At 42.3% G+C, this 50905-nt stretch overlaps 1 protein-coding gene and 1 pseudogene across 2 annotated transcripts; one reads left to right on the forward strand and one right to left on the reverse strand.

Moving 5' to 3' along the window:
- Positions 1-1070: 1070 nt before the first annotated feature.
- Positions 1071-37184, reverse strand: DRAM1 (DNA damage regulated autophagy modulator 1). Of its 2 annotated transcripts, XM_057743251.1 has the most exons (8): positions 36660-37184; positions 19728-19829; positions 18309-18376; positions 15582-15724; positions 11781-11958; positions 7958-8016; positions 3898-3990; positions 1071-3320 (listed from the first exon to the last, which is right to left on the reverse strand). In XM_057743251.1, exons 1-8 carry the CDS (start codon positions 36788-36790, stop codon positions 3276-3278), a joined length of 819 nt encoding a protein of 272 aa, XP_057599234.1. In that variant the 5' UTR covers positions 36791-37184; the 3' UTR covers positions 1071-3275. The 2 variants fall into 2 exon arrangements, with proteins under 2 accessions (XP_057599234.1, XP_057599235.1); XM_057743252.1 differs by lacking the exon at positions 19728-19829 and having other exon boundaries at positions 36660-37168.
- LOC130856735 (60S ribosomal protein L27a-like) lies at positions 20380-24590 on the forward strand (annotated as a pseudogene).
- Positions 37185-50905: the final 13721 nt, after the last annotated feature.

Consider the following 50905-nt stretch of genomic DNA (forward strand, 5'->3'; position numbering starts at 1 on the left):
CTCACACCATCAGCCCAGTAGTTTAGGCATTGTGGACCCTCAATGCTCCAGAGGTGGACACATGACGCTGGTCTGACCAATCAGAGCATCACACCTCCTTGGTCTACAGGATGGGCATGTGACCCAAGGCAGCCAATCAGAGACAGTGAGTTTCAACTGGAGGGCTTTGCTTGGAATTTTTAGTTGCAGCACGCAGGATCTTCGTTGCAGTATGAGGGATCTTTAGTTGCAGCATGCAAACTGTTAGTTGCAGCATATGGGATCTAGTTCCCTGACCAGGGGTCGAACCCAGGCCCCCTGCATTAGGAGCATGGAGTCTTAGCCACTAGACCACCAAGGAAGTCCCCTGGTGACACTCTTGGATCCAGCCATCCCTATAGCCAGCTTCACCCTGGACCTCTCATTATTTGAATCAACAGATGTCCCTTTCTCCTTCAACAAATTTGAGTTGGAGTTCTGGTGCAAACTTCTGATACTACTATTCAAGCATCTCTACAAAGATGAACCATCCTGCCTACATGCAAAGCTACAAGAATTAAGAAAAACATAAGGTTTTGAGCTTCCATGATGGCGCAGTGGTTAAGAATCTGCCTGCCAATGCAGGGGACATGGGTTTGATTCCTGGTCCAGGAAGATTCCACATGCCTTGGAGCAACTAAGCCTGTGTGCCACAACTATTGAGCATGCGCTCTACAGCACGTGAGCTACAACTATTGAGCCCGTGTGCCACAACTACTGAAGTCCATGAGCCTAGAACTCGTGCTCCACAATAGGAGAAGCCACCGCAATGAGGAGCCCGTGCACCACAGTGAAGAGAAGCCCCGCTTGCCGCAACTAGAGAAAGCCCATATGCAGCAACGAAGACCCAACACAGCTAATAAATAAATAAGCTCAAAAAAGAAAAAGAAAAGTTAAGGTTTAAACTCTAAAGAGTGCAAGTGGAGCTAGAATCCTTTCCTGGATAAATGTACTTCATAGTAGTACCCTGCTGACATGTTGTAACTTAACAGAGACACAAATTAATAAAATAAAGAAATATTTCATTTTATTTTACTCTTTTAGCCATGCGGTCCAAGAAAATGCAAGTTCATGGAAACTAAAACTAATACCAGAATATGGATAAAGACCAGCTTTAGAGATTTCATGGAATCAGCAGCATGTGATTGTCTGGAGTGATTTTTGGCTTTCTCAGTTCGCCAAGCCAGGTATACCATTTTGTCTATTAGCCCATGTAACAATTTCTGTGGTAACTGTCCAGGATGAAGAGAGTCGTCATACAATGGAGAAGCCCAAACAACTGAAACGTTTACAGCACACAAAGCAAAAGTCAATATTACAAGGTGACACAGACTATTTATTACTTAATTAGTAAACCAGAGTAAATCTCATTATCCAGCACTACAAGTATCCTTGGCCATGCCTTCATTTGCTCACTCCTTCATTCATGCATTCAGTGATTTATTTATTAAGCACCGACTGTGTACCAGGAGGCAGCCTGGTAAATGCTAGAGTTACAAAGGTAAAGGTTAAGGCACAGACTCTGCCCTCAAGGAGCTCCCAATCTAAATCTCACAGAGAGGAGTAGAAACAAAGAATGACCATGCGTCCAGAGGGGCTGGTAACAAGTCTGTTTCAGGGGAGACCCAGCCCTGGATTCATTCGACTGCAGGTTCCACGGTGAAGGGAAGTGGCACTCCTTCCCCTCTGCAGAACATAGCTGTAACCAGTGTTTCAGTTCCAGTGTTACTTGGAGAGCTGCAGCATTATAACAAGTTACCACTGACGCAGCAGTGGGTCTCAGGCTCTCACCGCTGCGCCCTTAGGGGAGATAGAGTTTGTCCTTGCAGCGGTGGCTGCCTGCTACCGAGTCTCACTCCTTCCTGCAACGGCTGTCCAAGTGGGCTGCTCTGCCTTTGGCTTGTGCCCTCAAGTCTGAACCCACTTGGCCAGATATGGGTTTTTGGTCTGGAGGGTCCTTGAAGGAGAGTTCCTTCTCTTCAACTTTTAAACCTAAGCCTTCATATTTCAAGGCCCGCCTCTTCCCCTGGAATGATTTGCTTTTCATTTGTCATTCGTGATTTGGGTGAAAAGTGGCACCGTGGGCAGGTCTTGCTGAGCAAAGGACCTGCTTCACATTTCATAAAGAGTGCAAACATCCAGCCACAGGCATTAAGAAGCAAACAAACTCCATCCCACACCCTGCTCCCCTTTCTCCTCTCTCTCTCAGACCTGCACTCCCATCGGCATGTTGACTGGTGTAAAATGAATGCGAGATGTGAGTTGCAGCTTCTGAGTCAGACTGTATGTCAAATTATGCCAGTAACAATAAAGGCTAGTTTTATAAGCGGAATTTGTAATGCCTTTTGCAGATTGGCTTTTGCAGAGGTTTAGTACTAAGCAAAAGTCTCCTTCCCATAATTCTGCCTTCCTTGGCTGTTCCCTGAGACACACTCCCCTCCCCCCACTCATCTGCAAAGACAACAGTTCGGAATCCAGTGTGTTTTTCCTGTTAGTTGCTCACCTCCATTTCACTCTGTTGTTAGAAGGCTTTTGATTCCTAACCTGCCTTGCTGAATCAGTCCCACCTGGAGTTACACCACTACAGACTGCCGGTTAGCAGCAAGCGTAAGAGCTTGGTGTCTGTGAGCAGGGAGGCCTGTGGGGGAACGGAACTTCAAAACTGAGGTCTTCCATGGTCACTGAGTTACTGTGCATAGTGGTATTAAGGCCTTTCACTAGAAGCATTTTGCTTGGTTCATCTAAAAATCATAGTTTCTTAGTGTTAGTTTATTAACTAAATCTTGATCATTATAAATTGAATTGTATAACTGCTCTTGAGATATAAAATTATACAGTGCATTCTCTAAAAATGAAATTTTAAAATGAACATCCCCTGATTTTACTTTTTAATGAATTCCTCATTTAGTGTATTTCCATAAATCACTGACAAACAAACAAAACAGAATCTGTACAAAAATAAGAGGTCTCCATTTTCTGGAACACCTTATCTTTTCTGTAATGAATTTGTTAATATAAAAAAAGTGTCTACTTAGAAAATTATAAAAACATTGCTACAATGTCATAAATGCTCTACATTCTCTAGGAAAACATACCTTTGGAAATAGTACAACTATTGGGAATTCTTAAAGAAATTCAAGTCCTGGCTGTGCTGCAGGTGAATTCCATGAGGGCAGTGTTAAAACCCTGTCTGTCCTCTGTACCACTTCTAGAAATTATCTGCCACTTTCATTGAGTGAGATAGAATTCTTCTTTCTTCAAATATCACCATTGATTTCTGTGGATATCCTTAGGGTGACACTCTATTTTTTAAAAAATAAGAAAGGTTTAAAAGAAGGTAAACAACTCCAGTGCCAGCTCTGAAACTCCCAACAGCTATTCGCCCCCTCGGAGATGACCTCACTATGGTTTGTACTGAGCTTGAGTTGGGTCCTCAAGAATTTTCTTGGCTTTCTCTAACCTTTTAGCTAATAATTCACTTGTTTCAAAATGTAAGATTTTCCCTGTTGCCAAATCTGACAAGGTCCCACCTTCGCTCTGCTTTGAGAACATTTTTCAACAACACTTTTATTTTTAAGAAAAGACATATTTCCTGTTATTTGGAACTTGTGAGACCTCTTCAAAAAAAAAACACACCAGGATCTATGACTATAAGCATCAAATGGCAGAGGACAGATGAACATTTCCTTGTTTGGGAGAGCTATTCAAGATGCTTTCCTTTGGGAATACACTACATTGCACAATACTTACATATTTTTTCAAACACATAAGGGTAAAAAGAAACTGCTCTTATGTTTTTTAAATGCAAGAAATGGTCTATGGATTTCTATTCATCCTAATCATCAGTAACGTATAACATTTACATCGATAAATACATACCTGGAAATCGTGGATGAATGTTAGAAAGTAGAAAATAAAACCAAAGGCCACTGTCCATTCACAGATTGCACTCACTACGTGATATACATAATCCTAAGAGCAACAGCAAAAAAAGAAACCGAAGTTAGCCTAACTGCATTCACTGTAGTGGACATACTAAAATCATAATGAGCAGGTCAGGCCAGAGGAAAAAGCTATCCAGTGAGCATAAATCAACCCCTGGAGGACACACGGCAAGCAAGGCCACGTGGACACACATCAGGGCAACTGCCCGAGAGAACGGGAATACAGTGACCCCACAATTCTTTCTGGTTCTCACACACTCTGACTTTAAGATGTATCTATGGAACTTCAACAGGCAGAAGAAGGACCACAAAATGGCTGAGAGTGGGAAGGAAATTTGGACTCCACAGAAGAAAGAACTTTCCATACAAGGCATGACTTGCTCTCCCGCAGCTGGGAATCCCAAAGTTGAAAGGCAGGCTTGGAAAGCACCTACCCAGCGTCCATGCAGTTATTCCAAAGACCTTGAGCATGCATCTAAAGGAAACTGGCTATCAACCCTGGGTTTTGCGTTTCTCTCTTACTATAGAAAATGTCAGTTCAGAAAATAGGTCCGCTTAGGGTTATAAGGTAAGCACAGCTACAGAGCAAGTGCTAATAATGAGACTATCTTCTTGGGGGCAGGAATGAGAGGATAGAGGGCAAGAAAGAGAATGGCTTTATTTGGGGTTCCAAAGTCGGCTGCCTCTGGAGACCAGAAAACTAAAAAGAAAAATGAAGCCAATGGTCGCAAGAAGAGAGGTTCAATGGGGAGCCCATGCTTCATCAGCTCAATTTCACTCTCGCCAAGTGGGATATTTTGACCCCAGTATTGCTTTGAGATTAAATAAATAAAGGGACTTCCCTGGCAGGGGGTTCAGGTTCTATCCCTGGTCAGGGAACTAAGATTCCACATGCTGTGCAGCGTGGCCAAAAAAAAGAAAGAAAGAAAAAGCCCGTGGAGTGTGCGTGTGCGTGTGTAAGATATCTCCTCTGATTTTCAAATACTGGAAACCACTTTAGAAGCATTTTTAAACCCCATCTGAGTAAGATACGCTTGTCCACGTTCTGACTTTAGCCCACATGCCATTTTAGCCTGTGGACTGTCATCAGTTCAAGTCCTCTGATTTCAAATCATGACCTATATTTTCTTCTTACTTCACTGTCTGCTCTGCTGCAGATCATGAGTGTGAAAAAACAAATGTGCTAGATTACAGGTCGGTTCTTTTCTTTGATCTACTGCAAAGCTCTAATCGAGGTGCATCAAACCCTCAGACACCACCGCGCCCCCTCCCCATGGAGGGTCACATCCACTCACTGTTCTCACCCAGGCCACTCTGGGGAGAGTCTGACCAGCCTGCATGACGGGGTCGAGAATGGGGGCCGCCTCCTTTTCAAAGGTGACAACACTAGGGGATCCACCCCATCTCATATCATCCCTGGACAATGAAGATGGCTTCATCAAATAGAAGCAGAATTTGGGGGTGGGGGAGGATTTCTGCGGTGTGATATTAATAACAGTGCACTGAAGCAGGGGTCTGGGCTCTTCCACTACACAGGTGTGAACGCAGGCAAAGCTCCAATCTCCTTGCCACGTAAAATGGGACAATGTCATCATAATTCTCACCCTCCCTACCACGTAAGTCAATGCACAGGAATGTGCTGTGAAAGCTCTGAAGCACTCCACAGTTTGGGGCAGGACCTAAATGATTATTCTATTCCACGAATTAACGTAAAGGGTTTTCTTTGTATTCGTGGATACTGGGAACAGAAGGCAATATAAGAATGGCATAGTAAGTTTTGGAGTGAATAGAAAACCACGTACTTTTCACATTTTTAAGACAGAAAATGAAATGAAAAAAGGTTGTTCAACTGTCTGGGGATGTGCTTTGATGACTCCTTCCCAGCAGCTGACTTGTTCGATCTGTGGTGGAAGGCCTCCCCCCAGTGGTTAGAAAGTAAAATACACCCGGGGCTGCTCTGCTGTGAGCTCTCCTTTTCAGGAAGTACTTTTTCCCTAACTTCTGCCTGGCTCGTCTTCAGTCTCCCTTGCAGGCTTCCATCACCGGCCAGAATCCTCCGTGCTGGAAAATCCTTCCTCTGACCCTGCCCTTAGCCCGACCAGGGATCAAACCCATGCCTCCGGCAGTGGAAGCACGCAGTCTTAACCAATGGACCACGTTTCAGGAAGTCGCTGAAACTGCTTTTTGAAAAACATCAGTAACTCCACCTGCCCCTAGGGGAAAAACTCCTGCTCCTCACTAACTCCCTCCTCTCTGTAAGTAACAAACAGCATGAGTGGATCTCAATTCGAAATATCTGATTCCATGTATTCCAATGTTTGGTCTGGAAATTACCCGTCACTCTACCCTATGCTTGACGGCTCTTGATCCTACCAGAGGTCTAGTCCCCCATGTCTAACTGAACATTCCTCCTCAGAGGTTCACTATAGCTTCAGATTCAATGATTCTAAAACCAAACCCACCCATTTCCCCCCCATGAAATCATTTATTCCTGTTAGGGACCCAGTCTTTTTTTTTTTTAATTTATTTGGCTGTGCCAAGTCTTAGTTGCGGCATGCGGGATCTTTAGTTGCAGCATGTTGGATCTAGTTCCCTGACCAGGGGTTGAACCTGGGCCCCCTGTACTGGGAGTGCGGAGTCTTAGCCACTGGACCACCAGGGAAGTCCCAAGGGACCCAATCTTAGCTGTTCATGAGAACAAATTCTTTGGATCACCCAAGACAAAATCTTGGAAGTCACTTTCACTTTATCATGTCCTTTCATTCTCATGCTATTACTTCCAGTCTAGGTGAATCTTTTTTTTTCCAAGCAAGATCTTATTTTATTTGATGGTAACAACAAAGGCTACAGTTTAGCACTTAAGGCAGGGTAACTAAAGGCACCTATGAAGGCTGCAGAGAGCAGTAGAGACAGGACACAGGCAGCACAAGCCTGGCTGCTGTAAGCCGGTGCGCCCCCCACACTTCAGTGAGGGCGTGGAAGCCAAAATCACTGATTGCTTTCCCTACTGACTTGAATTGACAGCTTTTTCCTCCAACCATCTAGTTACTGGTTGCATTCCACTGAATCTAGTTAATACAAAGAACCAGCCTCCATAATAAAATCATAGTCTAGGTGAATCTTGATTTGAAATCTAAACTAGTGGAACTGCCTTCTCCCTGCCCTCCTAACTCCAGGCTCTCTCCTCTTCAATCCATGCCAGGTGTTGCTTCTAATATTCATCCGATAATACTCTTTTAATTTACTTTCCTGTTCAAAAGCCTTCAAAGGGGATGTCCTAGGTGGCGCAGTGGTTAAGAATCCACCTGCTTGGGCTTCCTAGGCGGCACATTGGTTGAGAATCTGCCTGCCAATGCAGGGGACACGGGTTCGATCCCTGCCCTGGGAAGATTCCACATGCCACGGAGCAGCTAAGCCTGTGTGCCACAACTATTGAGCCTGTGCTCTAGAGCCCGTGAGCCACAACTACTGAGCCCATGTGCCACAACTGTTGAGGCCCACACGCCTGGGGCCCGTGCTCCACAGCGGGAAAAGGCCACTGCAGTGAGGAGCCTGTGTACCGCGGCGAAGAGTAGGCCCTGCTCGCAACAACTAGAGAAAGCCCATGCGCAGCAACGAAGACCCAACACAGCCAATAAATAAATTAAATAAGTAAATAAAAATAAATTTATAAAAAAAAATAATAATAATTTTGAGTGACTTTCCTGGCAGTCCAGTGGTTAGGACTCCACGCTTCCAATGAGGGAGGCGCAGATTCCATCTCTGGTTGGGGAACTAATCCCACATGCCCCACCCAGTGGGGCCAGAAAGAAAGAAAGGAAGGAAGGAAGGAAGAAAGATACAAACAAACAAACAAAGAAAAAGAAAGAAAGAAGGTTAGAATTTAACAGAGAGCTTGTTATTCATGAAAATATAATAAATAAATTTTCAAAATTTTTAAAAATAATTCCAGGAACCAGGTTTGACAATCATACTGAAAACAGCTTAAAGTTTACCTTTTCTTTTGGATTCCATTCCAGCTTGGTTATAGAAATTAACGAAGCACAGGCAATCACTTAAAAAAGGAAATTGTTAAGGAAACTGTAGAAGAAAATAGGTCCTTTAGTGTTAAGACTACATTATTCTTCTAACAATATAATCATTGCATAGTATTCAAATGTTAGTACCAACATTTCTGCTATCAAACCAGTTATATCAGCTTCTCATCATCTCAAACCTTAAGTTCAATTATGGTAGCAGTTAAAAATACAACATAGAAATAGTCATTGGTTGAACTTAGAAGGCAAAAGAGAAAGCTAGAGAGAAATGGGGTGCTCTTTAAAACCTTTAGCAAAAAGTTAAGAATTCCAAGTGTTGCATCAATCAATGCTAGGTTTAGCACCTCCTCTGAATTTGGAGTCAGCACCCTTTCTCCCTGCCCTCCCACACCTCCCACATTTTACAATGCTTAACACTCTCAGTTTCTCAAAGTAAAAGAAACAGAGAATGGGACTTCCCTGGCAGTCCAGTGGTTAAGACTCCATGCTTCCAATGCAGGGGGCGTGGGTTCCATCCCTGGTCAGGGAACTATGATCCTGCATGCCACCAGCCAACAAATAAAAAGCAGAGAACACTGATGCTTCTCTAATCATGTCATGATGGTACTTCTGTTTTTTTTTTTTTTCTTTAATAAACCTATTTATTTATTTATTGGCTGAGTTGGGTCTTCGTTGCTGCACGCAGGCTTTCTCTAGTTGCGGAGAACGGGGGCTACTCTTCGTCGTGGTGCGTGGGCTTCTCTTGTTGTGGAGCACGGGCTCTAGGTGTGCAGGCTTCAGTAGTTGTGGCCCATGGGCTTAGTTGCTCTGCGGCATGTGGGATCTTCCCCGACCAGGGATTGAACCGTGTTCCCCGAATTGGCAGGTGGATTCTTAACCACAGCACCACCAGGGAAGTCCAGTACTTCTGTTTCTAATAGTTTAAAAAGCCTCTTAATTCCTTCACTGCATTCTTTATCTCATCTTTAGTCCCATCAGGTCCCATGCTGGAGAAGGGGGAGAGATGGACAAAACTCTGGCAAAACAGACCTGGTCTCAGTTCCCAGAAACATCACAGCCTTCTCAGACCAGGGAACGTGCCATGTTAGAGAGAAAAGAACAGGGTGCAGTGATGACTCAGAGGGAAGATTACTAATTCGGAGTAGAATGGGGTTTGAGATGTCAGGGAAGCTTCACTGAGTTGAGTTTAACCTAAGTTGTGAGGTTTGAGGAGCTCTCTAGAACAGCATCGTCCCACAGCAATTCAGGCTTGTGTAACAAAATTTTCTACTATAGTTGCCACATTGACAAAAGTGAAAAAGAACCTAATGAAATTAATCTTAACATATCTTATTTAACCCAATATATCAAACATGTTATCAACATGTAATAATATAAAGAATTATTAATGAGATATTTTACTTTTTTTTTCTCATTAAGTCTTTGAAATCCAGTGTTTCACACTTATGGCCCATCTCTATACAAACTACCCACGTCTCAAGTGCTCAACAGCCTCATGTGGCCAGTGGCTACTGTGTTGGACGGACAGCTCAGCTCTAGAGAGACACGGTGGAGAAGGTTATCCAGGCAAGGAGAAGAGCACAGGCAAAAGCAGAGAACAGGAACCAGCCACATGCAGGGGAGAAACTGTAAAACTGAGGTCAGAGAAATAGGCAACCTCAAGCAAAGGAACTATGCGTCTCAAGCAAAGGAACCTGCCTTTGCGTTGTTAGTGGTTTTGTGAAGGCTTTTGAAAGGTGCAGAAGCTGCATGCAAGATGGATAGTTTAGCAGGAAGGACTTAGAAGCATGATTCCGGGCCTCAGTTTCATCAGGATTCAAATGAGGCATCATGGAACTAATACAGGAAGGAGAAACAAGGACATTTTAAAGATGCTTTAAAATCTCTGTAAGGAAATATAAATCCATGCTAATGTTTACGACAAAAGATTTCTCTAGATGGTTGAATTTGTTCAAGCTAATTGGATAAAAGGACATAACCTGTTTCTGTTCAGGGATGCTACCCCTCAGCATGGCTCATAAGAACTTCCCAGAAATGGAAACTATTAGTATGTGCAACTGGCCTGAAATGCTAATTCTGCTAAAGCTTCTCATTTTAATGCCTAGAGATCTGTCTCCAAAGTTGGAAGTAAGGAAAGTTTTCCGACACCAAGAAACTTTGTTTTTAACTTTACAAATGGTTCTATAAATCTTACAGCCAACACAAGCTAAAGTTTTGAGGAGATCCATTTCAAGAGAAAGCACAAATGCCTTCAATCTGTAAATAGGACAAGGAAACAGGGACGGAACTATCTTAGGAACCAGGGTGTATAGTTTGTTGTTAAATTTCTCAATACTAGGATTTGGTTCTTCTGTGTTTATAAATTTTGTAATTAAAGATCTCCTTCCCTAAATGACAAAAACAAAACCCCAAACCATCCTTAGACTTCACATTTTGCATAGCTCCAATTTAAGAGAAATGCAGGCTTCCCTGGTAGCACAGTGGTTAAGAATCCGCTTGCCGATGCAGGGGACACGGGTTCCATCCCTGGTCCGGGAAGATTCCACATGCTGCAGAGCAATTAAGCCTGTGCACCACAACTACTGAGCCTGTGCTCTAGAGTCCCTGAGCCACAACTAATGAGCCCATGTGCCACAATTACTGAAGCCTACATGCCCAGAGCCTGTGCTCCACAACAAGAGAAGCCACCACAATTAGAAACCATGCACAGCAACGAAGAGTGGCCCCCACTCTCCGCAACTACAAAAAGCCAAGTACGGCAACGAAGACCCAATGCAGCCAATAAATATAAGTAAATAAATAAATAAATTTATAAAAAAATAAAATAAAAGAGAAATGTAAGTCTTAATACTTAGAAGTACATGATGACATGATGTCTTCTTACTCAAGTTTGCCCACTTTGCACCACAATCCAAATCAGATGAACAAAACCACTGCTAAGAGAATAGTTCCTATTTTCCTACAATCTGACAGTAATTACCAATTTTTAATGACTTCAGCATTTGATATGACTGCACATAGTATTTGAAAGATGGGGAATGTTACACCCTTGAAAGACCACAGCTTTTTTATTTTCTTTGTTAAATACCTCCTGGGGGGAAAAAAAGGAAAAGAAAGAATGAGAAAGAAAAAACAAAAAAAAGGAAAGAAGGAAGGAAGAGTTGGTTTTCGTTTCTTCTAAATCAGAATATATAAGTATGATAAATTTATATTTTCTTTCCACATTGTTGAATTAGAAAAAATAAAATTTCATTTTGAAAATGAAATCATTGATAAAAAGAAAAGGCTAAATGTATTTTAAATGACTTAGAAATGAATAGTATAGAGGTTTTTAAAACCTCTTAATATGAACAAATAAATTAAACCATCTAATCACCTGCGTGTGGGGAGATGGGAAAGTCTGGCCTCTTGGGAATCCACAGAGCTATTACTTTAAGTACAACATCAATATTTGATGTCTTTGGCCAAGCACTACAAAGAAAAATAAATATTTTCACATGGCTCATGAAACTGACCCTGTTGAAGGAAAGTAAACAGAGACTGAAGAGTCCTGACATTTTTCCATTTTCCTTTCAAACCATTCTTTTCCGTAAAGATTCTTTTAATTTAACCAGACAATGCTGAGATATTTTCCTTATGATTTACCCTTTTCTCCCAATCATTCTTCTGAAACCTGTTGACACTTGGCTGTTAATCTTTGCTCTCCCCGTTTTTTTTGGAGAGGAGGGGGGCAGCGGGGGTGTCAAGTTTGCAAAGAGACTGACGAATGTAAAAAGGATACTGGGGATGACGGCTGCGCAGGAAACAGCAGAGATGGCCATCCGTACGTGGCATGTGGAGAGGCTGTTCCACTGGGGACACGATTTGTAAGAGATGATGGATTGCAGGAGGGTGTACACCACACCGCAGACAAACGCCAAAAGGGCACCGCCGTCGTGGACCACGGGGACAGCTAACTCCTAGAGAGAAAGTCACACACATGCTGTCACTCCGTGTGAGTCTGTGCCCATCAAGAGCCGAACACTCACTCACTCACTCACTCACTGTCGGCCCTACAAAGCCACCAGGCATCACAGATGCACCCACCCCATCTCTGGAAAATACAGCTGCTTGCAGAAGACCGAGAGGAAAGCTTTCCCAGCACTGGAGTAAATGCCAGGAACTTGCTTGTTCCACAGCAAACGTTTGGCTTGTTGGGAAACGGGCCTGGTTCAGTAACAATCTCAATAAAACTGGGGGGAAAACCCATATTAAACCAAAAAAATTATAAAAGACTTAAGAAAAACAAATCCTTTCCACCCCCTGCACGTCAGGCACATGTGAGCAAGGGAAAATAAACAAAAGGCAAGGCATCTACTGCTCATGAGCTGGGGTTGTTTTGGGAATAATCTTCTGAGACTCCGGGTACTTTCCACTCTCCACTTTCTTTTCATGCTAATACGTAAATCAAATCCTGAATGTACACACTTTGCTTCCACTCCCCCCACCGCCTCCCACCCCCCAACTAGCACTCTCAGGAAATTTGCTTCCTCAACCCTGGCCAATTCAGTATATCCTTTCGGATCTTAACCTGCAAACTTCATGAGACCCACATTAACCCTGATGAAATCAGATCAGTAGGCCCTTGATTTAGCAGGAGCTGCATTTCCAATGTGTCCTTTTCACCATGGAATATACATTTTCTCACCAAAGATGCCTTTTAGAAGGGAAGTGACTCAGATCACACATGAATTCTGGATAGAAGTTAAGATGAAAACCTGGTCCCTTTTTTTTGAAACTCTCTCGTTAATTGAAAAGATAGTGAAAATAGAGAAAGCCAGACTATTCAGCGGATTCAACCTCAGGAAACTTGACTTTTCCAAAAAGGAGACTTCTTGAGGGTCAGGAAAGCACTGACAGAGATTGCCTGAGGAGGACACACCAAAAAGTAGCCATCCCATCCACCAGTACAGGAAAGAGAGCCGTCTGTGAACTTCTGATAAATGCAATTTACTCCCACTCAGGAAAAACCACCAGACAACGCTCTCTCTCGCCCTCACATCTCTAATTCTTCCTGAGGGAACCGCTCACGTTGGTTTGCTCACGGCATGCTGAAAATGAATTACAGGATATCAAACAAGGAAGTTGTAAAGATATATTTATGGGAACAATGACAAGGCAAACACTTTGCTCTCAGGAAAGTTAGAGATTCGATTTCTGGTCTTTGTGAAGATGTAATCACTTTACAGAGGCCTTAAAGGGAACCAAAAGTTAATTACCTAACCACCTAAGCCTTCTTCCTAAAGTCTGCCCTTTATGGTTTAAACACAGACAGCTGTATCAATTGTGATGTTGAGTTATTCTAAGAATAATGCAATGTATCATACAGTGCATACTATCCCCTACAGACAAATTACATCATTCCAGGTCGCCACCTTCCCTTAAAAAATTTTTTTTTCCATCGTGCTGTCTGATGCTAGAACAGTGAATTATATACATGCTTTTTTCTCACAGAGATTTCCTCATTCTGGCCTTGAGGTTAACCCTTTCCCACAGGTTCTGGGCAGACGGCTTTGATTCACATGCAACTTCTGCCTTTCATGACTCATGGGATTTGGGGAGAGTATTCACCTCTCTGGGTCTCCATTTCTCCACTGATAAATGAGAAAAATAATACTACCTGTCTTCTAACTTATACAAGTTAATGTATAAAGTGTTTTCATAAATGTCTGTCACCTAGAAAACTTCAATAAGAATTCCCTGACTGTCCAGTGGTTAGGGCTCCGTGCTCTCACTGCCAAGGGCCTGGGTTCAATCCCTGGTTGGGGAACTAAGATCCCAGAAGCCACGCGGCACGGCCAAATAAGAAAAAAGAAAACTTCAGTAAATGTTGTTATGGAACCCAAAATGAACATAAGCATAAAATGTAAGGAAATGTCATCGAGAGTCTCTACCCTGTGACAAAGGTCACAGGCAGCTCATGGCGTTTATTTCCTCATACAGAGACAATGAGTTAAATGGGGCCAGAAGCAACCTGACTTCACAAGATGCCCTCCTGGAAGCCCTACAGGCTTGCCTCAGGGAGGCTACACATTTGGCTCTCACCTTTCACCAGTGTTAACAAGGAAACACTGGTAGCTATGGATTCATCAACGTCCCAAAATGAAAACTCACTGGCCGCCAGACCTGGAATATCCCTCCCCTAGGCTGTCCTGAAGATTCTCTGTCATACAAGAAAGGGTGCCTCACCCCTCACAACACAGCACTCAGCTTCCCAGAGCATTTTATTATATTATTGTATTTATTACATATTATGTCTTCCCACCAATGACAGATGGCTTCCACCAATGACAGATGGCTTCCTGCACATGCAGGGCACAAAAGGTGACTCCCTGAGGCCTACATGGTGCAGGGGAGGCAGAGGGCTGTCTGACTCACACAAGAGCAGACACTGGAGAACAGGTGGACAGCGGACGGTGCAGGTGGAGGCCTGAGGCTATCAGCCTCCCAGGTCCATACCAGGGGGCATGTCCCTCTGCAGTGGCTCCAGTGTGTAGACCTGGACTTGAACAGCCAGCCGGCACTGAAGGTTGACACCTTTTTATGAAAGTCAGCATTACACAAGATCAACCCACTTCTGGTGGAAAAAAAGTTAAAGGAGTACCCCCAGCGAGAACCAAAAGCCCCCCAGGAGTAACTTCCTTTCTGCAGTCACAGAGGGACAAAGGTGATGGCAGAGCAAGCCCTGGGAGGTGTTGACCTATAGTGTGAACCGATGACCATGAGATGACCGCCAAGGTCAGACTGCTGGGCCCTGCACGTTATCCCACTGAATCCCAGCAATAGCCCTGTGAGGTGCGGACTCATAGTTAGTACTTATTTGAAATACAACACATACTTGTAAAATATAAAATATTGTCTCCGTAGACAAATAGGTCCCATGCCTTCCTGAAAGAGACTTTGGAATGAAAGGAATCCACAAATTAGAATGAAACTTGTAGGATTTTTTTCCAACAGTGACACAGTAAGAATACATCAAGCGGACTCTGCAGTAGTCGTCATATAAGTTAATTTGCTCCAGTAACACCATATTTTGGCCCTGCAACTGATTAGCCGAGTAACCCTGAGCAATTTACTTCACCTCCACGTACCCATATTCTCGTCTGTGAAAGGAAGAGATCAGATGCGTCTCTTTGAATTGAACACCAGAGGCTCAAACAGTAGAATCAGTAAACATACACTCGCTCATACACAGGAACATTTTCACGCTGTTAATGAAATCGTTACAATGACTGAAGTATCTCTCCCGGCACATTAAACCACATCAGTAAGAACACACAACCATCCGGGGCCCACAGCATGGTCTGAAGCATGCTCTTTCATAATCGTGCAAACACGCACCCCATCTCTCCCAAGTGCCAGGCAGGGCTGACTTTCAAGTGACAAAGATTTGTTTCTAAAAAGCAAACTATCCCAATTTTCGTACACTCATCAACTATTTGAGAGCTATGCTGGCACAAGTGTGCGTCTGGTGTTCTTGCTTCCCTTCTCCAGATACGTATACTCCATCACCCCCAGTAACCGAAAAAGCTTCAGGTCATACCTGGAAATTGGCTACAATGCCCATTCCAATGCATCCTACCAATCCAAGAACTAAAGACACCAAGTTAAACACAGGAGTGCTGAAATAGCTGGTTTGATTTTGCTTCTCTACTATTTTATATCTTGTGTACATCGTGGCTGCACCTGAAAAAGAAAGGTACTCTGATGAATTTTTACTTTTTGACTTTTTAGGAGGAAAAGCACATGGACAGTTTTGTATGGCTTTTACCAAGTTTGTATTTTCAATCTCCTGACTGCAGTCATCTCCCCACTCACTCACCCCTGCCCTTCCTCACTCCATCTTACTTACTCTCCCCCACCGTGCGATGCACGCGTGCGCATGTGCACACACACACACACACACACACATGCTGTCCTGGCTGTTGTCCTTTTCATATAAATGCTATTGTGCACATATTGTTCTGGGACTTGCTTTTTTTTTATTTAGAAATGTTCCATGGAGATCTTGCCAACGTCCGTACAATAAGTCTACTGCATCATGGTACATAGTGAGATGCTATGTTTATTTCATCATTCTCCTACGTTAGATTTCTACATTTTATGTTTTTCCTATTACAAACACTGCTCAATGAACATCCTTATGTAGAAGGCTCTGGAACACTTTCAGTGTTTCTGAAAGACAGATTCCTAGAAGTAGTATTACTGGGTCAAAAAACTATGCTCAATTAAAATGCCAAAAAGTAGCTCCAAATTGCTCCAAGACTGAGGCAATTTATACTCCCACAGCAGAGTCTGAAAGCAATTCTGTATGCCCTGTCCTTTTAATTATTGTCAATCTAACCAATGAAAAATGGCAACCTGTTGGTTTAATTTGCATTTCTCTGATCATCAGTGACACTGAACAACTTTCAGCATGTCCACTAGTCATTTGCATTTCTTCTGCAAATTGCATGTTTATCTGTTTTTAATTTTTCTCTTGAGTTTGTTCATTTTTAATTTGTAGTTGCTTTTTATACATTATGTACATTAGCCTATTGTCTACTATAAATATTACAAATTTTCTTCTGGTCTGTTGCTTGTCTTTAACTTTGTGCACCTTTCATCACTTAGAAGTTTTAATTTTTTTATCTACCCAAACCTGTCAGTTCTTTCCTATTTAGCTTCTGGGTTTTGTGTGCGTAAGCTTAGATAAGCTTTTCCATCCTAAGGTTTTAAAAATATTCCTATACCTAAATCCAAATCCTCTTATGGTTTTGTTCTTCATGTTTAGTTCTTTAATTGCCATTGGCTTTTGTGAATGGTGTGAGAGCAAATTTAATTCAGCAAATTTAGCTTATAGAAAAACTCACATAGACATGTACAGACATCTTTAAAAGATATTCACTTTAGCATTGTAAATTACAAAATGAGAACCAGCCTAAATGTTTAACAATAAGGGACTGAATTATGAATTATTATAAGCCCATGAGATAGATATCATGCATGTGTTAGGATAAAGTAGATTTCTGTGTATTCAACAGTGTTATGATGGCCGTGATATTTTTTGCTGAACTTTTAAAACCAGGCTAAAAGCTAATCATTTATCACAGACCATTTTGAACAGAGATATTCACATCAGATTCTCCCTTGCCTAGAAGCAAAAAGCTATATTTATCACTTCCTAGTGATAAAATAATCTGTCTTCTAAATGTGGACTCTGGGCAAGGATGGTGTAAGAGGGCACTGGGAACCGACGGACTCCTGTTTCTACTTCCCCTTGCTTGCCTCCAAAACCTTGGGAGAAGACCGCAAATGACTGATGGGCTGAAACTCCCTCTACCAAGTAGGATGAACAAACTTTGAAGATGCCAGGTCACTAGGTAGGGTTTCCAGCACCTCTGCCCCTTCCCAGCCTGCACCAGTAGAGAGGGTCAGAACGTGCTGGCTATATGATGGGGTCCCTGGCAAACACCTGATTGTTCTGCAGGGTTAAGCGTTTATGGAAAGAGCCCTACATCTTCCATCCATATACCCTCATCACCCATAGAAGACTAAGTTTTTCAGTCATTATATTAATTGGCTCATGAGAGGGCTGTAGCCTCTCATCTGCATCCATCTCAGGTGGATTTGAGGAAATGAAAAGAAAAACCATGGCTGAATTGGAGACACACTGTTCCCTGCTTCACCTTTCTGCTTCTTCTAAGAGGTGAGATAACACCTTTGTCAGTGGCTCAAAAGCTTTCATGAGTATCCAAATCCCTTCGAGTGCTGGTTCACAGCATATGTGCTTCGGCCCCACGTCCAGAAGTTCTGATCCAGTAGATCTGCAGTGTGGCCCCAGAACAGGCATTGTAACCAGAACCCCAGAGGATTTCCTTGTAAGTTGTAAGGATTTCCTTGTAAGTTGCCTCAAAGCAGAGCAAGACTCTAGTTGCAAAGGTTATACTTTTAAAAGAAATCGCGCACACCAGGCAAAAACCTAATGTGAACTCTTGACTTTGGGTGAAAATGATGTGTCAGCACAGATTCATCAGCTGTAACTAAGGTGTTACTCTGGCGGGGGGGGGGGGGGTGGATAATCGAGAAGGCTATGGGGGGGCGGGGCAGGAGAACAGGGCATATTTGGGAAATCTCTACCTTTCGCTCAATTTTTCTGTGAATCTGAAAGTATTCTAAAAAAAAAGTCTGTTAAAAATTAACAATAAAAAATAATACATAAACTGTAACATTTTACTTCATGTGAGATTGGGAATTTTTAATTTATTTATAGTAATTATTGTGTACTTACCAAGAAACGCAGAGAAGTTTATCATAAATCCAAAAATACCACTCTCTGGAGGTGTTGTTCCTGTATCACTGAGAAGGAGAAGACATGTCCAAATTAGTAAAAAAGAATTCAGTTCAGCCCTCTGGGCAGGCATGTAATTGGCAGGTATTATATTGTGTTCCTTCTGGGTGTTCAGTCACTTTGAATTCCAAAGATGTGACATGCTTTCGTTCTGAAGTATTTTCATCTGGGCTCTGAAAAATTTTTTAAAACTCCAGTTTTCTTTTTTTTGCCAGTTTTATTGAGATATAATTAATGAACAGCACTGTATAAGTTTAAGGTGTACAGCATAATGATTTGATTTTCAGACATCATGAAATGATTGCCACCGTAAGTTCCGTGAACATCCCTCAGCTCACAGATACAAATTTTTTTGAAAACTTTTTTCCTTATGACGAGAACCCTTAGGATTTACTTTCTTAACAACTTTCATATATAATATACAGCAGCGTTAATTATATTACTCATGTTGTACATTACATCCCTAGTCCTTATTTATATTCTAACTGGAAGTGTGTATTACTTGACCACCATCATCCAACCCCCGCTCCCTCACCCCTGGCCTCTGAGAACCACAAGTATGGTCTCTTTTTCTATGAGTTTGTTTGTATGTTTGTTTTGAAGTATCATTGACAACACTATGTGAGGAAATATTTAAAGTGAAGGGTGCCAACTCGAGGATGGAAGATGCCTTAGAGGACTGGGGCAGGGAGGGTGGGGGGGACTCGAGGGGGGGGAGTCAAGGAAGGGAGGGAATACGGGGATATATGTATAAAAACAGATGACTGAACCTGGTGTACCCCCCAAAAAATAAAAAATAAAAGAAAAAAAAAAAAGTGAAGGGTGGTGGTGTTTTTCAGATGATCCCACCTGAAAAATCTGATGTGTGTGTTCATTCTTGGTGAGGAACTGAGTGAGACTCTTTGGGGGGGGGGGGGGGGGGGAATGGGTCTAAAATCACGTTTGAAAAATCTACTATTTGAATATTAAATATACATAAACACATCGTTTTAATTTTTAAAACCATGATTTATGCATAAGAATTTACACTGCTGAAAATATGATGGAAGGCTGAGCAGTTAATATTATCGATGCCTATCTGTACTTTATGGAAATAGGGTATTAAGGATGTACTCATGGTGACAAATTATTTTAACAAAAAAATAGCTTCTATGAGACATTTTTCAGATGCAGTCTATCAGTTAATTAATTCAATGAGCTGGAAAGTAGCGTTTGACATGTGCTGGTTTCTATTCATTAATGCCAAGGTTTACATTTTTTTTTTCCCCAAGGTTTACGTTTTTATACTCTCAAACTGCTCGCATAAAGCACAGTTTCAAACTGATGGCAAAGGTGCCCCTAACATGAAACAACTCATACCCGTGTTTCCACGTTTTCAAACAGCTCTGAAATTTAAGTGCTGAAAAATGGATCAAGTTGAAAAGATGCCCTTCAAAGTGTTGGAAGAATTCCACAGGAAGCCTGTGTGTGGAGGAAGCAGGAGACTTTAAGCTTTGTGGACACTTAAGAGTATGAAGAGGTTAATGTTCCCCCTCCCCACAAATGCCGCTAGTCCCAATAACTTCAATCTCAGTGTCACTCGTACCTGTAAGAATCTGAAGGGTTTAGAATTTAACATTACAATTTTTCCTACAAATAACCGTTTTTCTCACTAAAGGGATGTTGAGGGGGAGAAGGCTGCCCAATGTGCAGGATGCCCTTCTGAGCAAGGCGTGGTCCTCAGTGGGCGAGGAGGGGATGAACCTGTGATGGAAGAAGAGGAGACAGCACATGCGTGCCCTTGGGCAGCACTTTTACCAGAAAATGAATTCTCACAAGGAAAGGAAGCCTTCTATTCTTGGCCTCAAGGTATAAAAAAGCAGCTACCCTATGACTCACGCAAGAGGACTTGCTGCCACAGGTCTGAGAGGAATCTGCCATGTGCCAGGAAGATTGTTGGTTATGGAGAAGTGAGGAGGATATTCATGGGGTAGGTAGGTGAGGAGACAAAAGTTCTCTAACAGGAGATGAGATGACCAGACTCAGGAACCGTCTGTCCAGGGAGAGCAAACCAGGACATATTTCAAGGGCCCAGGTACGCAGTCCACATGACATCAAACATGCCATTCAAAAGCTCAGAACTTCAGAGTGATGTTTTGTTCTTATCTGTACATTTAAAACCATACAGGCAGGGGCTTCCCTGGTGGTGCAGTGGTTAAGAATCCGCCTGCCAATGCGGGGGAACACGGGTTCAATCCCTGGTCTGGGAAGATCCCACATGTCATGGCACAACTAAGCCCATGCGCCATAACTACTAAGCCTGTGCTCTAGAGCCCTTGTATCGCAACCACTGAGCCCATGCTTCACAACTACTGAAGCCCGAGCACCTAGAGCTCCTGCTCTGCAACAAGAGAAACCACCACAATGAGAAGCTGGTGCACCGCAACAAAGAGTAGCCCCTGCTCACCGCAACTAGAAAACACCTGTGCACAGCAACAAAGACCCAACACAGCCAACAATAAATGAATAAAAAAAAATTTTTTTTTAACCATACAGGCAGAATCTTGGAATTCCTTGGTGGTCCAGTTAGGATTCCGCCCTTTCACTGCCATGGGCCCGGATTCCAACCCTGGTCAGGGAACAAAACAAAGATCCCAAAAGCCACACAGCAGGAACAAAAACCAACCAACCAACCAAACAAAAAACATACAGGCAGAATCAAAAGTGCTTTAATAGCCTTTCCACATGTATTCGTTGAATGAATGACTATCACTACTGGCAACAGATACCGCTTTCTGAGCATTTACCATATACCAGGCACTGCTAGCTGCTCACCATACATCATTTTACCCTCTCAACCCTAAGGCGGGCCTATTATCCACCCCACTTTACTAAGGAGGAAACTGGTATTGGAGAGGTTATATAACTTGTTCTAGATCACAGAGCTATTGAATGGAGGAATCTATATTCCAACCTAGATGTCTGGCTCCGACTTTGCCATCTCCACTGTGCTCTAACAGCGGGCAAGGACCAATGCAATTAGAACGATTGGGGGTGGAGAACGAACACCAATGTGCTGGTAAATGCTTAACAACCAGCTCTAGAGGGAAACTGATTTGTAACATAGGCCAATTTCCATGGTATAAATACACCCAACATGTCAAAATGCCGGTCACTGAACATGCAGTCGGGAAGAAATGCACAGAGTTGGCTCTCAGGAGCACGTAGCAGCTGACTCCAGCACCTCGGGAATGAACCTGGATGGTATTAAGGAGGAATCATCATGCCTTAGTTGTATACCAGGAAGGTGTAAAGTAGGCAAGACCTCATAGCTTCTCAAATGCCATAATTTAATAATAAAACGCCTTTGACAATTATTCACCGCCATGGTCTGATTTTCTTTCAGAATGACTCAGTGTATAACACCCACCATCAACGCATGAGTACCAATGGGCCTACCTTCCTACACTTGGCACTATGACATAGGAAACATCAATACTACAAACATTGGGGAACATACGAATGCACCACATTCATAACCAGTTGTTTGATTAAATGCAATCATCTTTTTAAAAAATTTTATTTGGCTGCAAAATTAACCATAAACTTTATCCATTCATCAACAAAATATTTATGGGACACCTACCATGTGTTAGATACAATCTGAGTCACAAATTCCCCTATTTATCAGGTAAGAATGTTCAGTGTGTGATTTATTTCCATTAAGTAACAAAGTGGTACCTAACTACATTCGGTGAAAAAATTTTTTTAAATATTTATCTATTTGGCTGCACTGGGTCTTAGTTGCACCACTCAGAATCTTTTAGTTGCAACATGCGGGATCTAGTTCCCTGACCAGGGATCAAACCTGGGCCCTCTGCATTGGGGGCGCAGAGTCTTTTTTTTTTTTTATAAATTTATTTATTTTTATTTATGTATTGGCTGCGTTGGGTCTTCGTTGCTGCACACGGGCTTTCTCTAGTTGCTGCGAGCGGGGGCTACTCTTCATTGTGGTGCACAGGCTCCTCATTGTAGTGGCTTCTCTTATTGTGGAGCACCAGCCCTAGGCGCATGGGCTTCAATAGTTGTGGCACATGGGCTCAGTAGTTGTGGCTCACGGGCTCTAGAGCACAGGCTCAATAGTTGTGGCACACGGGCTTAGTTGCTCCGTGGCATGTGGAATCTTCCCAGGGCAGGGCTCAAACCCGTGTCCCCTGCACTGTCAGGCGGATTCTTTACCACTGTGCCACCTAGGAAGTCCGAGAGCACAGAGTCTTTACCACTGAACCACCAGGGAAGTCCCTCATTTGGTGAAATTTTGCTTAAGAATATTTCAAGGGACTTCCTAGGTGGTGCAGTGGGTAAGAATCCACCTGCCACTGCAGGGGACATGGGTTCAATCCCTGCTCCATGAAGATCCCACATGCCGTGGAGCAAATAAGCCCATGAGCCACAACTATTGAGCCCATGTGGCACAACTACTGAAGCTCTCGAGCCTAGAGCCTATGCTCCGCAACAAGAGAAGCCACCCCAGTGAGGAACCTGTGCACCACAATGAAGAGTAGCCCCCGCTCAGTGCAACTAGAGAAAGCCCATGTGCAGCAACAAAGACTCAACGCAGCCAATAAATTAATTAGTTAATTAATTTAAAAAAAAGAATATTTTAAGAGATAAACAACAAGGTCCTACTGTACAGCACCGGAACTATATTCAATACCCTGTGATAAACCATGGTGGAAAAGAATATAGAAAAGAATGTATATAGAACTGAATCACTTTGCTGTACAGCAGAAATTAACACATTGTAAATCAACTATACTTCAATAAAATTTTGTATAAAATTAAAAAAGAATACTTCAAGAAAACTTTCCAGGGATTTCCCTGGTAGTCCAGTGGTTAGGACTCTGGGCTTTCACTGCTTGAGGGCGTGCAGGTTCAGCCCCCGGTTGGGGAGCTAAGATCCCTCAAGCCCCCAAGCGTGGCTGCCACAAAAAAAAAAGAGAGAGGAGAAGAGGAAGAAAACTTTCCAAGCAGCAAATGAAAATGTGGCCACTTCTTAGAACTTTTAAGGACAATCGTGTCTGCCTACTATTGTTAATACAAACAGACGCCTCCCTCTTTCATCTCTGCCACTGACGTGCCACCCTGACTAAGAAAGAACCAGAAAATTAGGGGCCACATGAGCCATGGCCTTGGCTGCGTCATCAAACATTGGTAGCACCCGGAAGCCTGGTAACTCGGATGGCATCCATCACCCCAGGATCAGCCTGAACGAGTATCCCCCAGGTTACTCTGGGAAAGCTGGGATGAGGCATCACCACTTGAGAGGAATCAGAGCTTCTGCCCAGCGGTCCACCTTGATAACCTGTGGGCCTTGATTGGTGAGCAGACACCGGGGAAATGCGGCCAGAAACAAGACTGGAGATGCTCTGATCATTGATGTGGTGCGATCAGGCTACCACTACCAAGTTCTGGGGAAGAGAGAGCTCCCAAATAAGCCTGTCGTTGGAAGCAGACAGGGTGGGGGGCCCTGGAGGAAAAGAACCAGATACAGCTCTTCTGACAGAAGAGAAGCCATTTAGCCCTAAGCCAGTTTGTGATCTAAGCCTGGCTGCCATGCTTACCCTTGAACAGGTCTCAGCAATAATGATCTTAAGGGAACAAAAGAACAAAAAACAGTTACCAGACAAGATGAGTAACAATAGCAAAGATAATAAATCAGTTGTGAAGACTCCCAGTTGTTTCAATGGTAAAGATTAGCCTAAAGCACTTTCTGGATCTGTTTTGCAGAATTTAAACCCCTCTCGAGGGCTCACCCACCAGATGGACTGGAAGCTAAGGGATGAGAATGTTGACTTTTTCTGATCCTCGTGACATCAACCGACTAAAGCTTGGACATTGTCGACTTTGCCCCAATTCTGTGCTGAATTCTCCTCTGTTCAAGCCCCTTCATGACTATGCATATACCTTAGCTTACATCTTCCCCAATTTTGCTGTTTGGGGAAACTCTGCTTTGGGAAGGATCCCCAGTGTTCTCCTTACTTGCTGCAAGTAATAAACCCTTCCTTCTTCAGTTCTTCGGCGTGGCTGTGTCTTCTGCCTCGACACCTACCAAGAGGTGACCCCAGTTTTGGGGGCAACATCGTCATGAATGTTAAATTCTGAAGCAGAAGAGCTGAGGAGAATATTAAGGGTGTGTGTGTGTTTGGGGAGGGGGGAGGTGGCTGTGTCCTGGTAGCTTGAAGCCAAGTGGAGGAAGGTTCATTAAATATTGACAAGTAGGGACTTCTCTGGTGGTCCAGTGGTTAATACTCTGTGCTTCCACTGCAGGGGGCACAGGTTTGATCCCTGGTTGGGGAACTAAGATCGCTCAGGCCGCTTGGTGCAGCTGAACAAACAGAAAAAGGTTAAAAAAATGTTAAGTGCTTTTCTTTAAAAATCATATATGCAATATATATTTTTTCATATATATACATATGTGTGTGTGTGTATATATATACACACACACACACACACACACACACACGAAAAGCTCTCTTACCTTAAAATCTTCTTTCAAGTCTTTTGGTCTCCGAGCTAATATTTTACATCATAAGTAAACATTGCATCACATCTTTCCCCTGACACTGGAATCCAGAAGAGCATAATGCCAAAGGGGTGGCAAGGGAAACTGTGGGCAGCCTCTTTTTATGTTACTTTTTGTAAGCTTACAGTAAATGATCATACTGTGCAAAAGCAGAGATAGCAGGATTTGGTTGGCATAGCTGTACCTGAGGACCTGATTCAGGAAACTGGAGAATGAGTGCCAGGCCAAAGCAGTGGCCTTCCCATTTAGCAGACAGAAGTAGTCCCCTTATGCAAGTCCCACCACATGATTCCATATCATGTGGCTTAAGCCCTGCCCCAAACCCATTCACCTCCTCACTTACCTCCTAGTAAATAAGGCACTTCCTGGAAACTGTACAGAGGGACAGGAACTAACTGTTCATTTGCATGTGGCTTAGAAGCATGGAGACTGTTATGTGTACACACTTGTGCCTAGGAAACCGGTTTACATCTATATTTACTGTATCTACATTTCTACAAGTTTTGTTCATCACGGAAAATTCCAAGTTGTTTATCTAACATCTTTCTCTGAACTAATTTATGATGTTAAGCCAGTTCATAGTCACTTGATGCTCAAAGGAATAAAAACAGTACTGTGTGTACTGTTGCACGAGCATGATAATATGAGCTTGGTCAAATGCTGTTCTTTAAATCATTGCATACACGTGATTCCATTACTGTAAAGCCTGGGGACTGGCTTACTGGGGGGACGGAGATGCCGACAGTATGGAAAGTTACCTGCGTGCCCAGACTGAGGTTTATTAGCTTACCCTAAAATCCTAGGCCCATTGTTTGGAAGATTAGTCAGAACTTAGAACCAAAAAACAGTGCACCAGTAAAAGGAAACCAACACTTCCTTTGTCTTCATATTTAAATACATTATTTAAAATAAATAAGTATGAAAAAAAATAAGTATGATAATAAAAACTCATTCCAGGGAATTCTCTGGTGGTCCAGTGGTTAGGATTCAATACTTTCACTGCCAGGGCTTCGGTTCGATCCCTGGTCAGGAAACTAAGATCCCACAAGTTGTGGGGCCAAAAAAAAAAAAAAAAAAAAAAGGTCATTCCATTTTATTACTTTAAATTATTAGGGCTAACTTTTTGGCAGCTTCACTCAGTGATTATTTTACAGTGGGAGGCACCCTATAGCTATATCAACTATTTTTTTTTTGAGGTATAGTTGATATACAGTATTATATTCAACTATTTTTAAACTTAAGAAGAATATCCTAGTCATAAACGCAAATGACTTGCTCTTTTCTCACTCTGTTCACATGCAATTGCCCTCTATCAACCCAAGTTCCTTCTTTGTTCACTCATACAACAACATTTTTAGAATACTGTTAAGCATCTCCTATGTGCTGGGAACCTGTGCCAGGTGATGAGGATGCAAAGATGAAAAGATAATTCACTACCTTCGAGAAGCTTAGTATCTAACAAAAAAAAAAATCAAAGATTTATTGATTCAGCATATAGTTACTGATTGCCTTCTATGTAACAGGCAACTCCGTAGCGGGGTGAATGAAACCGTAAGTAAAACAGAAAAAGCCCCTTCTTTGTGGAATTACATTCTGTGAGAGGCAATAAAGATGTCTAGGAGTGAGACATGCTGTGAAGAAGAGGCAAGCTGGATAAGGGGACAGAGAGAGATAGATGAGGCACCCACTCGAGACAGGGTAATGTGGGGAGGGTACTTGAACAGAGATCTAAATGAAGTGGAATATTTGAGCCAGGAAAATTACAAGCAGGGGGAAGAGCCAAGTCAAAGGGCAGAAGGTGGCAATATACCAGAGGAACTACAAGGAAGGAGGCGTGGCTAGAGGGGAGTAAGCGAGGACCTATGGTGCACATGAGCGAGGGGTTCATGGAGAGCCCCGGGGTGGGTCAAGTAAGGACTCTTAATGTTACTCTAAACATGATTGGGGGTGAGGGGATACGTCCCTGATGGTCCAGTGGTTAAGACTCCACACTCCCAATGTAGGGGGCCCAAGATGGGTCCCTGGGGGGGGAACTGGATCCCATATGCCACAACTAAGACCCGGCGCTGCCAAAATTAATTAAATAATTAATTAATTTAAAAGCTGGGAAAAAAATGATGGGAAGCTGCTGAGGGCTGAGGGCAGGGAAGGGATATGAAGTTGATTGATGTTTTGTTTCTTTTAATTAATTAGTTTTATTTATTTTATTTTTGGTTGTGTTGGGTCTTCGTTGCTGCGCTCGGGTTTTCTTTAGTTGCAGAGAGCGGGGGCTACTCTATGTTGCGATGCACAGCCTTCTTATTGGGGTGGCTTCTCTTGTGGTGGAGCATGGGTTCTAGGCTTTAGGGCTTCCGTAGTTGTGGCTCGTGGGCTCTAGAGCGCAGGCTCAGGAGTTGCGGCATATGGGCTTAGTTGCTCCACGGCATGTGGGATCTTCCCAGACCAGGGCTCGAACCCGTGTTCCCTGCATTGGCAGGCAGTTTCTTAACCACTGCGCCACCAGGGAAGTCCTATCGTCATCTTAAAGATGAAGAAACTGAGTCTTAGAAGAGAAACTTGCCCAAGGTCACAGAGATAGTAAATGGGGAAGCCAAGCCACGCATCTAGAGCTGTCTAATTTCAATAGGACACAGTTTATAACTCTACTATGCTGTACTATATTACGTTTCTTTTTATAACATATCATCTCCACATGAGTTCACAGAACTATATATCTTAGAACCGGATTTGCACCAATGATCCCTGCTGCAGCCATTACATTAGTAAGTTGTCCTTGGCATGCTATGACTCTACAATGCATATTCTTGGTGGACTGAAATGAAATTACTGTCAGAGAAGGAGGACTGTTCAGTGGAGCACTCTTTTTTAAGTTGAAATTGAGCGTTTATGTTTAAAAGTTATCAGCCCTGCATCAATCAAGACTTCTGAGCAATACTCTATTGCCTTTTAAAAAGTAGGAATAGGGGGGCTTCCCTAGGTGGCGCAGTGGTTAAGAATCCACCTGCCAATGCAGGGGACACGGGTTTGATCCCTGCTCCAGGAAGATCCCACATGCCACGGAGCAACTAAGCCCGTGCACCACAGCTATTAAGCCTGAACTTTAGAGCCCGTGAGCCACAACTATTGAGCCCATGTGCTGCAACTACTGAAGCCCACGTGCCTAGAGCCCATGCTCTGCAACAAAAGAAGCCACGGCAATGAGGAGCCCACACACCATAACGAAGAGTAGCCCCCACTCGCCCCAGCTAAAGAAAGCCCACATACAGCAAAAAAGACCCAACACAGCCAATAAAATAAATAAATAAATAAATAAAATAAATTTACAAAAAAAAAAAAGTAGGAATAGGGCTTCCCTGGTGGCGCTGTGGTTAAGAATCCACCTGCCAATGCAAGGGACATGGGTTCGAGCCCTGGTCTGGGAAGATCCCACATGCCGTGGAGAAACTAAGCCCGTGCACCGCAACTACTGAGCCCACGAGCCTAGAGCCCATGCTCCACAATAAGAGAAGCCACGGCAATGAGAAGCCCGCACACCACAATGAAGGCTAGCCCCCACTCTCCACAACTAGAGAAAGCCCACATGCAGGAACAAAGACCCAAAGCAGCCAAAAAATGAATTTACAAAAAGTATAAAAAATAAATGTCTTCTTAAAAAAATAAAACAAAATAAAATGTATTAATAGCAGAAGAAAAACATTAACAAGTCTCAGTGAAAAAAAAAGAATTTTATGTAATCAAATGACAATGAAAATTTTAAATTAAACAGAGAACTTATATACATTTTCAGTTGACTCACAGTACAAGCTGTGAACGTTTAGGATCTTCAGTTTTCTTATTATAGGGCTTCCTAGGTGGTGCAGTGGTTGAGAATCCGCCTGCCAATGCAGGGGACACAGGTTCGAGCCCTGCTCCAGGAAGATCCCACATGCCGAGCAGCAGCTAAGCCCATGCGCCACAACTATTGAGCCTGCGCTTTAGAGCCCGTGAGCCACAACTGTTGAGCCCATGTGCTGCAACTACTGAAGCCCACGCGCCTAGAGCCCGTGCACAACAACAACAGAAGCCATGGCAATGAGGAGCCCACACACCACAACGAAGAGTAGCCCCCACTCACTGCAACTAAAAAGAAAGTCCACGCACAGCAAAAAAGACCCAACACAGCCAATAAAATTAATTAATTAAAATTTTCTTATTATGTTTTTCTTAGAATTAACTAATTTGGGCAGTGCTTTTTTGAAGAAAATATTTCACTAAAAATGATCCTTTCAAGGATGATACTTCTCTAGCTCAAAGTTTTAAATGGCATGCCTGCCTTTTCATCCTTATGATCCTGTGGCTTAGAGCTGCTGTGAGGTAGTAATCACTGCACTGTAAAGACTGAAATGTCATTAACATCATGTCAGAATATGTGACTCTATGCACAGACCTCATTGTCTTATTGTTTATTATCCTGAATCCCATTGTTGTAGCTGAACAGGGAAGCAAAAGTCACCAATGCCTGAAATTAAATGTAGTTAGTAATCAAAAAACTCAGTTTAAGCAGGTAGCCATCAAAAATTATATGGAGGGCTTCCTAGGTGGCGCAGTGGTTAAGAATCCGCCTGCCAATGCAGAGGACACGGGTTCGATCCCTGCTCCAGGAAGATCCCACATGCTGCGGAGCAACTAAGCCCGTGTGCCAAAAAATAAATTAATTAAAAAAATAAATAAATTGTTTTAAAAAAATTATATGGATACGGGGTGGGGTTGGGGGGATAAATTAGGAAGTTGGAATGGAAACACACAAATATATAAAATAGATAAATAACAAGGACCTACCGTATAGCACAGGGAACTATATTTACTATCTTGTAATCATAACCTATAATGGAAAAGAATCGGGAAAAGAATAGAAGTATAGGTATATGTATAACCGAATCACTTTGCTGTACACCAGAAACTAACATAACATTGTCAATCAGCTATACTTTAACTAAGAAAATAAAAATAAAAATTAGATGGATACGTGCACACCACGAATATACAAATAAATGTACACACGTTCATTTGCCCATGTGTTGATGTGGGCCAAGGCCGTTACATGAGTACAAGTCCATCGTGTGTCTTCCTGGCACACAAACCACATCCACTCTGAATCACCTCATTTCCAGCTTTGGTGTCTTTAAAGTGGAGGAAAATCTTAAATACACTTACAAAGCAATTTCATGCAGAATCTTTCCAGTTTTTCATCAGTTTTTGTAAATCTTTACATCTGTCATAACCACTACTAAATAGACTGCAGTTTTTCACAACTGTCTCTTTTGAATCTTTCCAAAGCATTCAGCCGACTTCTCTTAGAAATCACAGCTATCTTTTTTGCATTCACAGACCAATAGTTCCTGTATATTGAGTCAAATTATACAATTACAGTAAAGAAAATACAACTTGCATAAACACATTTGGGAACCAACACAGCTGGCATTTGACAAGGGGACAAAGAAACAGGTAAGAGAATAGAATGAGCAGCTCAGAGAGCAGCCACCACTGGGAGAGGTTTCCAGGGACCACTGCTTCTGTCAGGGTATTTTTCAGAGAATGAGATTCGCAGTTGAGACAACAATTTGATTAAGTCAAGGTTGGTTAAGAAAGCTTCCGCTCTATTCACAAACTGATCACTTATAAAACTAGTCCTCAACCAAAAATGTCCTTTCCTACTTAACACTGGCATCGATCCAGACCAATGTGGACTGGTCTCTTGATATTACTAATAGCAAATGCTCATGGAGAGAACTTATGTTCTTGACCAGGGTGTTGATGAGTTCTGGGTGAGTTCACGTGTTAATGCATCAGGCAGGTGCTATTATTAACCCACAGACAAGCAGAGAGAAGTCAAGTAACTTGTCCAGACTCCCACACCTGCGGCACATGGCAGAATTGTAATTGAACTAAAGTTGTCTGCTCCTGTCATTCCCTTACCTACCACACTTTGTACCCTCTCACTATGATTATCAAATGTTGTAAATATTCACAATATCAGTCAAATTGACTATAAAGTGAGAGTGCAAGGGACTTCCCAGGTGGTCCAGTGGATAAGACTCCACCTTCCAATGCAGAGGGCATGGGTTCAATACCTGCACAGGAAACTAAGATCCCACATGCCGCACAGTGAGGCCAAAAACAATAACAACAAAAACAAACAACAACAACAACAACACAAAGTGAGGGTGCAAATCTCGTAAAACATGGAGACTTTCATGAAGTCAACAGAAATGGTCTTGGAGAAAAGTTGGAATCACAACCAACGTTAATGAACAGTGAACACTGGCAGAATGAGCTAACAATTGAAGAGAGGCTGAGACGATTAATAAAACAGACCCTTCTGCTGTAAAGGACCTTAGTCAGCATTCACACAGTATTTACTAAGCACCTACCATGTGTCTGGCACTGTCATACACACTGGCAATGCAAGAGTGAACCCTGAATCTCTACTTATATTTTGTGTAAATTGGCTCACAATAGATAAGATCAGGGACTTCCCTGGTGGCACAGTGGTTAAGAATCTGCCTGTCAATGCAGGGGACACAGGTTCAAGCTCTGAGCGGGGAAGATCCCACATGCCGCAGAGCAACTAAGCCCGTGAGCCACAACTACTGAGCCTGTGCTCTGGAGCCCGCGAGCCACAACTACTGAGCCCACATGCTGCAACTACTGAAGCCCAAGAGCCTAGAGCCCATGCTCCATGACAAGAGAAGCCAATGCAATGAGAAGCCCATGCACCGCAACGAAGAGTAGCCCTTGCTCACGGCAACTAGAGAAAGCCCGTGCACAGCAACAAAGACCCAACACAGCCAATAAGTAAATCAGTTAATTAAAAACAAAAACAAAAACAAGATCACATCCCTACACACAGATTAAGAATGGTCACTGGGAAAATTGAAGTCATAACACATTTCTGCAGAAATGAGTCTCTTCTACCCCCCTTCAAAAGACAAATGTGAAATCAAAAACTTTGTATCCTGTAATCATAAAAATGTATTGGAAAAAGTATGTACCTCTCCCTTAAAAAAATCAGCACTGGAACTTCCCAGGTGGCGCAATGGTTGGGAATCTGCCTGCCAGTGCAGGGAACCCAGGTTCGAGCCCTGCTCTGGGAGGATCCCACATGCCTCGGAGCAAGTAAGCCTGTGCGCCACAACTATTGAGCCTGCACTCTAGAGCCCCTGAGCCACAACTATTGAGCCCGTGTGCCACACCTACTGAAGCCCATGTGCCTAGAGCCCGTGCTCTGCAACAAGAGAGGCCACCACAGTGAGGAGCCTGTGCACCACAACTAAGAGAAGCCCGTGCTTGCCACACCTAGAGAAAGCCCATGTGCAGCAATGAAGACCCAACGCAGCCAATAAACAAATTAAATAAATTTAAAAAAAATCAGCACCTGAATCATTTTTAAGATTTTGGTTCATTATAGGAACTTTGTCTTTTCATTGTGTTTGGTTCATTACAATAAATTTTGTTATAATCAATAGCACATAGTTGTGATTATAACCTAAATTTTGTGATTGTTGACTAAATAAAGATAAAATAATTTTTAGATCCATTTCTGGAGTTAAAGACCCAACCTCTTTTACTTTGTTCACTCTGCGATTTTGGCTCCCCTTTTCAGGTGGCTTAATTCTCGGGCGACTGAGTTTTCTTCGGCTATCAGTCAACTGAGCAGGGTGTGTGGTCATGAGGTGCAACAATGGGGATGGCCGAGAACCACAAGTCATCCGGCACACAGTACTTGCACGAAAAGTGAGACTAGGCTAATGCAAAGCAACTGGGATGCAGGACTGGCAAAACTTTAAAACTAAAGGGCAATTCCACAGAATATTCTGGAAGCAGGAGACACAGGCCAAAGAAGAAGGTGTAAAGAGAAAGGCTTAACAGCTGGCAGCATTCGATAAGTAAAGGTGATTCAAGATAGCCTGAGGGATTTGGTCAGAGAAGAAATATAAGAAACTAAAACAAATTAAGCATGATTGTACTTAAGAATATGGGTGTGGTCTTATAAAAATCTAAACTGATCCTTTGAGGTTGATTTTTATTTGTCCTAGGTTTTCACATCCTTGCATTAATGGTTTCATAATACAGAAACATCACACTATGCTCTTCCAACTTGTTAAATGTGGTGGCTGTTTGAATCCCCATGCTCCTAATTTAATTTTCTGATAGGAAACATCCACTGGGCTAAAAAATAAATTCATATAAAAAGGTATGCCAAATTTAGAATATGTTACCTTTGGGAGAAACTGGGTAAAAAAATATATGGGATCTTTCTGTATTTTTTTTATAACTGTATATAAATCTATAATTATCTTAAAATTAAAAGATAACTTTTTTAAGTATGCAGGAAAAGTCTTATTTCCACCCTTTTTTTTCCCATCTGCTAAGGTCTCGCTGACCATGGCCACCACCCTCCATCATACACAGATGAACCATTTTTATTAGTTTCCTCATGCAAGCAAACACAAATGTACATTATTTCCCCCTCACCCCCCACCATGGTTGCATAATTTGTTTGTATCTTGCTTTCTTTCCATGTAACAATGTAATGGAAATTCTAAAGATAGTATTCTATGTGAGAGTTTTCGTTTGAAGTATTCTTGGGTAAATCATATTTATTTAGCCAGTCCTCTACTGATAGACACCTGTATTGTTTCCAACCTTTTGTTATTAAAAGCCATTCTGTGAATATACTTTAGATATTGTATTTGTGTCACTTTGATAAATAATGCCCGAGTCCCTCCACAGAGACTGAATCACTTTACATGCCCACCAGCAACTCACCAAATTCTCACCAACAGAATGTGTTATCAAACATTCGGGTTTCTGCCAATCCAGCAGATGAAGAGTGAGGTTTTGTTTTGTTTTGTGTTTTCCCGCCGAACAGTGCAGCTTATGGGATTTTAGTTCCCCGACCATGGATAGAACCCTGGGCCCTCCGCAGTGAGAGGGCAGAGTCCTAACCACAGGACCACCAGGGAATTCCCAAAAGTGAGATGTAATTTGAATTTTTGTTCCATTCACGAGATTGAACATATTTCCATGTGTCTAAGAGCTATAGGCCCACTTGTCCAAAATACTGAGGAATAACAGTGTTCTCAGAAAAGATCTGATAAGAAAGCTGAACTTGATTGTCATATAGGAAAGAGGTTCTTCCACAGTTCTGGTTCTTATTTAAAATGCAATGGTTAGTGGTGATCATTTTTTAATCCACTGAGATTCTGAATCACTATGTCGTGTACCAGGAACTAACAAGGTGTAGGTCAATTATACTTCCAAAACAAACAGAAAAAGATCAGATTTGTGGTTACCAGAGGTGGGGGTGGGCAGGGGGGAACTACATGAAAGTAGCCAAAAGTACAAACTTCCAGCTGTAAGATAAGGAAGTGTCAGTGAAACAGGAGGGAAGGGGGCAGGGCACAACCTTGAAAGAATGACATAGCCCAAGGGCATGACATAAACTGGTAAGAACCAGCTGGGTCCAAGATGGCGGACAACTCGACTTTCAGGCGCCATGACAGTTCCAAGGCTGACCGTGAGGATAAAAAAGTGGGCGGTGGCCCAGTTCCTGGAAATCCCCTCCCCTTCTGCACCCACTCATTAGCCTATGACATTACCACCCTTACAAAAACTGACAACCCCCACACCCCGGTGCCTTTCTCACTTTTTTTTTAAACAGCCTTTTTTTTAAATTTTATTTTTTATTTTTTCTGGCTGCATTGGGTCTTCGCTGCTGTGCGGGGGCTTTCTCTAGTTTCAGCAAGCGGTGGGGGTGGGGGAGGCAGTCCTCGTAGTACACAGGCTTCTCATTGCGGTGGCTTCTCTTGTTGTGGAGCATGGGCTGCAGGCGAGCAGGCTTCAGCAGTTGTGGCATGTGGGCTCAGTAGCTGTGGCTCACGGGCTTAGTTGCTCCACAGCATGTGGGATCTTCCTGGACCAGGGATCGAATCCATGTCCCCTGCATTGTCAGGCGGATTCTTAACCACTGCGCCACCAGGGAAGTCCTTTTTTTTTTTATAATGTCAAATTTGCCAATGTAACCATTTTATTTATTCATTTATTTACTTATCTTTGGCCGTACCTCCCGGCATGCGGAACTTCCCCACCAGGGATTGAACTTGCACCCCCTGCAGTGGAAGGCGGAGTCTTAACCAGGGACCACCAGGGAAGCCCCGAGCACCCAAGAAATATTAATTCAACAAATATCGGGAGCCTTCATGGATTCCAGCAAAGGAAGACGATCAGCAAAACGAGTAAATCATATAGTTTGTTAGAAGGTAATGGGTGGTATGGTGAACAAGACTGGTTGAGGGGGATCAGGAGAACTAGGGTGAAAGGTTAAATAGGGCCATCAGAGCAGGCCTCAGGGAGATAATATGTGAACAAAGAAGGAGCTAAGGGGGACTTCCTTGGTGGCGCAATGGTTGAGAATTCACTTGCCAATGCAGGGGACATGGGCTCAAGCCCTGGTCCAGGAAGATCCCACATGCTGTGGAGCAACTAAGCCCACGAGCCACAGCTACTGAGCCCACATGCCACAACTGCTGAAGCCTGCTCGCCTGCAGCCCATGCTCTCTGCGTGGGCAAAGCCACCGCCATTACTACAGGCTTGCTTCTGTGCACTATTCTCCACATTGCTTACTTCCTTACATCTTTAAACTCTAGTCCCCTCTCGCTTCACTTCGTTTCCCCTTCCCCGCCTACAAAAGAGATTATAGAGCATTGCTCACCAGTCAGAATGGCTGCAAGAGGAAGAGGCCCTACAGTCCTTAAAATCTCTACAATCCCTACAATAATTAAGCAGTAACCTTGAGTGTCACCAAATTTATGATCCCCTCACAAATTAATACAGACCCAGAGGGGTCACACCACTTGGATAAGGATGGATTCTTCTAATGTTTAAGGAATGCCATTACCACGGTCAAGGCCCGGAGCTGGAAGCCACACGGAGAGGATCCAGACATGGGTCCTGGGCACTGATAAAGGGACTCCAAACTCGTGAAAAATGAACTGGTATAATGACAACACAAGAGAGGTCACCAATTGTTGACAATTTGAAGGTGAAATACCCAGAAGGATCTTGGACAGCTCCATCCAAGAGAGCTTAAAGAGGCTTCCAAAGACCTGGAGGTAGCATGGTGTTACTTCTGGCATGGGAATGAATCTGGGTGTGAGTTCTACTCCCACCATTTCCTAGTGGTGACATCAGTGTCACATTGATGATATTTCAACATCTGCTTAAACTTAGTTTCCTGCAAGAAAAATGAGCCAGACAGCTCCTTCATGAGGATGTTGGGGAGCGGAAGTGAAGGAGGAGAGCTGTTTTAGCAAACACCTGGATCTGCCTCTTACACACTCAGTAAGTGGCATCCAACAGGATCCATCCTTGTTTCAATATCGCCAAAGAAGCGTCTTCCAGAGATTCTGTCCCACACCCAGTCTGAAAGTTCTACTGTCCATCCTGAAGGCCTCCTGATGCCACTGTGTTCAGTGTCCGGGGTAAAATCACAACTGCTCAGCTCCTACCCCCTGCCTCCCTTGTACATCCCGGGACTGCCAGGAGCACGGTCTCCTGGTTGTCAGCGCTCGATCTTTCCGCGAGACGTCCCGGCTGGGTCTGGACCCCTTCCCTCCGCATCAGCAGCGCTCCCCCGCGGTGCCTCTGAGCCGTCCCGCGTCCTGCCTCCCACCCGGCTCCTCACCTGATGTACGGGAGGAAGGGGTTGACGTGCCCGGAGAGCACGGCGACCACGTAGGAGATGATGAAGGCTGCGGACGACCAGGTCACCAGCAGGAAGGGGACGAAGGCCATTCCCCTCAGGAAGCACAGCATCGCGCCGCCGCCGGGAGGGCGCTGCGCTCTGCGAGGCCGGAGCGCGGGGCTGCTCGGCGCTGCTGGGAGGCGGGGGCCGCGCACGTGCCGACCCGCGGGGCGGCGGCCACGGCGCGAGCAGCCACGCGCGGCCGGGCGGGAGGCTCGGCGACGGCGGGGCAGGCCCGGCCCCGGAGGGAGGGGGAGCGCGGAGAGCGGGGCGAGGCGGCGGGAGTCCAGGCGGCGGCCCGGGGGGTGGGTGGGGCGCGGGCGGCCCGGGCCTGTTGCGAAACCAGTGAAGTCACAAAGCGGCGGCCCCGCCGGCTCGCGGGAGCGCGGAGACCTCCCCGCGGACGCGACGCCGGGGCGGCTGGGCTGGGGGCGGGGGCCGGGCTCCTTTCGCTTTTGGTTCTGCCTCCGGGCGGGGGGCGCGGCGAGGATGCCCGCCCCGACGGTCCCAGCCCGCCCCGCCGCCCTCGCTCTTGGGCAACTCCGGAGAAGCGGATCCGCTCCTCCCGGCCCCTCCTTCCCTCGGGGTTTCCGGGGTACCGGGCCCCGAACCCCGACGGCTTCCTCTCCGTGGTCCCGCCGCCTGCGCGTCGCGGGGGAGAGCGTGGCCACTGCGTGGGGACATCCACCGTATTCCGCGACTGCTGCCTCGGCGGCAGGGGTCCGGGCAGAAGTGTTAGGGGACGTTCGCCAGGACACGGGGCACGGATGCGGCACCCACCTGGATGCTGTCTCCCTGGAAACCGAGAGAGTGTTGAGGCGGGTGGTTGCGGGGTAGGGAGGGGAGGGAGGCGGGACTGAGCTCTGGCCGAGCCTGGATGGCCCCAGTGCTGCCCACAGTTCTGCTCCCCGCCCCCCCTCCCCCCTCCTCCCTCCTCCCCCCCCCCCCCCCCCCGAGAACTTTTGTTTCCTAGAAATTAGGTTTCCCTTTCACTGATCAGGATTAGCCCAGGCTTGGAGCCATGACCTAAGATGACTAATGGTGACTCGATACACTTCAAACCCTGCAAAAGGGATTCGTGTCCTGGAGGCACTTGCAAGCATAGTGAGTCTGAGGTATAGTTTAGGGATTCTGAGCCCAAGGTATGTTAGGTCACTGGGTCATTGGTAACCAAACGTGGGTTCGTTTCAGCCACATTAACTTTTTTTGAGTGTCACACCCTGCTAGGGGACAGGATACAAAGATTAAATAGTTTCATGGGCTGTAGGAGACTGACATGTCAAAATAGAATACATTGTATGGAATAAATAAATATAAGATTTTTTTTTTAAATAGAGATATGCACAGAGCTGAGAGGCTGGGGCCAGTTCTCTCATGAACAACTAGGTATGGTTTCCTGACAGGTAATATTAGAGTTTTTAAAAGTAAATCGTTGCTCTTCAGGCAAAAAAAGGTAAGACTAGCATTCCAGTCCAAGGAAACAGCAGGAGAAAATGCATAAATGGCAAATTGCCTGTTTTTCTGGACCTAGAAAAGTACCCTAGGGGACCTCCCTGATGATCCAGTGGTTAAGACCACGCTTCCACTGCAGGGTGGAGGGGTTCAGTCCCTGGTTGGGGTAACTAAGATCCCGGCAGGCTCTGTGGGTCTAAATAAATAAATAAATAAATAAATAAACCATTAAGGGAAAAAAAAAGCACCCTAGTGTAAGGTGGGCAATGCAGAGGTGGACAAAGAGGCCACGTCACCTGAGCCCTGCTAAGAATCCTACATGTTTGATTTTGGTTTTGGTAGTAAGGAGAGTAGGAAGATGGGCAGACTTCTATTTCAGGAGATCATTGTGACTGGGGAGGTGGGGGGGAGTGACCACCGTATCCAATGAAGCAGAAGCCTTTAGCTAACCTTTAAAAAAAAAAAATCACAGGGCTTCCTAGGTGGCGCAGTGGTTAAGAATCCGCCTGCCAATGCAGAGGTCACGGGTTCGATCCCAGCTCCAGGAAGATCCCACATGCTGCGGAGCAACTAAGCCCGTGTGCCCAAAAAAAAAAAAAAAAAAAAAAAAAAAAATCACAAAAGCTACCATGCTTAAAAAAAAAAAAAACTTACCATCCTTAGTGATCCATTGTAGGTCTCTACTTAGGTTTCTGTGTTCTGAAAACCCACCCTCTTCCCTGGTCTTGCTTCCCTTCCCCATCCGCTCCTGTTTCCCCTTTTCTACTCTACAACTGATCTGATTAAAAAAAACCCTCCCTGAGGCAGAGGAATTATGACATCAAATGGAATTCACCCGATCCTTTTATCTTTCTGTTGCTTATGTAAGTCCCTTAAACAATCCAAAATTGACTAATCACTTGTAACACAGACATAGAAGAGCTGTCTGACTATAAAGGCAGTAAGAATAAAATAAGTATGTATACATATATATATTTAATATAGGTATATAAGTGTAACTAACTGTATACACATACATCTGGTGTTAAGCAGCCCTAAGGAGCACAGCACTGCTTTCCTTTCCAAAAGCTTTTGACCCTTTCGGCTGGAACCGCCATCTTCCAGTAATTCACCAAAGTGACCAACACTAAGGGAAAGAAGAGGGGCCCCCGCTACGTGTTCTCTAGGCCTTTTAGAAAACATGGAGTTGTTCCTTTGGCCACGTACATGCAGATCTACAAGAAAGGTGATAGTGTAGATATCAAGGGAGGGGGCGCTCTTCAAGAAGGAACGCCCCACAAATGTTACCCTGGCAAAACTTAAGGAGTCTACAGTGTTACCCAGCGTGCTGTTGGCATCATTGTAAACAAGTTAAGGGCAAGATTCTTGCCAAGAGAATTAACGTGCCTGTCGAGCATTTTAAGCACTCTAAGAGCCGAGAGATAGCTTCCTGAAACGAGTGAAGTAATCAGAAAAAAATGATCAGAAAAAGAAGGAAGTCAAAGAGAAAGGTACTTGGGTTCAGCTGAAGCACCATCCTGCTCCACCCAGAGAAGCACACTTCATGAGAACCAAAGGAAAGGAACCTGAACTGTTGGAACCCATTCCCTATGAATTCATGGCATGGTGGATATAAAGAAAATAAAAGACCTGGACTATACAAAAAAAAAAAAAGCTTTTAATACCATAGATTTTTTTTTTTAATATTTATTTGGCTGTGCCAGGTCTTAGTCTTTAGTTGCAGCATGCAAACTCTTAGTTGTGGCATGTGGGATAACTCCCTGACCAGGGATTGAACGCAGACCCCATGCACCAGGAGTGCAGAGTCTTAACCACTGGACTACCAGGGAAGTCCCAATACTGTAGATCTTATGACACCCACTCCTTGAAACAGTAGTTTATATGGTAAGAAATGCAAAAATCCTGAAAAACAACCTTAGTGGTAAAGGAAACCAGAATATGTCACCCCCAAATATGACTCTTTGACATTGTTTTGAGCTGAAGGCAATTAGGAAGCAGCAAAAACAGAAAAAGCGCTTTCTCCTTTCTGCTTGAAGACAGAATATAAGTTGCCTTTGCTGGAGAGGGCTCTAGACTGTTAGCCCAGAGATGATACCAGAGGAATCTGCAAACAAACCTCACTCCTTTAATTTCCCCCAAAATATTACATTCCCACAGTTTCCCACCTTGAAAGCCTTAAAACATTTTCCTTTGTCCTGTCATTTTTGTACAAATTTATTGTTTACAATAAAATGCTATATACACCCAAGTTCTAGCCATGCCTTTGAGTTAATTAACGCTGAACTTCTCCCATGCATTTATGAGATACACGTATTAATAAACTTTTATTTTCCTCTTAATCAATTTTTTTTTGATGGAGACCCAAGCCGAGGACCCAGAAGAGTAGAAGAAAAACACTTTTTTTTCTTTCTCTACACAGGGTTCCTTTAAGCTGTATAATAAATATAGCACTCTGCCCTTCAATGGATTCTGACTTTCTGTCAAAGGAAGTCACACTGTCTCAAAGTAAAGGTCTCAGTGGACTAACCTTTTGAGGATGAAGTCATTCGTCCTTGATGACCATCGTTCATTGAAAGGCAGTGTTCTGATCTAAGTAATCCTCACACCAGGGCTTCGTTGGTGGTCCAGTAGATAAGACTGCGCTCCCAAAGCAGAGGGCCTGGGTTTGATCCCTGGTCATGGAACTATATCCTGCATGCATGCCGCAACCAAGACCTTGCACAGCCAAAGTAAATAAAGTAAAAAAAAAAATTCTCACACCAAAGCTCAGGTATCATCCCCTTTTTATGGATGAGGAAACTGAAGCTCAAAGAAGTCATGCAGCTAATGAATAAAGGTGCAGAATTGAATCCAGGTCTGTCTGACTCAGAAGTCTGTAACCCTAACCATTGTGAGGAACTGCCTCACTCTTCTTATTCTTCAAACTCCAGAATTACAGAAAGAAACCCCTTAAAATATATACTTATCTTTTAAATTTGTCTATATGTGTATTTATGCACAGATTATATTTACACATTTTGAAAAACTTACACAATAACAATGGAGAAGCATCCATAATTCCCTGCCAATAAGTCAACTTTCTCAGTTTCCTAATTTCTGTTTGGTTCTTTCTCATAAGAATATTCAAAATCCAAACGTAGTTACAAATTTGTAGCTTGATTATTTTTATGTATCAAATATCTATTACATGTTGTTACAATCTTCAAGTTACCACTTTTACTCTGTATTCATCCATTGAATTAATGAACTATAATTTATTTCACTGCCCTCAATGTTAAACATTTATGCTCATCCAGATAGCTCTCTATTTTAAATAACATTCTACAAACATTTCAATTTTTTTCTGCTTTGCTTTAGGTAAATTTCCATGCATGGGATTGCTCTGCCAAAGGACAATATGAACATTTAAAAATCCCCATTAGCTACACAAAAATAAACTCAGAATGGATTAAAGACATAAATGTAAGGCCAGACACTATAAAACTCCTAGAGGAAAACGTAGGAAGAATGCTCTTTAACATAAATCACAGCAAGATCTTTTTTGACATCCTACAGTAATGGAAATAAAAACAAAAATAAATAAGTGAGACCTAATGAAACTTCAAAGCTTCTGCACAGCAAAGGAAACTATAAGCAAGATGAAAAGACAACCCTCAGACTGGGAAAAAATATTTGCAAACGAATCAACAGACAAAGGATTAATCTCCAAGATATATAAACAGTTTTTCCAGCTCAATATCAAAAAAACAAACAACCCAATCAAAAAATGGGCAGGAGACCTAAATAGGCATGTCTTCAAAGAAGACATACGGGTGGCCAAGAGGCACATGAAAAGCTGCTCAACATCACTAATTATTAGAGAAATGCAAATCAAAACTACAATGAGGTATCACCTCACACTGGTTAGAATGGGCATCATCAGAAAATCTAGAAACAATAAATGTTGGAGAGGGTGTGGAGAAAAGGCAACACTCTTGCATTGCTGGTGAGAATGTACATTGATACAGCCACTATGGAGAACAGTATGGAGGTTCCTTGAAAAACTAAAAATAGAACTACCATATGACCCAGCAATCCCACTACTGAGCATATACCCAGAGAACACCATAATTCAAAAAGACACATGCTCTCCAGTGTTCACTGCAGCACTATTTACAATAGCCAGGACATGGAAGCAACCTAAATGTCCATCAACAGATGAATGGATAAAGAAGATGTGGTACATGTATACAATGGAATATTACTTAGCTGTAAATAAGAATGAAATTGGGACATTTTTAGAGACATGGATGGACCTAGAGACTGTCTTACAGAGTGAACTGAGTCAGAAAGAGAAAAAACAAATATCGTATATTAACACATATAAGCGGAATAAAGAAAAATAGTACAAATCAACTGGTCTGCAAGGTGGAAATAGAGACACAGAAGTAGAGAACAAATATATGGACACCAAGTGAGGAAAGTGAGGGGATGGGGGCGTTGTGGTGGGATGAACTGAGAGATTGGGATTGCCATATATATACATTACTAATAAGAAAAAAATATCAAATTGTACACTTTAAATATATGCTGTTTAGTGTATGTCAATTGTATCTCAGTAACAGTTCTTAAAGAAAAAAAATCCCTGTTGGCATTTTAAATTATTTGAAAGTATTGTACCAACTTCATTGCTTCGATAATCTAACTGTTGCAGTTTCGTCATATATCACCTCCATTTCTGTATTCTTAATATTATCTACTAGAGTGGCTATAAAAGACTGCTTGTGATATTAACTTACACTAGCTATATCTATTTATTTCATTGTTGTGACAAATCACAAGTTATCTGGCACAGCACCCATTTTTGCTTTCCCCTTAGTAATAAATTCCCAATATAGAGTGGACACATTCTGCCCCATACAAAAGGATCAGATTTCTCAGCTTCTCTTGCAGCTAGGGATGTCCATGTGATGGTTCTCACCTACAGCATGTAATAAGAATCCTTATGTGATATAAGGAGGCTGCTTAAGGGAAGATGACTTGCAACATGATGGGATGGCTGGACTCTGGCAGCTGTGTTGGAGCATGCAGTCACCAACTGTGAGAAAAGAGGCCATAAGTAAGAATAGTGGACCAAAAAGGTGAGTGCCTAGCCCCTACTGACATCATGGAGCTGCTGGGGCAGCCCTGGATTTCTGAGCTTCCTTCATGTGAAAGAGAGATAAACTTCCATCTTACTTACTGTTATTTGGGGAGTTTTCTCTTAAATGTAACCACAACTAACATAGTTGACCCTTACACCACATCCTACTCTCAGTGGAAAATGTTACAACTTTATAGTTGGTCCTCTGTGTTCATTGTTCTCCATCAGCAGATTCAACCAATCTTGGATCATGTAGTACTGCACCACATATTTATTGAAAAAAAATCCAAAAATCCGTGTATATGTGGACCAGTACAGTTCAAACCCATGTTTGTTCAAGGGTCAACTGTACTTCCTAAAATAGTTGTTTTTTTGCATCACTTTCATGATGTCTCTAAATGCCAGGTATCCTGTTGTTTGATGGGCCATATTCCTAGAAAATATAAATTCATCTTCCTAAATACCATCTTTAAAGCACTATAATGAATCCTCTTGTAAATTATGCCATCATGTATCCCTTTTGTAAATCTTGCATATGCTGAACTTGCTTAAGAGCCTTGCTTATTTCTTCTACCAGGTCATGATAACTTTACAAAGTCAACCTGCTGTCTTTATGTTCCCCTTTAAAGTATGTTTTTACCTCCCTGGAGTTCCCACTTTAACACACCACATTGTTATCCTGGTCTGATTATTAGACATTGTGCTTGAAGGATTATTTTTAGAAATAATTTTGAATAATATCTCCAGCGAGTATTTTGTTTACTTCATGTTGGCACTGGACCTTATTTTATGGCTCCAGTTTTTCTGTGCCACCCACCCTGCCCCCCCCCCACCCTCCTCCAGATACCTTGAAGCCAGACTGTGTGAGGGCTGGTTATTTATTGCTCACCCTTACTTTGGACCCACAGCCCTGGTCTCCAAGGCTTAAATCCCTTCCTTAGAAGGTGGTTGAAAGCCCTGTTCAGTGGCCTTTCCTCACAGGCAGATGCCCCTAACCAAATACAGTCCTAGAGCCAGGCTCACTCCTCTGGACTTTTAGGTTTTTTGGAGATCTTGGCCCAATAACTTCTCATCCTTTGGTTAAATCTAATGCTTTTAAAACGTTTTTATATTTCCCCAGATTTTTCAGTTGTCTGCATTTCCTAGACCAACATTGTTAGAAGCAGAAGCTGGGGCATTGCATTAGGTCCATTTCTTTTATGAGGATAAATTGTCATGTTTTTTGCAAAAGCAACTTTTTAAAATTCACAGTTCAGCAGCTTGGTCACTTGTCATTACTCGGCTCTTTAATTGCCAGATAAGAGAGTACAAAAATTAGCACTGCTAATTCCATTTCCCTCACAATTCTTTACTTATTCTCTATGTTTTTAATCACAGGCAGTAAAAACCTCAATTATTTCTCTCTCCTAAAAGCTGCAGTATCCCCTCTCCATGAATGTGGACTGAACTGAGTGACTTCAGAAGACTAGGATATAGAAAGAGAAATAAGGTATCTTTACAGAGAGAAATCTTAACTTACTGCTACCTTAACTAGATGATCAAAGTTAACATCATCAGTAATAAACTGATATTCTATATTCTATATATTAACATGATAATAAATTATATATGTTGATATAACAAGATATCATAATATGATGTAATGAGAAAGTACTTCACCTTCACCTCTGTGGTATTTTCCCCAAAGCCCATTACCCCAGCCCCCCATATAATCATGAGAAAACAAGATGAACCCAAATTGAAGACCATTCTGTAAAATACCTGATTAGTACTTTCAAAGGTGTCAAGGTCATGAAAGACTTGAGAAACTGTCACAGACTAGAAGGACAACGGAAACATGATATCTAAATGCAATATGGATCCTGGAACAGGAAAAGGACCTTAGTGAAAAAGCAACTGATATCCAAATTAAGCCTATAGCTTAGTTAATGGTAATATGCCAATATTAATTTCTTAGTTTTGACAAATGTACCATGGTTACATAGTACATGTTAATTTTAGGGGAAACTGGGTCAAGGGTATATCAGAATTGTCTGCTCTATCTTTGCAACTTTTCTATAAATCTAAAATTAGTTCAGAATATTTTTTAAAGTTGCAGTAATGTATTTACCAAAACTCATAAGATCTCATATTTAAAGTCTCATACTTCATCAGTCACCTTTTAACCATATTATTTTTCTCAATTATATTGTGGAGGTAGAGAACATATGTTATGCCTTGATGTTCACCTAGAATGAAAGAGTCCTGCTTCTTTTCCATTGTCTAGTTCTTGCTGGGAAGAGGTTCCTCAGGCAGGGACTTCATTTTCTCCTGGCAGGATCAGGACTAGCTCTTGCCAGTAGAGGTGGTAAGTCACTTCCCAATACGGGTGGTGAAGAAGTGGGTATGCCTTCTTCACTTTCTTCTCCCATCAGCTGGCCAGATGCCAGTGCCCATGATGCCCTTGGAAGCCACTTGTTATGGATAAAGACTGTCAACCTGGGTCCCTGAACAATTTTGTGAAGCAAGCACTCCACTCAAAACCCAATCCCCGTCCATTGAGAAACACTGGTTTGGATCTTTACATAAAAGAGAAACTAAAGCCTTTGAGATTTCTGGGTCTATCTGCTATAGCAGCTCACATTTCTCAATATATATATACACTTAACTTGACTCTCACAGCTTGTTTAACTCATCTGAATTGGGTTGACTTCACGTGGCATCTCTAAATTCCCAGAGAAGCTCAGGCAGAAGTTAATAAACATTGTTATGAACAATAAACAAAGGAGAGCTAAAGTGAATAAAAGATGATTGTAATTCAGTACATTTAAAATCAAATCAAAATAGTGAATGGCAGGGCCTCAGGGATCATCCCACCCAAGAGGATGTCACCTCCTTTCTCCTTCCAAGAGTTTCTGAAACAGTCAAGGAAATTTATCTGAACGAGTGTGTGTAACCATGGCTCTGAAAAAAAAAAGGGCTCACATACTAATGTGTACCATCTCTTTAAAAAACACTGTGTAAAGACCAAATAAATGAAGAGGAAATAGGAAAATTGCCTGAAAAAGAATTCGGAGTAATGATAGTAAAGATGATACAAAATCTCAATAACAAAATACAGAAAATACAAGAAACAGTTAATAAGCACTCAGAAGAACTAAAGAGCAAACAAACAGTAATGGACAACAAAATAACTGAAATTAAAAATACTCTAGATGGAATAAACAGCAGAATAACTGAGGCAGAAGAATGAATGAGTTGGAAGATAGAATGGGGGAAATAACTGCAATAGAGCAGGAAAGAGAAAAAAGAATAAAAAGAATGGAAGACAGTCTCAGAGACCTTGGTGACAACATTAAGTGCACCAACATTCGAATCATAGACATTCCAGAAGAAGAAGAAAAAAAGGAACGGTCTAAGAATATATTTGAAGAGGTTATAGTGGAAAATTTCCCCAACATGGGAAAGGAAATAATTAATCAAGTCCAACAAGTGCAGAGAGTCCCATACAGAATAAACCCATGGAGAAATATACCCAGGCACATATTAATCAAACTAATGACAATTAAACACAAAGGAAAAATATTACAAGCAGCAAGAGAAAAGCAACAAATGACATATACGGCAAAACCCATAAGGATAACAGCTGATCTTTCTGCAGAAACTCTGCAGGCCAGAAGGGAATGGCAGGATATACTGAAAGTCCTGAAAGAAAAACTTACAGCCAAGAATACTCTACCCAGCAAGGATCTCATTCAGATTCAACAGAGAAATCAAAAGCTTTCCAGACAAGCAAAAGTTAAGAGAATTCAGCACCACCAAACCAGCCTTACAACAAGTGCTAAAGGAACTTCTCTAAGTAGGAAACACAAGAGAAGGAAAAGACCTACAAAAACAAACCCAAAACAATTAAGAAAATGGTAATAGGAGCACACATGTCAATAATCACCTTAAATGCAAATGGATTAAATGCTCCAACCAAAAGACACAGACTGGCTGAATGGATACAAAAACAAGACCCTTACATATGCTGCCAACAAGAAACCCACTTCAGACCAAGGGACACATATAGACTGAATGTAAGGGGATGGAAAAAGATATTCCATGCAAGTGGAAGTCAAAAGAAAGCTGGAGTAGCAATACTCATATCAGACAAATTAGACTTTAAAGTAAAGAATATTACAAGAGACAAGGAAGCATACTACATAATGATCAAGGGATCCATCCAAGCAGAACTTATAACAATTGTAAATATCTATGCACCCAACATAGGAGCACCTCAACACATAAGACAAATGCTAACAGCCATAAAAGAGGAAATCGACGGTAACACAATAATAGTGGGGGACTTTAACACCCCACTTACATCAATGGACAGATCATCCAAATAGAAAATAAATAAGGACACACAAGCTTTAAATGACACATTAAACCATCTCAACTTAATTGATATTTATAGGACATTCCATCCAAAAATGACAGAATACACTTTCTTCTCAAGTGCACATGGAACATTTTCCAGGATAGATCACATCTTGGGTCACAAATCAAGGCTTGGTCAATTCAAGAAAACTGAAATCATATCAAGCATCTTCTCTGACCACAATGCCATGAGACTAGATATCAATTGCAGGAAAAAAACTGTAAAAAATACACAAACACATGGAGGCTAAACAATATGCTATTAACAACCAAGAAATCACTGAAGAAATCAAAGAGGAAATCAAAAAATACCTAGAAACAAATGACAATGAAAACACAACAACCCAAAGCCTATGGGACGCAGCAAAAGCAGTTCTAAGAGGGAAGTTTATAGCAATACAGTCCTACTTTAAGAAACAAGAAAAATATCAAATAAACAACCTAACCTTACACCTAAAACAATTAGAGAAAGAAGAACAAAGAAATCCCAAAGTGAGAAGAAGGAAAGAAATCATAAAGAGCAGATCAGAAATAAATGAAAGAAAGGAAGGAAACAATAGGAAAGATTAATGAAACTAAAAGCTGGTTCTTTGAGAAGATAAACAAAATTGATAAACTATTAGCCAGACTCATCAGGAAAAAAAAAGGAAAAGATGCAAATCAACAGAATTAGAAATGAAAAAGAAGAAGTAACAACGGACACCACAGAAATACAAAAGATCATGAGAGACTACTACAAGCAACTATATGCCATTAAATTGGATAACCTGGAAGAAAGGGATAAATTCTTAGAAAAGTACAATCCTTCAAGACTGAACCAGGAAGAAATAGAAAATATGAACAGACCAATCATAAGCACTGAAATTGAGACTGTGATTAAAAATCTCCCAACAAACAAAAGCCCAGGGCCAGGTGGATTCACGGGCAAATTCTATCAAACATTTTGAGAAGAGCTAACATCTATCCTTCTCAAACTCTTCCAAAACATAGCAGAAGGAGGAACACTCCCAAACTCATTCTACGAGGCCACCATCACCCTGATACCAAAACCAGGCAAAGATGTCACAAAAAAAGAAAATTAAAGACCAACATCACTGATGAATATAGATGCAAAAATCCTCAACAAAATACTAGCTAACAGAATCCAACAGCACATTAAAAAGATCATACACCATGGTCAAGTGGGGTTTATCCCTGGGATGCAGGGATTCTTCAATATATGCAAATCAATCAATGTGATACACCATATTAATAAATTGAAGGATAAAAACCATATGATCATCTCAATAGATGCAGAAAAAACTTTTGACAAAATTCAACATCCATTTATGATAAAAACTCTCCAGAAAATGGGCATAGAAGGAAATTACCTCAACATAATAAAAGCCATGTATGAGAAACCAAAAGCCAACATTGTTCTAAATGGGGAAAAACTGAAAGCATTCCCTCTAAGAACAGGAAAAGACAAGGGTGTCCACTCTCACCATTATTATTCAACACAGTTTTGGAATTTTTAACCACAGCAATCAGAGAAGAAAATGAAATAAAAGGAATCCAAACTGGAAAAGAAGAAGTAAAATTATCACTCCTTGCAGATGATGTGATATTATACATAGAAAACCCTAAAGACTCTACCAGAAAACTGCTAGCACTAATCGATGAATTTAGTAAAGTAGCATGATACAAAATTAATGCACAGAAATCTCTTGCATTCCTATATGCCAACAACGAAAAAGCAGAAAGAGAAATTAAGGAAACTCTCCCATTTACCATTGCAACAAAAAGAATCAAATACCTAGGAATAAACCTGCCTAAGAAGGCAAAAGACCTGTATGCAGAAAACTATAAAACACTGATGAAAAAAATCAGAGATGATACAAGCAGATGGAGAGATATACCATGTTCTTGGATTGGAAGAATCAATATTGTGAGAAGGACTGTACTACCCAAAGCAATGTACAGATTCAACGTAATCCCGATCAAATTACCAACGGCATTTGTCACAGAACTAGAACAAGAAATCTTACAATTTGTATGGAAACGCAAAAGATCCCGAATAGCCAAAGCAATCTTGAGAAGGAAAGATGGAGTTGGTGGAATTAGGCTCCCTGACTTCAAACTATACTACAAGGTCACAGTGATCAAGACAGTATGGTAGTGGCACAAAAATAGAAAGGAAGATCAATGGAATAGAATAGAGAACTCAGAGATAAACCTGAGCACATATGGGCACCTTATCTTTGACAAAGGAGGCAAGAATATACAATGGAAAAAAGACAGCCTCTTCAATAAGTGGTGCTGGGAAAATTGGACAGCTACATGTAAAAGAATGAAATTAGAACACTTCCTAACACCATACACACAAATAAACTCCAAATGGATTAAAGACCTACATGTAAGGCCAGACACTATAAAACTCCTAGAGGAAAACATAGGCAGAACACTCTATGACATATATCAAAGCAAGATCCTTTTTGACCCACCTCCTAGAATAATGGAAACAAAATCAAGAATAAACAAATGGGACCTCATGAAACAAAAGCTTTTGCACAGGAAAAGAAACCATAAACAAGACAACAAGAGAAGAAGACAATGGGAGAAAATACTTGCCAATGAAGCAACGGACAAAGGATTAATCTCCAAAATATACAGGGAGCTCATGCAGCTTAATACCAAAAAAGCAAATAACCCAATCCACAAATGGGCAGAAGACCTAAATAGACATTTCTCCAAAGGAGACATACAGATGGCCAACAAACACATGAAAAGATGCTCAACATCACTACTCATTAGAGAAATGCAAGTCAAAGCCACAATGAGGTATCACCTCACACCAGTCAGAATGGCCATCATCAAAACATCTAGAAACAATAAATGTTGGAGAGGGTGTGAAGAAAAGGGAATCCTGCACTGTTGGTGGGAATGTAAGTTGGTACAGCCACTATGGAAAACAGTTTGGAGGTTCCTTAAAAATCTAAAAATAGAACTACCATATGATCCATTAATCCCACTACTGGGCATATACCCAGAGAAAACCATAATCCAAAAAGAAACATGTACCATAATGTCCATTGCAGCACTATTTACAATAGCCAGGACATGGAAGCAACCTAAATGCCCATCAACAAATGAATGGATAAAGAAGATGTGGCATATATATACAATGGAATATTACTCAGCTATAAAAAAGAATGAAATGCAGCTATATGTA

This window comes from Hippopotamus amphibius, chromosome 7, assembly GCF_030028045.1.
Source record: "Hippopotamus amphibius kiboko isolate mHipAmp2 chromosome 7, mHipAmp2.hap2, whole genome shotgun sequence".
In the NCBI taxonomy this organism is placed as follows: domain Eukaryota; kingdom Metazoa; phylum Chordata; class Mammalia; order Artiodactyla; family Hippopotamidae; genus Hippopotamus; species Hippopotamus amphibius.

What these genes read in the sequence shown, in the direction of transcription:
- DRAM1 (XM_057743251.1), bottom strand. Translation starts at nt 36,790, where the DNA reads ATGCTGTGCTTCCTGAGGGGAATGGCCTTCGTCCCCTTCCTGCTGGTG. An exon ending in AAACTTCTCTGCGTTTCTTG is followed by an intron (nt 15,725 to 18,308) that starts GTAAGTACACAA and finishes TTTCTTTTTCAG; the next exon opens with GTGCAGCCACGATGTACACA. An exon ending in AATGGAATCCAAAAGAAAAG is followed by an intron (nt 3,991 to 7,957) that starts GTAAACTTTAAG and finishes TGTTGCTCTTAG; the next exon opens with GATTATGTATATCACGTAGT.